This window comes from Desmodus rotundus, chromosome X (assembly GCF_022682495.2).
Source record: "Desmodus rotundus isolate HL8 chromosome X, HLdesRot8A.1, whole genome shotgun sequence".
In the NCBI taxonomy this organism is placed as follows: Eukaryota; Metazoa; Chordata; class Mammalia; order Chiroptera; family Phyllostomidae; genus Desmodus; species Desmodus rotundus.
The window spans coordinates 13,300,933-13,373,021 of record NC_071400.1 but is presented as its reverse complement, the minus strand read 5'-3'; the positions used below and the strand labels follow the sequence as shown (position 1 = coordinate 13,373,021).

The window sequence follows — 72,089 nt, the reverse complement described above, 5'->3', positions numbered from 1 at the left end:
AGGTATGTGCCCTTACTAGGAATTGAACGCCATGACCATTTGGTGTAAGGGACGATGCTGCAACCAGCCAAGCCACATGGCCAGTGATGTTTGGTTCTTTTTCAGTGGTTTCTATCTCTTGATTAAACTTCTCATTTTGTTCATGCTTTTTTATTCTGATTCTATTTAGTTGTCTATATGCGTTCTCCTTCATCTCATTGATCATTTTCAAAATGATTATTTTGAATCTTTTCCAGGCAATTCTTTGATTTTCCATTCTTTGGAGTTGGTTACTAGAGTTGTATCCTTTTCCATTGGTGGTGTCATGTTTGTCTGGTTCTTTGCAACCCGTGTAGCCTTGCATTGTTTCTGTACCTTTGAGAGACCAAACTCTTTTCCAGCCTTTACAGACTGTGTTTTGCAGAAAATGACCTTCTCCAGTCACATACCTTAGCTGATGTTACTTCCTTCTGGATCACAGTGAATGGAATTTGTTCACATGACTGCTGCTGCATACGTAGCGGGCTCCACGGTTAGTGGACTTGTTACCCGGGCTTGGGCAGGTGTGGACCTCTCTGGTTCCTTGGTTTGTGGGACTACCACTAGGACTCTGGTCAATGGTAAAAGGGTCCCTTTTAGGGTTTGTAGACAGTAGGCCTGTTTTCAGATGCATGGGTTGGTGTGGCTCCCACTGGATCTCTGGGGAGGGCTCCTGCTAGTTCACTGGACACGTTGCTGGGTGGGCAGGACTGGCCGTAGAATGCAACTAGGCAGGGCTGGAACAGAATTATAGGTTTCCCCCTAAGGGGCATGGACAGATGTGTCTATTTTGGGGTTCCTCGGGGGGGGGGCAGGACCACTCACCAACTATGGCTGAGAGAGGTTGGAGCCAAGTTTCAAGACTGCCTCTGGATCCACATAGACTGAGGTTGGCCAGCCTTCCTGTGGGGGTGTGGACAGGAATTTCTCCTGGTAGGTCTTTGGATTGGCTGAGGAGTTCCCTTCTTCATTGGCTAAGAAGGGCTGGGAGTTGGGTCACAATCTACTGTAGGGTCCATAGCTGGGGTGGAATTTGGCGGTCTGTTACCTAAGACATGGAAGCTCGTGGCCACTCCCTGGTCACTTGATGGATAGTGCTGGTGGTAAGACTGGACGATAGTCAGGTCCACAGGGGAATGGGACCGTTTCTGAGTCTGTAGCTGGGACCACAGTCAGCAAGCCTGCCACCTGACCATAGGCCTGCCTCCTAAAAACAGCCTTTGTTTGGTCTTGGGCTCCAGCAGGGTTTTATAAGCTCTTACTTGGATCCCACAGCCCCCACCGAGGCACTTTTGTCTGTGGATGTTTGCCAAATTCTTACTGCTGAGGGAGGATCTGAACAGGGGACCTCCTGTTCTACCATCTCACTAATGTCATCCTTCTAGAAGATGTAAAGCTGTTCCTTTTACATTTATTTATTTACCATCTGGAATTGATATTTTTGGTAAGATGTGAGCTAGGGCACAATTTCTTCTTTTCTTTTTTGTATGGGAAACAAGGCATCCCAGTATAATTTATTAGTAAACATTGTATCCTTTCTCCAATGACCTTCACCATATCATATTAAGTTTCTCAATGTGTGTGTATTTGGAAAGCACTATTTATAGTTTCACTATTAATTTGTCTACTCCTGTTTGAATAGCGATTTTTCTTATTTTGTATAGTTTAATAGTAAGTCTTAAGGTCTTGGGGGGAGTTGTTTCACTCCATTCTTTCATTTTGAGTTTTGTCTTTGCTCTTCCACATTAATGTTAGAGTTAGATTCGTCAGAAAGGCATTTTGAGGGGATTGCAATTGAAATTGCATTGACTGTCTGGCTTAATTTGCAGAGGTTTGGCATCGTTGTTATATTGAGTGTTTCATTAGTATGGTATAACTCTTCTCCTTTGCTGGTTCTTCATTGTCTTCTTTCCAACTCTCTCTACAGGAATACCCTGCACCACTCAATGGGGAAAGAAGAGTCTTTTCGACAAATCTCAAAAAGAGATTGAGAAGGAGTGGCCAGTAAGGTCGGAGGACAGGGAGATGGTGTTGTCAAGAAAACCAAGGTAAGAAAGTATTTCAGAACAGATTGACTTGACAACCACATGCAATGCTTCTGCAATGTCAATGGAGAACACGTAAGTAATTACTAGATTTGGCCAAAATAAAGTAGTTTGTGACATCCACTAGCGATGTCAAATTGAGTAGTAGAGGAAACAGCCTAATTGAAGCAGGTTAGACAGTGAACTGGAAGGGAATGGCAGCCATTATAGATAAATCAGATCAGAAACTCTTTTCATGAAGTAGAGTGGTAGGTAGTGTCACCGAGAGGCAGGCACTGATGTAAAGGAAAGGGGTTTTGTTCAGATACCAGCTATCTGGAATATGAGGGACTTAGGTCTCTAAGCCCACCTCCGTGGGAAGATGGGGACTCATGTCTCAAAGCCCATCTGGACCTCCCAGTGGAGGCAGATGATTTTATAAGCGGGAGGGGGGAACAGAATAAAGAGATCAAGGGAGAGGGTTGCAAAGTTCGCTACGTGCGGAAGAGCACAGTTCATCTCGATAAAGGAAGTCATGGTCCCGTATGTGCGTCATCCTGGCTTAGTCATCCGGGCTTCAGATAATCCTGGCTCTATGGCTGAAGGTCAGTGAACCTCCCGGAGCTGAGATGCCTGAAGGTCAGGGTCTGTATCTTTTGAAACTAGTTCCTAGGACTCTTATACAAACATGCTGTTTGCCTACAAGCTATGTATGAGTCAGAGTCAGCACTTACCGACACTATGTCAAAAGAGTGGTGGGGTGGGCTACAATTCCCCACGATTCAAATTTTGCTCTGTTATAGTAGTCAGAGGGAGAGTTTCTTAAAATGTGAAGTACTAGAGTATGTTTAATTATTTATGGGAAGGATTCAGTTGAAATAGAGGATTAAGAAGAGTGAGAGGAAGGGGGGCACAAACAGTTGCTGAAGGGGCAGAATGGGATAGGATCTGGAGCACATGTAGAAGGAATGATTTTTGGTGGTGGAAGGAATACTTCATTGTTATTGGAGGGAAGAAAGAGTGGATGGTTGCAGTTCCTAGGAAGGTTTATGAGTTTGGGTAGTGATTAGATGGGGGATCCACAGTTTGAAGATTTCTATTTTTATAGGGAATGTGAGCCCCGTGAAAGCTTGGCAGTAAGAGGTAGCAGAGGGAAACATCTGTCAATGCCAAAGCCCTCAGAAACACAACCATTGTTGAACAGTTGGGTTTATTATTCATGCGGCAGGGGAGACCACACAGCATGGGGAACCATGAGGCCTCTTAGGAAGATGGTGTCAGATATAGGTTATTGTGGGTTTGGGGATTGAGTTAGGTGATTTGGGTGAGAGTTTACGAAAACAGGGTGTTTGCTGTGGACTGGGTGCCGTCAGGAAGCAGGGCTAGTTTCATGGTTGGTTATCTTAGTTTATCATGTAGGAGAAGTGAAAACTAACGCAGTCTAAAGCTGTAATTGGTAGAGAAGCAGCAGTCACATTAGCCAAGTTAAGTAATGGTCGTTCATTTCTGTGGCTTGCGCGATGTTCACATGTTGCCTGTATTCGCATGTGATTAATTGATTGTGTTTTTGTCTTGCTCCATCATGGTCACAGAGTAGCTTTGTTTGATGTGCATGTTCTGTGAAATCGCTCATGTTCAACAGAACATCAAGACCTTGTGAGTGCCAGGCCAGCTCCCAGCAACACACAGGCCTGACTGATAGCATTAGGCCAGCTCTCTGATGTCAGAGCTGCTTCTCCCTGTCTTAAACTTTGTACTATAAAGGTCAGAACAAATTTTGGGGAACAGCTGTTTATCTCTTACATAGTGACTAGAAATTTATAATGACGTACGTCTGGTAGGCTGTTCTTACAAAATTCTTCATTGTGTCTTTTCCTATCATACCTCACGCTATGTGCAAATGCCTTCAACCAATAAGGAAGAGTGACAAGAAGTTGGTGAATGATAGCCATGGGGAAAGGGATGGGTTGGCATCCTCGGAAGACGTGAGCTTCGAAGGAACCAAAGTTGGTTTTTTTTTTCCACAAAACGAGTAGATGAAGATTATTGTCTTAAAGGGGCACTTGCAGTATGTGGGCTGTGAGACACAAAATAGTCCCCGCTTGAGTGGACTGAAGGGAAGGCAGTGTTCTCAGAGGACATCCAGATTCAAAGTTTAGGTGATGATGAAATGATCAACTGAGAGGTGCTTTAGGAATTTCAACTCCAAAGTTGCCTCACTGACCGGTGATATCATTGTCACCTGGAAACTTCTCAGACGTGCACGGCCTCAGGCCCCGCTCCAGGCACACTGGGTCGACATCTGCAGTTTAACCAGATACTCAGGGGATCCGAGTGCGTGGTCATGCTGGCGCAGAAGCACTGGCTTAGGGTTTAGAGGAGTTTGTTGAAACACAGACTGGGAGTTCTAAAGGACATAAAGGAGGCTATGGGGGGGCGGATAGAGGTAGGAAAGGTCGAGTGAGCAGAGAAATTGAGAAGAAAATTATAGGGGTGAGAATGCGTACTTTCTTTATCCCTTCAGCCTGCCTCTCAATCTCCACTCTTTTCCCCAACTCTCAGAATGTGGTGGATCTTTCCCATGTTGCTTCTGTTCTTAGCAGTTTGTCTAAAATGAAGGATTACGGTGGTGTTATTTTCCTCCTAAGTTTGTCTATTTTCTAAATTTTTACAATGCTCACATGTTGCTTTTATAACAGAAAAAGATAATATAAAACATATGCTAAAAAAATGTAAGGTTTAAAATGTTACGTTGTATCATAATTTCCTATTCTGCAGAAGCCAGGCTGTTAGCTGTTGTTCTGTCAGCTGACCCATTTACAATCTCCAGTCCTTTAGAAATCCGTACTATCTCTGGAGATAAGAATAAGACCAGCTGAAGCTTCAAAATTTTTCTCCTGGCTGTGACTTTTCTTATCTGATTTGACTACCTCTCCAGTGTAGAGCCTGTTAATCATGTGGTCAGGGATAGCTCTCTCATCTTGCAGAGGTGTGGGGGGTTTGGTAAAAGCAATAAATACAGAAGGGAATGTTACAGAATAGACCCGGGGGAAGTGAATGATATACTATTACCAAAAGGACCCCCCCCTTTTTCTCCGGGGGTTCTCCCCCCCACCTACTAGGTTCGCTTTGCCTGCTGCCAGAGGAAAGACGTCTCTCAATACCAGAGATTGGTGAAAAGGAAAGGAATTGTTTATTTAAAAGTTATACAGACTTAGAGTAATGACTTAATGTCTTCATTAAAATACTAAGGTTCTTGAGAATACCCACAAACACAAACAGTCCTTCCCTCTCCCTCTGCCCAGTCGGGGGTACTGTATCTCAGGGAAAGAAGTAGAAGTCCGTGATTCAGGCTCCTGGTACCATCCGTTGTGTTGCCACTGAGATCTCCAATTAATCCACAGCCATGTGGCACCTTCTCATGTCCCACCAGCAAGAGTCCTTTCTCCCCTTTTCTTCCAGACAAAGTCTCTCCTGCTACCTAAGCCATGTGGCAAGAGGGAGCACCCCAAAGCCATGTGGTTCTAACTCTTGCCCAAGCTGAGTGGTCCTCTCTGGTATGGCTGCCATGCTGGGCTTAAATGCCCGTGCCAATCTTCCTCTGCAGCCCCATTTCCGACTCCTCATTACACCTGCCAGCATCCCCGTATTCTTCCAGCTTTACCGGGCTGCCATAGTAACTCTGGGCAGGTGTGGCCCCATGGCGTGGAGCCAATCATCTCTCAGGCGCTGTAACCCAGGGGAGTTGCCTCCCAGTTACATCTTGGGTGGAAGTCACTCCCATCCCCCTGGCTCAAAGCATGGCCACAGCTATTTAACATATTTATGAAACCAGTTAAAGGTTATAGATATGTTAAATGACCACGGCAGAAGTTAGCTACACAGCTGTTGCTATACAAAACAGCTCTGAATGGCCCTGTTCCATGTGTCCCATCCCCCAGCTCAGGCTTGTGGGGGTGAGGGCATCCTATATATTTTTTTCTCTAATATTTCCTGAACACCCTGAGTTCTGGACCCCACTACAAATCCCCCTTTGGGCCCCCCCCCCTTGGCTGCACCCTGTTACAGGAATGATAGATTTTGAGAAGTCATCCATAAAACACAACTGTTTATAGACTTTCATACCCTACTTGCTTTCTCATATGCTTTCAAACTGTTGAAGCCATGCACCCACAGCATACACTGTCTTTTTATACCAATTGGAGTCTCTTCATACCATTCAGAAAGACATTTCCTTCTCCTGTAGCACAAAGTATATTTAGCTCTCCTATGACTCAGAATTACAGTTCCCTTCAGCAGTTCCACCTCCTCTGCTGGAAGCAGCTGAACTTCTTTTATAGATTTCTCTATCAGCCAGCTTGCAGCACTTAATCAGATTCTTATCTCTTGACACTTTTCCATACTCAATTCATTCAAGTTATCCACTCTGAACCTTGAAATGGCATGAATTTTCTAATTTAAGTTGAAGCAAAATGTGACATTTCTTATGAATCAAGGATTGCTAATTAGGCAAGATCCTGTGAGGCTTTTGTAATGAGATAAGTAAGAATTAGGGGGAGCCCACCCGGGAGAGGAAAGATAGTGTCAGGTAGAATGCTGGTATAAGACAGAGCTGTCTAAAGCTTAGGACAGTAGCTAATACCAGTTTTTATATCATACATTGTTAAATATACAGTTCTTTTATTGTATAAGAAGTGTTTCACTGAAAATTATTTCTTCTCAAGCCACTTATATAAAAGGGTTAAGTAATTATATTGACTCTGGCAGGGCTGTCCAACCTTTTGACATCTCTGGGCCACACTGGAAGAAGAAGAGTTGTCTTGGGCCACACATTAAATATACTGCAACACATAATCACAGAAAAATCTCATCATGATTTAAGTAAATTTATCATTTTGTGTTGGGCCACATTCACAGCCATCCTGGGCTGCATGCGGCCTGCGGGCCACAGGTTAGATACTGATGGAGACGTTAGAATATCAGCTTTAACAGAAGTTTGGAAGACGTCAATTCCAATCCTCACAGATGACTTTGAGGAGTTCAAGATTTTAGTAAAGGAAGTAACTCCAAATGTGGTGAAAATAGCAAGAGAACTTGAGTTAAAAGTGGAGCCCTGGCTGGTGTGGCTCAGGGTATTGAGTGCCGGCCTGCGAACCAAAGGGTCGCCGGTTCAATTCCCAGTCAGGGCACATGCCTGGGTTGTGGGCCAGGTCCCCGGTAGAGGGTGCATGAAAGGCAACCACACATTGGTGTTTCTCTCCCTCTCTTTCTCCCTCCCTTCCCCTCTCTCTAAAAATAAATGAATAAAATCTTTTTTAAAAAAGTGGGGCATGAAGATGTACTCAATTGTGAGATATGCTGCAATCTCATGATAGAACATTAATGGACAATGAGTTAGTTCTTACAGATGAGCTAAGAAAGTGGTTTCTTGAAATGGGATCTGCTCCTGGTGAAAAATGCCATGAAGATTGTTTAAATGACAAGAAAGGATTTAGAATATGATATAAGGTTAGTTGATTAAAACAGCAGCAAAGTTTGAGAAGATTGACTCTAATCTTGAAAGAAGTCCTACTGTGGGTGAAATGCTATTAAACAGCATCACATGCTACAGAGAAATTGTTCATTAAAGGAAGAGTCAATCAAAAAAACCTGTGGTACATTTTCACAATGGAATACTATGCAGCAGTGAAAAAGAAGGAAATGTTACTTTTTGCTACAGCATGGATGGACCTGGAGAGTGTTATTCTAAGTGAAATAAGCCAGTCAGTGAAAGACAAATACCATATGATCTCACTTATAAGAGGAATCTAATGAAAATAAACTAATGATCCAAATAGAAACAGAGGCATAGAATTATAGAACAGACTGACAGCTGTCAGAGGGGGATCGGGTGGGGAGACTGGATGAAAGAAGGTAAAGGCATTAGCCAGAGAACACATATGTATAATCCATGGACTTGGACAATGGTGTAGGGATTGTCTGAGGGAATGGGGGAGTGGATGGAAAAGATTGGGATAACTGTAATAGCATAAACAATAAAATATGATTAAAAAGAAAGAAAAAGAAGGATCAATCAATGTGATCAACTTCACTGTTGTTTCATTTTAAGAATTTGCCACAGCCACTCCAACCATCAGCAACCACCATCCTGACCAGTCAGCAGCAATTAACAGGCAAAAGCATGTGCCATTGAAAAGATTGACTTGCTAAAGGCTCAGATGATGGTTAGCATTTTTTGCAGTAAAAGTATTTTAGATTAGGATATGTGCATTGTTTTTTTAGGCAAAATGCTACTGTGCATTTTGACAAAAGTACAGTGTACAAAAGTACAGTGTAAACATGACTTTTATGTGCCCTGGGAAACCAAACAAATTGTGCGAGTCATTTTATTGCACTATTCACTTTACTGTGGTGGTCTGGAACCAGACCCAACATATCTCCAGGGTATGCCTTTCCCTACATGCCAGAGCCTCTCCCAATGCATCAGAATATCTGGGGGGAGGGCCCAGGCATCTGAATTTTTAAAACCTTCTAGGTAACTCTAATATGCAACAGGATTAAAAACTTCTGCCTTAAAGAAATCAGGTCTTTATTCTAAGACCACGTGCACTCTGGTGCGCCATACTGCTTATCTGTAAAACAAAGAAGCTGTGTGACTACTTCAGAGTGAAAGATATTAAATCAATTCTCCAAATTGGTTGATGAGTAGAGAATTCTTATATGGAGGCTTTATTTTTTTTTTTGGTCAAACTATTATGTAGAAGGTTTTCTTTGTAATAGATCTCTTTATATTCTCTTTCTGGTTTGTTACTTGAACACATAACTTCCCATGCACTACTTGAATAAGCTGTCAGTTCAATACTTGCTGTTCCTTACTTTTTATTCTTTTATTTTCTATGACTTCATCTTCATGCCCCTTCTTTCCCCCGATCTCCAGCCTGTTTTAATTTTTAAAAATTTATTGATTGATTTGAGAGAGAGAGAGAGAAACACTGATTTGTTGTTCCATTTATTTATGCATTCATTGGTTGATTCTTGTATGTGCCCTGACCAGGAACCAAACCCACAACTTTGGCGTATTGGGATGACACTTTAACCAACTGAGCTGCCCAGCCTGTTTGACTGTTTAAGCAAGATAATTTAGGTTACATTTAATATAATTTAGCCCCTGCCCTGTCTCACCCTCTGCTAGCTTCACCATTCACTGTTAAATAAAATTCATGTTCAAAGGGCTCCATTCCCAATTAGTTGAAGAATTTCAATTGGCAATTATCTTTAGAATTTTATTGAATCTTTCAGTGCACATATTCTCCTATGTTGATCCACAAAACTATGTGTATACAGTTTGTCTGTAACATTTTTCTGTTGTATGCCAGGGGTTCTCCAATAATTTTGTAGGAAGGAATGACTTTTCTTAGAAGCTATAAGATCACAAGAGAGTAGACCTGTGAGTTGGGGTGAGGAGATAGAAGAAGGGAGTAGAAGGGGTTTACAGTAGGAGTCTGGATCCAGGAGGCAATGAGCAAACAGGTGGAGAGACTGCTCGTTGCAATACCAGAGTAGAGTCAGGAAGGGGATGCTGCTCTAGTTGTTCTCCAGGTGCTAGGGATTCTCAAAAACACAAGTGAGCCCTGACTGGTGTGGCTCAGTGGATTGAGCTCAGGCCTGAGAACCCAACGGTCGCTGGTTCGATTCCCAGTTAGGGCACATGTCTGGGTTGTGGGCCAGGTGCCTAATACAGGGCACAGGAGAGGCAACCACACACTGATGTTTTTCTCCCTCTGTTTCTCCTTCCCTTCCCCTCTAAGAATAAAATAAATACAATCTTTAAAAAAGAAACACAAGTTAGGGATGATGTTTTGTCACCATTGGTTTGGAAAGCTACAAATAAGATTTTGAGATCTCCTGGCATTCTAGTAACTGGAAACCCTGTCTCCCAGACATCAGCCTGTGACTTTATTTAGTGGAAGTCATCGTGTGACTCCAAAGCCTGACTCCATGGCTAGAAATCTTTTTGTATGTGTGTGAACCTGGAGGAGTCCTGGGAAAATTAAGGGTGTCCAACCTGTGGTCCATGGGCCACATGCAGCCCAGGATGGCTGTGAATGTGGCCCAACATAAAATTGTAAATTTACTTAAAACATTATGAGATTTTTTTGTGATTATGTGTCACAATGTATTTAATGTGTGGCCTAAGACATCTCTTCTTCTTCCAGTGTGGCGCAGAGACGCCAAACGGTTGGACACCCCTGGTAGGTTATCAGGAGACTCTTCCTGACCATAATGGCTACCACGGCAGAGCTGTTTACTTTTGGTTTTCATTAAGATAGGAGGACTCTGTCAAAGCCAGGTGACTCCGCCTTCTTCACTCTTTCAGGGATTTGGAGGATTAAAATATTGTTGACACTATGTAATCAAAGCCACTGTGTTTTCTTGCTAAGTTTTAAGGGGTGACAGAGGATTCCAGGGCTACTGCTTATTGTTGTCCTGTATTCTGACTATTATGACAGAAAAGAAAACAAAGACTAGATGTCGTGTGTGTGTGTGTGTGTGTGTGTGTGTGTGTGACTCAGGTCTCTGTATCTATGTCTCCATTACTGGTGGCAGCTGTGGTCTTTTCAGATAAAATCAGATTGGATTAAAATGCAAGACCGGGCTCAGAATTAAAACCCTTTTGAATGATGCTATTTGATTTCAGGAACGTAATTACAAATATGATTATCCAGGAGTCAGTTTCTGGTTTCAATAGTGCCACACACAAGCTCGATGTGTACACTTGTGCAAAGATCTCGGAAGACTGATTTATTGTGGCAGCTCAACTGTTTACAGCTTGCTCTTTGCACTGGAGTGGATTTTCTTTGGAGAGAATTGAGTCAATGCATTGGAACATGTTTTTGTTTGTGATTGGTTATGTAATAGAGATTTCAAAGTCACTTTGGATAAGAATCTCGTTCCCTGAATTACTTCTCTATTCTGCCATTCAAGTACAACGTGCTTGCAATCTTTTGTATGCCCTCCCACTTACTTCTTTAATCATTCCTCCTAACAAATACATGAAGGCTTTAGGAAAATAATCAGATTTTTCTTGAGCTGTATTTATAATTTTTCATTTTTCAGTTTCCTTAGCTGTAACATGAGATTGGTGAAAATGCACGTACATCAATGTGGCTGATAAATGCTGTATAAATTGAGTTAGAAGCCGATGCAAAGTCTGAAAATAGCAATCCTTAGAAAGTACTAAAATATATTCACTACATTTTCTTTTCCCTGCAATACCAAACTGCGATTTCCTGGAAGATAGGGTTTATGATTTTTGTGTCTTTGTTACCTACGGTGGCACAGAATAAAGCAATTTGTAGAAAAGGTATTCTGGATAAAGAAATAAACACATCTGTGTAACCTGACTTAAGTCAATTAGTCGAACTATTATCGTGGTTTCTTGGTAGATAAGAAGAACTTCAGAAAATTAAAGGTAAATGGGAGCTACGTATTTCCTCTTCTATAACCTTGCTGCCAGGTGATATGTTGTAATGAAAATAAGTCTCCGACCACACTCTGGCACGTGTGTGAACCTTATTAATGAGCAGGCACAAACACACGTGCATGGCATTTTTGTAATCAGTTCCTACTTTTGCCCCATTAGGGCCCCTAAACACTTAATCCAAGCACTTTGCAAGAAAAATGCTCTGTGTGGCAAAGACACAGTGTATCAAGGCAGAGTCAGTTAACCATGTTTATAGGCTCCGTGACAGAATTCCTCACTTAGTGGTAGCGCATGGATCCAGAAGAACAGAGTTCTAGATCTGGGGTGCTACTTCACATATGTAAAGCTGCTGGTCTTGGCAGATTGTTGCATTTCCTTCAGAAAAGTCTTGAGGTAAACATGCCCTAGACAACCACATATCCTCACGATAACTAACCAGGCCTCTGGTGCAGATTTACTCACCTGTACTTGGAAGGTTTGTAGTAGCTCCCTCTATAGTGAGGGCCTCTGAAATAGGGTCCTTCAGATACAAACTAACTAACTCTGGAGTATGCACTCCTGATGAGTGCACTTCAGATGGTGACTCTCAAAACCTAGGAGGTGGGAGAAATTTAATTTACACATTGTCAATACTGAAACATCTAACATCAAATCATAAACAACATAGGGATGTTACTCTCTCATTCTTTGCCTCAGATACCCTCGGAAAAAACACGGTTCTTATGATGGGGGATTCTGATGAGTTCTGGCGTTATACTTTGGGGGGAGGAATCTCATATCATGTCTAAAGATGTCAGGCCCGCACTTCCCTCCCTACCCTGATGTTGGAGATCCCCTGTTACTGGCTCCTTTGGGAGGCAGGGTCTGCTTGGCTCTCATAAATTGCACTTTTGTTCCTTGGACACATCGCACACCTAAAGCAAACCGCCTCAGTGATGCAGACCCACAAGATCAAGGTCAAAATGGTTGACAGGAAGTGAAAAATGCTGTTATCAACAAGTAACAGTTTTGTGTTTTGACAGTGCAGGTCTCAGACCAAGTTCTCCTGCACCCTAGAAATATAGATCACAGGTCTACAAACTATGGCTCTAGGGTCAAGTAAAGCCCTGCAGCCTTTATTTACTTTATTGGTAAAGTTTTTATTAAAACATGGTCATAAGCATTTATTTACATATTATCTATTTCTGCTTTTACCCTAGAATAGCGGAGTTGAGCAGTATGTGGCCTGCAGTGCCAATCCTACTGACTGTTTGGCTTTATGAAACAAGTTTGCTGACTCCTGACACACATTATAGTGGGGAAGTAAAGAGCTTGTACTTGTTTCTGAGTTTCCTCATCGTTTGGTGGGGATTACAGGGTATTGTAATGATTAAATTATTGGTGCATATAAAACCATTGGAGCAGTGTTTGAAACAGTGTTCATGAAATGTCAGTTGTCTCATAACAACTAGTGAAAATGAAGGAGTAATTAAAAAACTGGCACACAAAAGCCCTGGGCCGGATGGCTTCAGAGATGAATTTTACCAAACATTCAAAGAAGAACTAATTCCTCAAACTATTTCAAAAAATTCAAGGACAGGGAAGACTCCCATATTCTTTTTATGAGGCCAGTATTATCCTAATTCCAAAACCAAGTAAACACACAAGAAAGAAAGAAAATGACAGGCCAGTATCTGATAAATATAGATGCTAAAATCCTCAATGAAATATTGGCAAACCGCATCCAGCAATACATTGAAAATACCATACGCCATGACCAAGTGGGATTCATCCCAGGGATGCAAGGATGGTACAACATTCACAAATTAATAAACATAATACATCACATAAACAAAATGAAGGACAAAAATTACATGGTCATGTCAATAGATGCTAAAAAAGCATTTGATAAAATACATTACCCATTTATGATAAAAACACTCAACAAAGTAGAAATAGAGGGAGCATTCCTCAACATAATAAAGGCCATAACGAGAAACATACAGCCAACATCATACTCAGTGGGACAAACTAAAAACTTTCACCCCTAAGATCAGGAACAAGACAAGGATGTCCACTTTCACCTCTCTTATTCAACATAGTGCTGGAAGTTCTAGCCATAGAGATCAGACAAGAAAAAGACATAAAAGGCGTCCAAATTGGGAAGGAGGAAGTAAAATTGTCATTATCTACAGAGAGCATAGTGTACAATGCAACCCTATAGTCTCCACCAAAAACTACCCAACCTAATAAGTGAATTTGGGAAAATAGTGGGACACAAAGTCAATATTCAGAAATTGAAGGCATTTTTGTACACCAATAATGAAATCTCAGAAAGAGAAACTAAGAAATTCCATTTACTGTAGCAATGAGAAAAATCAAGTACCTAGGAATAAATTTAACCAAGGAGGTAAAAAACTTATACTCAGAAAACTATAAAATGCCAAACAAAGAAATTGAGGAAGATAAAAATGAATGGAAGCATTTACCCTGTTCATGGATTGGAAGAATTAAGATCATTAAAATGTCCATACTACCTGAAGCAATCTATAGATTCAACGCAATTCCTATTAAAATGCCAATGGCATATTTCACAGATCTAGAACAAATATTGCAAGAATTTATATGGAATCAAAAAAGACCCCAGATAGCCTCAGCAATCTTGAGAGAGAAGAGCAAAGTAGGAGGGATCACAATAGCTGACATCAAACTATACTACAAGGCCACTGTAATCAAAACAGTCTGGTAGTGACATAAGAACAGACACGTACATCAATAGAACAGAATAGAGAGCCCAGAAAGAAACCCCAGTCTCTATGGTCAATTAATATTTGACAAAGGGGGCACAAGCATACAATGGAGTAAAAATAGCCTCTTCAATAAATGGTGTTGGGAGAACTGTACTGGTACATGCAAAAAAATGAAAGTAGACTACCAACTTAACCACAATGAGATTTCACCTCAAACTGGTCAGAATGGCCATCATTAACAAGTCAATAAACAACAAGCGCTTGTGAGTTTGTGGAGAAAAGGGAACCCTAGTGCACTGTTGGTGGGAATGCAGACTGGTGCAGCCACTGTGGAAAACAGTATGGAATTCCCTCAAAAAATTTAAAATGGAACTGCCCTTTGACCCAGAGATTCCATTGCTGGGAATGTACCCTAAGAATCCTGAAACACCAATTCAAAAGAACTTATGCACCCCTATGTTTATAGTAGTGCTACTTACAGTAGCCAAGTGTTGGAAACAGCCTAAGTGCCCATCAGTAGTTGAATGGATTAAGAAACTGTGGTACATTTATACAATGGAATACTACGCAGCAGAAAGCAAGATGGAATGCTTGCCTTTTGCGACAGCATGGATGGAACCAGAGAGTATTAAGCTAAGTGAAATAAGCCAGTCAGTAAAACACAAATACCGTATGATGTCACTTACGGTATCTAAGAGGAATCTAATGAACAAAATAAACTAACGAGCAAAATAGAACCAGAAGCATGGAAACATGGAACAGACTGACAGCTGCCAGGAGGGGTGAAATGGTAGGGAGAAGGGGAAGGGACTAGTTGAAGAACATGTATGAATGACCCATGGACTTGAACAATGGTGCGGGGAATGACTATGGGAGCAGGGGCTGGACTGGGCGGAAGAGGGCAAAGGGGTAAAAATTGGGCCAACTGTAACAGAATAAACAAGAACAAAAAAACAGCTGGAACTTCACCAAAAGTTGCGCAGTGCAGATTTTCAATATAGCTCTCTCCTTAAATGGACTCAATTCAAGTTGTGGGTGCTGTGGTCATATCACAATATAAAAAATCTTTCTTTTGCTTGTTCAAAAAAATAAAAGTAAATAACTGTTAGTTGTTAGATGACAGCACTTAAGCACAATTCACTTAATATTCTTGTTGGGCAGCTGTTTGGGAGACTCCTCCTTACCTCTGCATACTGGTTGGCCTTTTTCTTCCTCTTCTTTTCTTCAGAGAGAGCGCCTTGGTGTCACTGATGGTAACTTCCCACCATCTCCATCATGCACCAGATGTGTCCTTTCCACCAACAGACCCATCAATATCATTCAGAGGCTCTCTCTTTCTCTATCAAGCCTGCATTGCAAAAGCATCTACTCTTACTCCCTTTTTCCTCATTTACTCTATTTTCCAGCATTACCGAGAAGTAATCAGCAAATAAAAATTATATATATTTAAGTTGTGCAGGGTGATGTTTTGATATTTGTATACATTATGAAATGATTACCATAATCAAGCTGGTTAACATATTTATCACCTCGCATAGTTACTCCTTTTTTTGTAGCAAAAACACTCAAGTTCAACTTTTAAGTGTTGTATCAGTGAATGGATGTGCTTCCCATGCTGTCATGCCTGCAGTGTTTAAAAACACATGAAAAGGATGGTTGTTAAAAAGCCAACTCTTTTAGCAAATTTTAAGTATGTAATACAGTATTATTTATTAACTATAGTTACAATGCTGTACATTAGATCTCCAGAAGTTATTCACCTTTTAACTAAAATTTTGTACCCGTTGACCAATATCTCCCCATTGCTCCTTTCCCTGGCCCCTGGAAATCATCATTCTATTCTCTGCTTTTATGAATTCTTCATTTTTAGATTTCACATGTGAGTGAGATCATGCAGTCTTTGTCTTTCCATGTTTAGCTTATTTCACTTAGCATAACATCCATTTATTGTTTCTCGTCTTTCTGTTCCAACAGTGACTTACCATCTACTTCATGTTTTGATGGAATGGGTCAGTAATGGAGACACAGCTCTGACCCTGTGGTAGATTAGAAGTGTGTTAGAAGGTGTTCCATTTTTAGTTTTCTGAGGAAATTCCATACTGTCTTCCAAATGGATCAAAAATCTATGGTCCATTTACACAATGGAATACTATGCAGCAGAAAGAAAGAAGGAGCCCCTACCCTTCACTACAGCATGGATGGAACTGGAGAGCATTATATTAAGTGAAGTAAGCCAGGCGATGAAAGACAAATACCGTATGATCTCACCTGTAAGTGGAACTTAATCAACAAAACAAACAAGCAAGCAAAATATAACCAGAGATAGTGAAATAAAGAATAAACTGACAGTAACCAGGGGAGGGGGCTAATGGGAGAAAATAGGGGGAGGTCCTTCAAGGAACAGTATAAAGGACTCATGGACAAAGCCAAAGGGAATAGGTACGAGGGTGGGAGTTGGGGAGTGATGGGGGGAAATTGAGACAACAGTACTCGAATGACAATAAAAAAAGATATTTGTTAAAAAAAGAAATGTGTTAGAAGTTGTGTTTTTCATACCAGTGTTTGGGGTTTGGGCACTGTATATGTGTGAGGGAAGGGGTTGGGGATGTGATTTAATGCATCTAGTTAGGAGTTTGAGACTCCTCTTAATAGGGAAGCAGGTTGTGAACGCTGCACACTCGTTTCTGGCGCTGGGGCTGGAACACGGTAATCAGACAAGAAATGACTGGAGACTTTCTCTAAGGATGATCGCTTCCAGAGCTGAAGGCCAGTAGATGAGCAGGAAGATGCAGCCTGTGTGCTTTATTCTGCACATTAACGAGTTTGTGGGAGGTTCACTCTTACCAAGTCGCGGGTCCTTGTCACAGTCCAGACCAGTGGCTGTCGCTCAGCGGGAAGCTTGGAATTTTAAGTCTTCCTCCCCTATTTTCAGGCAGTGCTTGAAAAATATTTGTAGCTCAGGGAGATGTGCGATTTTATGAAAGATTACAGGTTCTGTGTACCAGCTCTGAAGAAAAGTGGTTCGTCAGTGAAAGGCAGACACTGAGATGTAGAGCCGCCGGGGGTGGGAGCTGAGATGTTGAAATTTTTGTAGGAAAGACAGGTTTTTGAAGACCAGCCATATCTCAATGCATGGATAGGTTTTATTTAAACAACATATGCTCCGCTGACCCATGAGTTGTCAGGGCGCCCATTCCCGTGCTGGAGCAGACGAAGAGCTGCTGACTCAGGGAGGCTGAAAAAAAAATGAACTGACCTATTTATACCTTCCTGTTGCCCCCTCCCCCACAGCCTTATCAAAACAGAATTTCATTGCTAAAGATAATTGCCCTCTTCTCTCCAACCCTGCTGTGTATTCCAGGTGAAAAATCACTTGCCTCTAGGCATCAGGCCTTTTCTTTGTTGTTGTTTTCCTTCTGGAGACCCTGATCCCCCAGTGAAACCGGAGAAATTATGCTAAGAATAGTAATAGGCAGAAAAGAAAGGGCCATTAAAGCCTTTTTAAGGTGTGACCAATGAGTAGCTTCTGGTTAAGAATAGACCCCTCTGATCCAGGTGCAAAATTCCAGCTTATGCTGCATTCTTCATCTTTGTGCAAAACGTTGGCTGAAGAATGCTTTACTGGGATCCATTCATTTAAAACTAGCACACAAAAAGGAAAGTCTAGGCACTTTAAGGTGGATGCTTTTTTATTGCATCTCATATTCCACACACCTTAGCTTCCAATTCTGATTACATTTGCAAGGGAAACTTGGAGGTGCCTGTTGTTTTCCCAGCTGCACAGTCTGGTACTTTCAAGATGCACACTTAAGCCTCTTTTGGCAGCTTCTCTTCCTCAATACTGTTTGCCCATATTTTATGACTGCTTTTCTTTTCCTTATGCTCTTTACCTTGCCAGTAAATTGTGTGTGTGGCGGGAGGCGGGGGGTGAGACGATCCATGCTTAAAATGATAAATAACATGGGATTTACTTTTTAGCTGAAAGATTGTTCTCACATACACCTTAGGTTCTTTATCATAGCCACATGCATTAATTAACTGCAGTGATCCATTTCCTTGCTTATTTTTATTTAATTGCAAAAAGATATAATAGTGTTAAAAACATATTGCAAAAGGAAAAAAGCCATTCACTCTCAATCTCATGATCCAAAACAACTTATTTTTTGTATATTCTACTCCAAGTAACGTTCACAAGCATATATCTTTTTACGTAGTTGTCAGCATTGTGTGCCTGCAACTGTGTATCCTGATTTTTGTTACATGTTATGTTTTAAGCATTGTGATAAATTGCTATAATCATAGTTATATTTAACCAACTGAAAATTCCATGAAATGGATGTGATATACTTAGCTATTCCCTTCTTATTAATAAAGTCTTTTGTGCCCCTCTTTTCTCCTCTTCTTCCTTATTCTCTCTCCTCCTCCATCTTCCTCACCCTCTTCCCTTCTACACATTCCCCTTCCCACCTGCTTCTTCCTTCTCCTCTTCTTTTTGTTTTTAAAGATTTTATTTATTTTATTTTTAGAGAGAGGGGAAAGGAGGGAGAAAAACAGGGAGAGAAATAACAATGTGGTTGCCTCTCATGTGCCCCCCACTGGGGACCTGGCCCGCAACCCAGGCATGTGCCTTGACTGGGAATCGAACCAGCAGCCCTTTGGTTCACAAGCCGGCACTCAATCCACTGTGCCACACCAGCCAGGGCAAGTGAATGTATTTTAATTACAGACAACTTTGTATCAGTTGTGACATTTTATTTATCATATGGACCATTTTTAGAAAGCACTGAAAATATTAAATAGTTCAATAACTATATTCCATTATTCACTTTAGCATTTCTAAAGTTAATTTTTATGCACTCTTATTGTTTTTGTTCCTAAGTTACTGTTATAAAATTTAAGATTCTTTTTCTCTCCTAGTAATCTTCATATGGCATTCATCTCTAAGGAAAAAAATTTGCTATGTTCTCTGCAACAGGACTATAAATATATATATATGTGATATATAATTATGTATGTATATTAATTTTGACTTGCTATAAATATATGTATATGCAGATTTTTTATTTTATCTGTAATAGTAAAGAGGAGCAGAAAAGATATTAATGAGGCAGGTGAAGAGTAGGAAGAGGAGAAGGAAGCCCTGGCTGGTTTGGCTCAGTGGATGGAGTGCCAGCCTGCAAACCACAGGGTCACTGGATCAATGTCCAGCCATGGTTAATATAACGAGAATGGTTTGCATGACATTGACGTAACCTGGCAGCCAAGGAGAGTGGACTGGAATGTGCATGCGTGAACAATGATGACCTCACTGTACTAGTCAGTGGGGGCGGTAGAGACGATTGAGTGAGCATCTGTACTGTGTGGTTGTCACATTCAAAATGACTGAGTGAGTAGAACAACAAATCTACATCAAATTTTGTGTTACCCTTGAACATTCCTTCATGGAAACTATTTGGATGATTCAGAAGGCCACAGCTATGGGCAACTGGTGATTGGCAGCTTCATCACAATAACATGCCTGCTCATGCATCACATCCCATGCAGAGTTTTCTAGCAAAATACCAAATCACTCAGGTGACTCAGACCTACTACAGCCCACATGTGCTGCCCTGTGACTTCTGGCTTTTCCCAAAACTAATATTACCTTTGAAAGGGAACAGATTTCAGATTGTCGATGAGATTCAGGAAAATATGACGGGGCAGCTGATAGCAACTGGGAGAACCGTGTGAGGTCCCAAGGTGCCTACTCTGATGGGGACTGCGGCTTCATTGTCCTATGTACAGTGTTTCTTGTATCTTCTTCAATAAATGTCTCTGTTTTTCATATTATGTGGCTGGACACCTTCTGGACAGACTCATATATAATCACATAGACAGAGACAACAGTATGGTGATAGCCAGAGGAAAAGGGGGTGGGGATAGGTGGAGGTGGAGGTGGGCAGAGGTGGCATAGATGTGGAGTGGAAGAAACTTTGCTTTGGGCGATGGGTACACAGCGCAGTCTGCAGATTATGTTTTGTTGAGTCATTCACTTGTAACCAGTGTGGTTTCGTTTACCAATGTCACCCCAATAAATTCAATTAAAAATACAATCAAATAAAGGGTTATATCCTAAAACCTGATTATGCCAACAGTTGGAGGACTGGGCAGTGCATCCCCCAGGCTGGTGCTGTAATAATAGGAGTGGGAAGTGGCATGTGGGTCTCTAGAAGACTCCCTTCCCTACCAGGAGGATTGAATCCCCACTGATTTTCACCACGACATGTTATGAGGGCTCCTCTTCCCATCTCTTTCGCTCTGGGCTGGGAATGTCTAGGTGGGGTTGAGACCCCACGCTCCTGGGGGAGGGAGATTTGCAGCCAAGATATCCCTCCAGTTTCTCAGCTGGGGCATGTGGGTGCCGGGGTCAATTCTTTTTGCATCTCCGCTCTTCTTATCAGTCTCTACGTGGTTTCTTCTGTAAATACTTGGTTGTAATATTTTAGTTTAGCTAGCCTTCAGCTGGTTATTCAGGGTGATTGCGCTATAGTTTAGCTGTAAATCTGGTATGGTGCCGGGAGCAGGTGAGTGGACAGCTTCCACCTACTCTGCCACCATCTTGGCCTCCCAGTAATCCTTTATTTCATAAAAAAGTTTCTAGCTGCTCTATTTCACTGTTGTATCTTTGAATTTTGAAGTTTTCTTTGTAGTTGCTTCTGATACATTTCACCAGACATTTAGGGGAGCTCTGTTGACGTATGTGGCACAGAATGAGCAATGACTACAGGCAATGTTAATGGAAAGAATTAAAAACAGACAAAAACACCTCAGAACAACTCTTTTTGTTGGGTTCCTTGGGAAAGCTTCAAATTCGCAGTAAGAATTAAACTTTTACCTGATGATTTTCTTGTTTTATTCTCCCTTTTCACAATGAAGTCATAGGTGTCATAGAGGAAGTAGCTTCTTCATGAATAATACTCTTCCAAATTCCCTGTCGGTCATTAAATTCAGCAGAGCTGCTTTCACGATGATCATGCCATTACACTCCTGTCTGTGATGCAACTGCAAAACCAATTTATAGAGGCCACGTTGTCCATTCACAACATGCTACAGCCACAAAGACTTGGTAGGCATCAGTGCGCCTCAGGATGGTTGGAAGTTCCCAGGGGGTAGAGTGGGTATTGCTAGGGCTATTTTTTCTGTTACATTAGGCTTCTCTTCTTCTAAATACTCTTTTTTTAAGTTTTTTAAAAATCTTATTTACTTATTTTTAGACAGAGGGGAAGGGAGGGAGAGAGGGAAAGAAACATCAATGTGTGGTTGCCTCTCACATGGCCCCCACTGGGGACCTGGCCCGCAACCCAGGCATGTGCCCTGACTGGGAATCAAACCGGCAACCCTTTGGTTAGCAGCCCACGCTCAATCCACTGAGCTACACCAGCCAGGGCTGTTCCAAATACTCTTAATTCCATTTGTGGAATTTTAAAATCATAAGGCTTTTAAATATACACTTAGCCTGACAAATGGGGAAATCTATTGCTCGTATCCCCCAATCTTAAATCATTAGAACTGCCCTCTTATCCTTGACAGCATCATCACACAGTGAAACACCTAACATTTTTGAATGAACGTATTTCAATCATTTAGTTGATTATTTCCTTGACTATCCAGAGGTTTACAACTTGTAATATTTACATGAAAAAGGTTTTTTTTGATAACAGAGCACTGATATATTCACATATGTTTGAAATTTTTACCTCTTTAAAAGAGAAAATGTTTATCTTCTACCTTTGCAGTCATAGTTTAGGGTTTGCCGTCAGGTTCATGAAATATATTTTCTTATCTGTTTAGTTCTTCAGGTTAAGTCCGCAGCCGTATCAGGAAGCACGCTGCCCTTAGATTTTATATTCTGTGAAAAATCTGCCTCAGAAACTCTTGAAGATTTTACTTGTGAGTGAGGTTTAAGAGCAATACAGCACTGTCTTCTGAAGTCAAAGTAATTTTGAATTTGTTTTCTTATGAAAACAACAATAGGACCATCATCCATTCTTTGCAAATTATCTGTGAATTCAACTCTAATTTCAAAATTTGTCATCATTACAAAATAATTAGCATTTTCTTAATGTGATCTTTTTTTTCTTTTTTAACCTGCAGCCCGTTTTGTAAAACCTGTCATACCCAAGTCAAATCATGATTGCATTGCTACGGACAAGTCTTTCTGGCTCTCATGCCAAAATGGCACCACATGGTTGGAAGACTGTTAAACAGACGATGTTTGGAGCTATTTTGGAAGTGCACTGTAATCATCTTCCTATACACGATTATTTTTTTCTTGGCAGATAATCTGCTGTTCAGTGCAGAGGCTTGCCACTTACTCAGGGTCCAGTGACTCTGAAGTATTAGCCTAGGTTGAGCACCGAATGGAGGGCTGGTCCTGAGAGAGTGTAGGACAGGCCTCACTGAGGCAAAGAAGTGCAAAAGAAAGACATTGAGAGCGCAATGTCTGGGAATTTACCTGGAAACCCAGAGTGGCCTAAGGGGAGGCCAAAGTAGAGACTTGCTGATGCTCTTTTCTTGCTCTTTTGCCCCCTCCCTGGTGCCAGGTCCTGGGCAAACATTTTTATTACAGTCCCCTCTGCCACATGCTCCCCGTGAGGCCTGAGAGAATGAGTGGAGGAGCTGAAGGAGAAAGGCTTCTCATTTTGTCTTCCCTCTTTAGTATTCTCCCTGTGCCTACCTGCCTTCTAGGCTTCCTACCACTTAGATCATTTATTACATACAAGGGATCGAGTCTGCTTTTTCTGATGCTTTATTTCTAAGCATAAATGTCAGGTGCTCAGAGAGGCATTCCCGGACCAATAAAAGCTAACATAAGCTCCACTGTTCTGATAATTCAACTGTTTTCCTATTCAGCATAGCATAGGAGTTTGGCCTCTGCAGTCAGACGGGCTGGGTTTGATTCACAGTTCCTGCACTTATAAGCTATTTGACCTTGAGCGAGTTGCTTACCATAGATGTGCCTAGTTTTCTCCTCTGGACAGTGGTAGTCTACAGTTTCTGACACAAACCTACGCAGTAAACGTTGGTTTTATACTAATACTCTTGCTGCAGTTTATAAATACACATTCATGTGTCACTTACTTGTTCCGTGTTTCTCTCTCCCACGACAGAGCAGGGACTGTGTGTTTGCCCATCACACAGCATCTATCACATAAGGACTTAAAATCATCTGCTGAATGAATCACTCTTACAGCATTTCCAATTGTCAATGCAGCTTTATGATAACTCCATTATTTATTTTATGTGCCTTATTTAATTATTTATAGTCAAATACTTTTCTCTTTCAAATATTTGTTCTCCAAGTGCCATATCTCAGCCATGATATAAACCCCTTTTGCGTGTGCCTTTGTACAGGCGTACGTATATGCATATAAACACCAACACTTTTTAAACAACAACGATAAAATGGAAGTTAATATGCCTACCATCCAATTTAAGAAATAAAACATTTCTAGTGCATTCGAGGCCTCTTGTATATCTATTCCTAATCTTATATGCCTCCAACACCCATCCTGGATTACTATTCTGAATTCTGGATTATTATTTTTATGTCACTCGATAGTTATACCACCAATGTCGGTAACCTGAAACAATGTAGCGTTTAATGCTGCCTGTTTTGACCTTTATAGAAATGGAATTTCACTGAATATATTCTTCTGCATTTTTTTCTCATTTTTCCCCTCCTCAGTACTATGTTGTGTATGGTTGAACTTCATTTAGTTTCACTATGATATTGTATTTCACTGCATGGCTATACCACTACTTATTTATCCTTTGTACTGTTTATGGATATCTACCTAATAGATGGCTAGCTGTTTCTTTCCTATTACAAGCAATGCTGTTATGAACATTCTTGTATGTGTCTCCCAGGACACGTGTGCATGAGAATCTCTGGTATTACAGGAATTGTGGGATTGTAGGGGTATGATATCTTAAACTTTGCTAAGCTGGTTTTCTTTTTGTGATGTCAACATCCTTTGATGATTATGTCAGTTATTTTGCTGTAGGGTTACAAAATGGTGATAGTCTATTTCTGTCACTCCTTTTTCATTTATTAGCTGGAACAGTTCTTTGAGGGTAAACTTTCCCCTTATCTACTCTTTAGTTACCCAGTGGTACAATATGTTTAGGAAAGGAGAGGGTAAATGGTTTGTTGTTTTCTCTTTCATCACCACTTTTCACAATAAGGAATGGTTTCCTAGCATCCTTCAAAGTTCACCAGGGGCACAAATTGTCCCATCTTTGGCCCAGGGGAACATCTTTAATGGGTACCTGAGGGTTTTTTTTTTTAATTCTTAAAAACATGGAACGCTTCACGAATTTGCGTGTCACCCTTGCCCAGGGGCCATGCTAATCTTCTCTGTGTCATTCCAATTTTAGTGTACGTGCTGCCGAAGCGAGCACGGTACCTGAGTTTTTTTATACAACCCTAGTAATCTTAACCTCTTATGACAATGTGTATGAAAATGTGTCCCAAGCACACTAAGTTTATTCACTTCTAGTTCTAGACTATTAATCTTCTGTCTTTCCAAGGATGACTGATTTTCTTTAGTGGGAAATAGTGTTTTAAGACACTGGGTTCTCAGGGTCCTCGTTGCTCTTACATTGAATATTGTTTCCAGGACATTTTAGTGGACGGAGCTAGGAAGTATTTTCCTTTAAGGTAAATTGTACGAGTTCACACTGACATTCAAGATTATGAAGTTTTAGTTAAACTCTTTGATTTGTATCTTCTTTCTCTCATGTTGGTGCCTTAGGTGTTTGGATATATCGTAGTAATCTTTGACGGTTTCCTTGATTTCTGGTATAACAAGATCACCCCCACCAGCTTTGTTAAACGGTGGCATAATATACACACTTTTCACCTTACATAAATATAATTTATTCAGACAATATCCTACTAATGATGTACATTTGGGTTATATCCAGCTTCTTGCTATTATAATGTTGCAATTAATAATGTTAATAACTTTTCATATTTTTACCAATGTGTATCTCTTGGTCAAAGAGTATATTCAACCCTGGCTGGCGTGGCTCAGTGGATTGAGTGCCTGCCTACAATCCAAAGGGCCGCCGGTTCGATTCCCAGTCAGAGCACATGCCTGGGTTCCCGGGTATGTAGGGGGTGCGTGAGAAGCAACCACACATGGATGTTTCCCTCTTTTTCTCCCTCCTTTCCCCTCTCTCTCTCTCTAAATAAATAAAATCTTAAAAAATTAAAAATAAATAAAGAGTATATTCATACATAATTTTAGGAACAATCTCTTGAAAAACAGACCATCTGGTAAGTTGTAAACCATTTATTATGTGACTGGCTATACTGTTAAAATAGGTTTTCTCGTGATAGATGACCAACTCCACTCTTGTCCTAGTAAAAATGGAGAAAATAGGTTAATTGTTCTTTCTTGACAATAGAATTTGACTGATGTTGTACTGAAGGTTTCCTCACTGGCTTTGTTCAAGATTCTGGATTAATGGAGTCAACCTTGAGGCTGAAGCGTGCCTTTAATAATGCTGGTCAACTTGAGTGAAAAGGACATACGGAATGTTGTTACCAGTAGTCTACGTACCCTGCACAGGGCTTTTTTTTTTTTTTTTTTTTTGAGGGAAGACCAAGTTCCACAGTCAGTGGAAGTAAATTTTTTTTAAAAAAGCACTTCTTAGGCACTTAAGAAATAAACTTTACTGTCTCCTCTCACCTCATTTCTCTTGCTTCTACTTTTTCTAAGTCCCCTATGGATGGCACCTTGATATTCCCAGTTCTTCCTCCATTCATTCATTTATTCAATCAATATTTATTAAGTAAATTTCTATGCATGTTTCCACTGGGATATTATTGTTTTCTTTCAGCGTCCATGTTACTTTTTGCAGAAAATTCTTAAGCTTTTACTTACCAACTGTATCACATTTCACTTTAGATATAGAACACTTGTCACTGAATTGTCAAGGAGGCTACTCCACCAGACCACACTACAGGCAGCCAAGTGCATTCTGCCTGCATTACTGCTTACTAGGAAGTGGCTTCTCTCCTGTTTGTGTCAGTCTGTAATCTGTATCTCACTCACTCCAATCAGACATTCAGTATCTTCAATCTTGCCCTGTGCTAATTCTTTAGCTTTTCTGCACCATTAAAGTAAGTGGAGAAATATATTTAGTTCCTTTCAGTAGGAAAAGTAATATCCTTCTTGATTAAGGTACATACTGAAAGTGTAGAAATATGTACACATTGGCACTTCCCATGAAACATCATTAAACATTTTCCCTGACACATGCCCGTTGCAGCTTCCAAAGGTTATTGCTATTCAACCATATTACAACTTGTATTGTATGTACGAGACTTGCCCTTGCTGGTACTCGTCCTGGAGACCAAGCACTCACTTATGGCACAGTTTTAGGTTTACTGAGCCTGACACAGGTTTATGTCACTGTGCTTTGCCTATTAAAACAAAACATTCTATTTCATCACTGAGAAATTGCCTAACATTTGCCATGATCAACCCCTTAGAAAAAGGAAAGCAACAATATCAGGGGATAGATGGAAGAAATATACTTCCTAGGCAATTATTTCTATAAAAATGTACAAATCATCCTGAAAATTACATACACTGGTTATATGAGAGGTAAAACTAACATGGATGGACCCTAAACCTCGAAAGTCCCCTTATGTGAATAAGGACTGCAGCCGGTGTCTACACGCTCACCAATTCATTTACTCTTGCCGTACACACAGGAGCACTATATTTCTCACTCTCTTTTCCAGTTATTTTGGGGCTGTGTAACTGGATCTGGCCAATGGAATGTGTACAGAATTGAAATATGCCACTTCTTTTTTTTTTAATTTTTATTGTTATTCAATTACATTTGTGTGCCTTTTCTCCCCATCCCTCCACCCCACCCCAGCTGAACCCCCCCTCCCTCCCCCACCTCTACCCTCCCCCTTGGTTTTATCCATGTGTCCTTTATAGTAGTTCCTGTAATCCCCTCTCCTCACTGTCCCCTCCCCACTCCCCCCTGGCCATTGTTAGATTGTTCTTACCTTCAATGTCTCAGGTTATATTTGCCACTTCTAAAACTAACCTTAAAAGCCTATTGGGTTGTCTATAGTCTCGCTCCTCCTTACCTGGAGACCTTAAAGGCCAGCACTTACATGGCAGTAGGATAACATGATAGAAGTCGTCCCTTGGAGGACAGCTGCCCTGGAGAGCCCCCTGCCTTACATCCACTCTGGAGTGAATAAGAAATAACCATTGTGTTAACTAGTGAAAATGTACATTTTTTTAGAGCATTTAGTAAGCATTGCCCCGGTGACTACGAAAACCGAGATTCAGAGAGATACTTTAGATGGCCCAGGAAAGATTATGAATGAGAATTTTTTAAAACAGTACTTGAACAATAATCAAGGTCAAAAGTATTTTTTAAAGAATTTTTTGAGGTAAAATTCCTCAGTGCTCATTATTATAAAAGCTTTTATTGTATACTTGATAACAGTTCTTTCTATTCATGATTAAGCAGAAACTGAATGGTTAGTACCTTGCCCAAAACCACACAGCATTATCTTGTGGAGGCCAGATTCAAACTCAGTTCTATCTGACTCCAGATTCCATGATTTTTGAAATCTGATGCCAGGAGAATGGTAGGGGAGGAAGCCCTGCCTCTCGTTTCCCCACAGAAACACAAAAAAAATCAACATTAGTTCAAAAATACCTTGAAGAGAAATACAGAATCCAGCTAAGAAGTAGAAGCACCTTGGAGGAGCATAAACTTCGAGTAGTTGCATTTATATGGGTAAGAAAAGCTATTTCTCTTTACAAATGTCAGTTCCTATATGAAACTGGATTAGCTCAGGAACAAGAAGACCACATCAGCCCATTATTTCTTTCACTAGGCTAAGAGAGTGTGGAATATGCACCTGACATTCTTGTCCCTCAGAACACCCTTTAGGGGGTCAAGCCTGTCCAACTAGCCCTGCTCGGTGAGACAGATTGGAAATAGGCATAGAACTGAGTAAGGAAGAGTAGAGCAATTGTAAATGTATGAACCTAATGTTGGAGCCCCTGAACAACAATAAAATAATTTTTAAAAAAAGATCTGAAGGGAGAAATAGTATCAATGCAATAATAGTAGGGGTCTTTAATACCTCACTTTCAACAGTGGATACATTATTCAGACAGAAAAACAAAAGGGAAATATTGGACTTGAACAACATTATACATCACATGAATCTAACAGAAACATACAGAATATTTCATCCAATGTTAGCAGAAATACTCAGTCTTCTCAAGTGCACATGGAATATTATCCAGGATAGAAAATATTTAAGGCCACAAAATGTCTTAACCAATTTAAAAAGATTAAAATCATATCAAGAATCCTTTCTGGCCATAGTGGTATAAAACTAGAATAGCGTAGGAAAATTTGAAAATGTATGGAAATTAGACAACACACTCCTGAATAATCAAAGAAGAAATCAAAGTAGAAATCAAAAAATAGGTTGAAACAAATGAAAATGGAAACACAATATACAATACTTATGGAAGGCAGCAAAAGCAGTTCTAAGAGCACTATTTGTAACAACACATGCCCACATTAAGAAAGGAGAAAGATCTCAAGTATACAACCTAACTTTATACCTCAAGAAACTGCAAAAAGAACATCAAACTAAGCCCAAAGTTAGGAGAAGGAAGGAAATTATGAAGATCAAAGCAGAAATAAATGAAGGAAATACTAGAAAGACAATAGGAAAATGTAAACAAAACTAAGAGCTGTTTTTTGTCAAAAAGCTCAACCAAATTGACAAGGTTTTTTCCAGACTAAAAAAAAGAAGACTCAAATCAATAAAATAATACATGAAAGACAAGACCTTACATTTGACCCCATAGAAATAGAAAGGATCATAAGAAACTACTGTGAATAGTTAGTTATATGTTGTCACATTGGGTGACCTGGAAGAAATGAATAAATTGCCAGAAATATACAACCTACCAAACTGAATCATGAATAAACTGAAAATCTGCACAAAGCAATAACCAGTAACAAACCAATAGCAAACCAATGAGGAGATTGATTTAGTATGAAAAACCTCCTGAGTTATAAGAGCCCAGGGCCAAAGAGCCTAACTGGTGAATTCTTCCCAATATTTAAGGGAGAATTCATGTCAGTGCTTCTCAAACTCATCCAAAAACTTGAAGAGTAGGGGATGTGTTGAAACACATTTTGTGAAATCAGCAATACCCTCACACCAAAGCCAGACAAGGCACAAGACAAAAAAAATTACAGACTGTTATCTCTGATGAACATATCCTCAACAAAATAATAGGAAACCAAATTCAACAGCATGTTAAAACGATCATACACCATAATAAAATGAGATTTTCCCCATGGAATGGAAGGATGTTTCAACATATGCAAATTAATAAATGTGATACAGTGCATTAATAGAATGAAGTATAAAAACCATAATCATCTAATAGGTGGATAAAAAGCATCTGTAAAATATAACAGTCTATTATGATAAACATTCACCAGATAAAGTATCAAAGGAGTGTACCTTAATATAATAAATGCCATGTGTGACAAGCCCACAGCTAACAACAGACTCAATGGCGAAAAGCTGAAAGCTTTCCCTGTAAAATCAGGAACAAGATAATGATGGCCATTCTTTCCATTTCTGTTCAACATAGTACTGGAAGTAATAACCAGATCAATTAGGGAGAGAAAAACAAAACGCATCCAAATCAGAAAGGAAGAAATAAAATTCACTCTGTTTGCAGATGACATAATCTTATATACAGAAAATCTTAAAGATGCCACTAAAATTTATCACAACTAATAACCAATTCAGTAAAGTTGTAGGATACAAAATCAACATACAAATATTAGTTTCATTTCTGTATACTATCAGTAAAGTATCCAAAAAAGAAATTAATAAAACAATCCTATTAGCATCAGAAACAATAAATTACTAGGAATAAATTCAACCAAGATGGTGAAAGATGTGTATACTGATAATTGTAACAAATTAGTAAAAGAAATTGAAGACACAAGTAAATGGAAAGCTATCCCATGTATGAAGATTGGAAGAATTAATATTTTTTTAGAATTAATATTTTTAAATGTCCACAATACCCAAATTTATCTACAGATTCAGTGCAAACCGTATCAAAATTCCAAACATGTGTCATAGAAGCAGTTAAAATAATCCTGAAATTCCTATGAAACCACACAAGACCCTGAATAGCAACCGCAATCTTGAGCAAGAATAAGAAAGTTGAAGGCGAGTTTGAACCAAGATGGCGGCGTAGGTAGACACACTGAGCCTCCTCGCACAACCAGAGCTGACAGAAAATTGAACGGCAAGAAAGTTCGACACCAAGGAAATAAAAAATAAACATTCATCCGGACCGGTAGGAGGGGCAGAGACAGGCAGCCGGGGCGGAGAGGACTCGAGTGGCTGTGGCGGGACCGAGACTGGCGGAGTGTGGGACAAACGGGGTAGGCAGTCTGACCACTGGCAGACCCTGCGGCCCCACATTCGCGCAGAGATAAACCGGACAAACATCGGGGAGCGAAGCAGACTACGCAACCCAGGGCTCCAGCGCGGGGAAATAAAGCCTCAAACCTCTGATTGAAAATGCCCGTGGGGGTTGGGGCGGCAGCAGGAGAGACTCCCAGCCTCTCAGGAGAGGTCATTGGAGAGACCCACAGGGGCCTAGAGTGTGCACAAGCCCACCCACTCGGGAACCAGCACCAGAGGGGCCCAGTTTGATTGTGGGTAGCAGAGTGAAAGATTGAGGTCCGGTGGAGAGTGGAGCGGGTGCCATTGCTCCCTCTCGGTCCCTCCCCCACGTAAAGTGCCACAGCGCAACGTCACAGCGCAGCCACCAGTGTTACCCCGCCCCGGTGAACACCTAAGGCTCTGCCTCTTTAAGTAACAGAAGCGCCAAGACCAAAAAAAAAAAAAAAAAGGCCCAAATAACAGAACACTTCAAAGCTCCAGAAAAAATATAACTAAGCAACGAAGAGATAGCCAACCTATCGGATGCCCGGTTCAAAACACTGGTTATCAAGACGCTCACAGAATTGGTTGAATTTGTTTGAAAACCAGATGAAAAAATGAAGCCTATGCTAAGAGAAACAAAGGAAAATGTACAGGGAACCAACAGTGATGTGAAGGAAACTGGGAATCAAATCAATGGTGTGGACCAGAAGGAAGAAAGAAACATCCAACCAGAAAAGAATGAAGAAACTAGAACTCGGAAAAATGAGGAGAGGCTTAGGAACCTCCAGGACATCTTGAAACGTTCCAACATCCGAATTATAGGGGTGCCAGAAGGAGAAGAGGAAGAACAAAAAATTGAAAACTTATTGGAACAAATAATGAAGGAGAACTTCCCTAATCTGGCAAAGGAAATAGACTTCCCGGAAGTCCAGGAAGCTCAGAGAGTCCCAAAGAAGCTGGACCCAAGGAGGAACACACCAAGGCACATCATAATTACATTACCCAAGATTAAACGCAAGGACTTACATCCAAGATTACTGTATCCAGCAAAGCTATCATTTAGAATGGAAGGGCAGATAAAGTGCTTCTCAGATAAGGTCAAGTTAAAGAAGTTCATCATCACCAAGCCCTTATTATATGAAATGTTAAAGGGAGTTACCTAAGAAAAAGAAGATCAAAAATAGGAACAGTAAAAATGACAGCAAACTCACAGTTATTAACGACCACACCTAAAACAAAAACAAGAGCAAACTAGGCAAACAACTAGAACAGGAACAGAACCATAGAGATGGAGATCACATGGAGGGTTGTCAATAGGGGAGTGGGAGGGGGAGAGGGGGGGAAAGGTACAGAGAATAAGTAGCATAGATGATAGGTAGAAAATAGACAGGGGGAGGGTAAGAATAGTGTAGGAAATGTAGAAGCCAAAGAACTTATAAGTATGACCCAAGGACATGAACTATAGGGGGGGAATGTGGGAGGGAGGGGGTGGGCAGGATGGAGTGGAGTGACGGGGGTGGGAAATGGGACAACTGTAATAGTATAATCAATAAATATATTTAAAAAAAAAAGAAAAAAAGAAAGTTGAAGGCATCACAGTGCTGGATTTTAAAATATACCACAAAGCTATAGTAACCTAAATAGTGTGGTACTGACATAAAAACAGGCAAATAGTTCAGTGGAATAGAGTCAAGAGCCCAGAATGAATACACACATTTTTTTTGTTGTCGATTGATATTCAACAAAGATGCCAAGAACTCAAAATGGGGAAAGGATGTTTCTTCAATAAATGGGTTGAGGAAATAGTGTATTCAAATGCAGTAGGATGAAATTGGACTCTTCATTTCAAATCGTATACAAATATTAAGTCAAAATGGAGCAAAGGCTTAAATATAAAACATAAAGGTATAAAACTACTAGAAGAAAACATGGAGAAAAAGCTTCTTGACCCTGGTTGGGCAATAGTTTTTGGATATGCCTCCAAATGCACAGACAATAAATACAAAAATAGGCAAATAGAATTACATCAAACTAAAAAGCTTTTGCACAGAAAAGGAAACAACAGAGTGAAGAGATAAGCTATGGCATGAGAGAAAATATTTCCTAACCACATATATGTTAAGGTGTTAAAAACCAAAATATATAAGGAACTCATACAACTCAATATCAATAAAACAAATAACCCCCCAAAACAAGCAATCAAAAAACAAATGTTAAAAACTCAATTAAAAATGACCGAAGGACCTGACTACCCAGTTTTCCAAGAATATGTACAAATGGGCAGTAGGTACATGAATAGGAGTTTAGCAAGTTTAATCATCAGAAAAATGCAAATTGAAACCACAATGAAATATCACCTTACACCTGTTAAAATGGCTACTATCAAAAAGGCAGAAGAGAAGAGTGTCAGGGATGTGGAAGTAGAGGGAATACTTGTATGCTGTTGGCAGGAATGTAAATTGGAACAGACATGGAAAGCAGTCTGGAGGTTCCTCAAAAAATAAAATAAAATAAATAGAACTACCTTATAATCCCCAATCCCACTGCTGGGTATATATTTAAAGGAAACCAAAACGTTAGTATATTGAAGAGATATTTGCATATCCATGTTCACTACAGCATTATTCAGAATATCCAACATATGGAAACAGCCTAAATGTTTATCAACAGATAAATGGAGAATGAAATTGTGGTATAGATATATAATAGAATATTATTTATTCATAAAAATAAAAATTTTCCTATTTGTGACAACATGGATGATCCCAGAGAGTGTTATACTAAGTGAACTAAACCAGACACAGAAAGCAAATACAGCTTGATCTCACTTAAATGTGGAATCTAAAAACGGTAGACTCCTAAAAGCATAGAATGGTGGGTATCCAGGGATGGCGGGTGAGGAATATGGGAAAATGTTAGTCAAATGGTACAAAGTTTCAAAAATGCAGGATGAATAAGTCGGGAGATTCAATGCACAGTATAGTGGGTATCTTAGCAATACTGTATTTTATAACTTAACTTGCTAATAGAGTAGGTGATTGTTCTTAAAAAAGGCTTGATGTAAACATTTCATCATGTGTGTGTATATTAAAGTGTCATGTTGTGTACTATAAATATGAACTTTTTTTTTTGCTTATTCTAGATGCTAAGCAAGATCTAAGTGGCACTAAGGGTTGGATGAATCAATTGTTTGCCTTTTTTAAGAAGGATGTGATCAGATTCAGAATAGGGTTTTTCCTAAGCCATTTGTTTCTGGGTAAATGTTGATGACAGAACTACCCATACTCTACATTGTGAAGGTTGCAGGGCTAGGGATGGGTTTTGCACCTCTGCTTTCTAGCCTGCAAATTCATTTTCTTAAAAAAAAAGATTTTATTTATTTATTTTTATAAAGCGAGGAAGGGAAGGAGAAAGAAACATCAGTGTGTGGCTGCCTCCCACGCGCCCTCTACTGGGGAGCCGGCCCTCAAGCCAGGCATGTGCCCCGACTGGGAATCCAACCAGCGACCCTTTGGTTCACAGCCGATCCACTGAGCCGCACCAGCCAGGACTGCAAATTCATTTTCTAATATTACACTTTTAGCAAGCTTCTGAGTCTTCATTAACTTTGTGGCTTGATTTGTGAGGTTATCAGCTCTGCTTTTTGATTTCCATGTGTTGTCTTCCAGCAAGGTAGATCTCTTACACACATATCCTTTGCGGGAGTAAACTATAGAAAGTTAACTGTAATTGAATAACAATAAAAAATTTAAAAAAAAGAAATGGTGTTTATTAAGGAAAAGGACACTATTACAAAACCTTACTTCTCTGTTATAGAAATATCTAAGCTTTGAAGGTCAACCAAGTCCACATACTGTGTCACATGCAGAATTCAATTATATTCAAGCCTGAGTTTCTTCATTTGTAAAGTGTACACAAAATTTCTTATTTGCAAAATACTTCATTTGTTTATTCATCAGATATGCACTGTTCATTCCTAAGCCCTCAGCACAATACTCTTTTTGTTTGCAAGTCTGCTGTAACAAAGTATGTACCACAAACTGGCTGGCTTAGCACAACAGGAATTTATTCTCACAGTTGTGGAGACTAGAAGTCCAAAATCCATGTCAGTGGGATGACGCTCATTCTGAAGGTGCTAGGGAAGGATCCCAGCTTGCCTCTTCCTCATTTCTGGTGATTTGCTGACAATCACTGGCACCCCTTGCCTTGCAGATGCAGCGCTCCAGTCCTTTGTGTTCACAGGTTGTTCTCCCTGTGTGCCTTCACATGGTCTTCCCTATGTGCATATCTATTTCTGCGTCCAAGTTTCCCTTCTGTGTAAGGCTATTAGTCATATTGGATTATGGACCATCCTAATGATCTCATTTTTTATTACCTCTTTAAAGGCTGTCTCCAGGTAAGGTCACATTTAGAGGTAGTGGGGTTAGGACTTTGACATATTTTTTTATGGGGGATACGATTCAATCCAAAACAGAAGCCCAGATAAAGTACAGTGCTCGATGTCAAAGAGATTCCCTTGTTTTGTGTATGAAGGGGCGGGGAGAATAGCTGTACAGCATTACCTGTTCTCTAAAAGCATCGGGCAAGGTCTTTAAATGACCTTGCCAGTTCCGAGGAGAAAGATCACTTTGAAAGAGGAGAATATGGAGGGAATATGATTGTAGGCTCCTGGTGTCTAACAACGTAGAGGACAATTTCTGGTGTATATTAGGAAATATGTTTTTAAAGGTTACAATAAAGTACATTTAGTGTGCATCCCATATCTGGCATATCTCTCTACACTCCTATCTCCACACAGTTTCCTTCAAGCTCCCTTTTCCTGCTTTTTTTTTCATAATACTAAACACAGTCTATATATTATATAGTTAATTGTTTATCTACCCCTAGTAAAATGTAAGCTATTTGAAAGTAAGACCCTTGTCTTTCTTTTTCCTTTTTTTGGTATTTGTTGATTTTCTTTTTTAAAAATTGTTATTCTATTACAGTTGTTCCATTTTTTTCCTCTTTGTCCTCCTCCACCCAGCCCAGCCCCACTCCCACAGTCCATCCCCACACTTGTCGATGTCTATGGGTCATTCATACGTGTTCTTTGTCTAGTCCTTTCCCCCTCTTTCCAACATTATTCCCCATACCCCTCCCCTCAGGCCACTGTCAGGCTGTTCCATGTCTCCATGTCTCTGGTTCTATTTTGCTCATTAGTTTATTTTGTTCATTAGATTCCTCATGATAAGTGAGATCATGTGGTATTTGTCTTTCACCTAGTGGCTCATTTCACTTAGCATAATGCTCTCCAGTTCCATCCATGCTGTCTTGAAGGGTAGGGGCTCCTTCTTTCTCTCTGCTGTGAAGCATTCCATTGTGTATATGTATCAAAGTCCTTGTCTTTCTTACCCATCCCCGTGTCCCTAGTGACTAGACCAGAGCCTAGTACATAGTAGGTGGTCAGTAAGTATTTGATCATTGAATGAACAAATGAATGATCCCCGTGCATCACTTGAAACAGCAGCTTGTCAGATGGTTTCTTTCACGTTTTTTTCCTCAGAGGGATTAGGAAGGCACATCGGCCTTTGGGCTTAGCAATCACCCCTAAATGGTGAGAGAATCTCCTTACAGTGTAGTAATTTAGGGGATTGAAAGTAATGCTGCTAAGTAATTAAAGTTCTAAAGAAGGTGGTGAGCCCTTCCATGGTAGCCAGGCGCTGGCCTGTCAGGTGAGGGGAGAAACAGAATTTGGCTGCCAGGACTCATTTGTGTAATTTCATTCCTTTTTAGCCCTTGGCTCTTCTCCATAAGTTAAAAGCCTGTGTTGCAGCAAACCCCTGCAATTTTCACAGCATGACAGTAAAAAGGAATTGTGTGACCCGAAAGCTTTGCAGCACAGCACAAATGGAGGGGTTCGGCAGCCGCACAGTTCCTGTTCTTTCATTTCCCTCTCAGACAATGGCACAATTACAAGCAATTACTTATTAGATGTTTGAAAACTATTATTAAGAGTACCATTTACCAAAAGTAATTTAATGAAATCGGGCATGATTGTGGCCTGAACTGAAGTTTTCTGATTTCCTTACGTTTAGATGACTGCACTGAAATTATTTAGCAAATGAATGAATAAAAACCCATAGACAAACATCTCCATGCAGTGGGTGGAGCTGCAGGGCATCAATACTGAAGGGCACATGCCTTTAATGATCGATAAGAAATGAGCTAACCTATTGGCTTGATAGAATGCAAAAAATTATTACAAAGGAAAATAAGAAATCTTAAGGCTCAAGAATACATTTATTATTTTGACTGGGAGTTGATAAAACTTGGAAATTTCAGATGTTGATTAATGGCCTTCTTTAACTACCAAATAAATATTATAGTAATCCAGCAAGTTTTCACCAGTTTGGATGAGGGAAGCTTTTAAACTTGTTAAAACTCTAGAAGATAGTTTCAAAGAAATGGAGTTTCTTTACTTTTTCATACACATAGTAGCTACATAAGCCAATGCACTACTGCCCTGTCTGTATATTGTCTGTAAATTGATGAGAACGATTTATAATGAACACCTGAATTGTATGTAAATTGATGCTCTAATGGGGTTTAAACATTCCTCCTTACTTTTATTAATATTTTATTGGTTTAACAGTCCTATCCCTATGTATTTTATTTTCCTTTTTATCACACGCCTTTATTTTTTTTTCTGTAAATACTTGTTTGTTTTTAAAAAATGAAGCCATACAGGAGTACAGCAAACGGGACATGACCCCAAAACCCGTCATCCAGAACACCGCCGTTGACATTGGTGAATATCATTCCGTGTATCTCTCTGTGCAAATCTGCAAATGGTTAGATGACTGGCTAAATGCATAGGGTCGTTTTATAAACATGAGATTATACTGTACTCACTTTTAAACTTAAAAGAAATACTTTGAAATTAACTCGAATTTAGTAGAAGAAAAGTCAGAGTAATATTGAAAAAAATGTCGCGGATGAGCAAAAAAAAGTGTTCAAGTACATTTTAATGTTTTTTAAGCTCTACAGGAGATTTTTTTAGACAGTACTTGTTACTTATTATTATTTTTTCAAGTCTATTAGCATTTAAATTGACTTCTAAAAACCCTAATTCCCACAACTGTCTAGTTTTAATTCTCTATTTAAAAGCATTCAGTGCAGACCATTATTTTTTTGGCCACAACTTCTCCATCCCAAAATTCCATTCGGATTAATCTCTTAGTTGACTGGTTGCTTCATCAAGTAATTTTTTTTCAGGTAGGGCTCATGGCGGCCCTTGAATGAGTGCATGCTTGAAGAAGTCTTTTGACTTTACACACAAAGGACAACTTGAGGGGTTATAAAACTTTATGCCATGCTTCTGTCCCCCTCTTTCAGGATTGCAAAATGGCTCTACTATTTTCTTGCATTGAGTGCTTTGTTTCCTTTCACCACGACTTCTTCATTCATCTTTTGTCTGGCTAGATTTTATCACCGGCTTTTTGTAAGGGTTCTCTATTCCCAAGATCCCTTTATGTTGAATGTTGCTATGGAGAAGTCTGAGTCCTGCCTAATATATTTCTTTACCTTTTTGAAATGCCCTTTCTCCCCCTTGTCTCGAGGGTGGAAGAATTCCAGAAGGCGGTAAGTAACGGCTTTTACTCTGAAGACTTCAGTCTTGACTTTTCATTGGGCTGTGTACCCATCCTGTCAGGCGGATTCTGAACAGATAATGGGCATTAGAAGGAATTTTCAAGCTTTTAGTAACACTTTTTTCCCTCAGTTTTATCTGTGAAGCTTGTGATTGTGTCAAATTCTTTGCTATTTTATCATGGAATATCAGGATCTTTTTTTTTCTCTCCCCATTGGTTTTGGAAATGTTTGGCGTGACATTTTCCCTTATGTTAATTTGCCACTAATGAAGTCACCACCCGTCTCATTGTTATTGTTTAAAATATTGTTGTTTCTCATTGCATAAAATAATTTTCCTTTATCTGACTCCTCTGGAAGTAGAACACAATACTTATTTATCTGATTGTTTTCATCATTTGTTTTTAAAATTTTCAAATGTACAGCAAAGATGAAAGAATTTTATAATGAACACTCTCAAACTCACTTACTCAGTCAATGTGCTGTCAAGAGTCAGAGACCACAGCCGAACTTTGAACAGGGAAATTGAGTGTAAAGAATTGTTAACCAAGGACAAGCTGGTTAAGTATAGGCAGCCAGCACTTCTCACATTAGTGCAGAACCATAAAAATGGCAGAGCATGCTGAAAGGGTACAAAATACTCTTAATAATTAATGGAGAAAATTACAATTACGTTTAAGTTTTTGTCAAAAATATTTTAAAATGCTCTCACTGTGTTTTAAATGCATATGAGAATGAAAATATAGCAAAACTAATATTTATGTAGCATGCTGTAGTTTAAAAATTAGAAATACTGAATGATGAGTGTTTTATTTCTTTGGAAAAACTTACCACGAGTAGTTTGAATAGTTTATCCCTTTTTTTATTGTGTACACTATTGCATGGATATGTCCTAGTTTATTCATGCTCCTATTAATGAACACTTGGGCTATTTCCAGTTTTTGGCTGTTGTGAATAAAGCTGCCGTGAACATCCTCAAATAATGTGCTCTTTACAGGCAAGGTCACATCTCTGTGTGTGTGTGTGTGTGTGTGTGTGCGCACACGCTTTCTTACAAAGTCCTGTATGGGAATGGTAATGCAGGGAATTGGGTTCTAACACAGGGAGCATTATCCCTATTCTAAAACTTTAAAAAAAAGTTCTGCCTATGTTTACAGATCAACCTAGGGAGAAGCGATTGAATCCATCAATGGCAATTGGCTTAATCGCTGTTCCCCCTCACAAATGGATGTGTATTTGTAGATATTCCTCAATTCCATTCTTACTTCTCATTTGTTTTAGATATATTTTTCTCCTTTGAAGAGTAACATACAGAACAATGGCAGACAGACATATACACTGGAAATGTACTTTTCTTTTCATCAATTTTTCTTTTAATATTTCTAATAGTCATTCTACAATCATATACTGCATGCATTATTGGGGATTCACTCTTAATATATTAAATTTAGTGTCTTTATTATCTATCTATCTATCTATTTATTTATTTTTACAGTTGTCTCCATTTCTCCCCATTACTCTCCCCTGCCTTACCAATGCCCACTTTCCACTTTCAATCTTCCCCCACAACGCACCCCCTGTTGGCTTTGTTCATGGGTTCTTTATACATGTTCCTTGATGACCCTTCCCCTCCCTTCTCCCATTATCCCCTCCCACCTGTCCTCTGGTTACTGTCAGTTTGTTCGTTATTTCAGTGTCTCTGGCTCTATTTTGCTTGCTTGTTTGTTTTGTTGATTAGGCACCACTTATAGGTGAGATCATATGGTATTTGTCTTTCACCACCTGGCTTATTTCACTTAGCATAATGCTCTCCATTTCCACCCACGCTGTCTGAAAGGGTAGGAGCTCCTTCTTTCTTTTTGCTGCGTAGTATTCCATTGTGTAAATGTACCACAGTTGTTTGATCCACTCATTTGCCGACGGTCACGTAGGTTGCTTCCAGCACTTAGCTATTGTGAAATGCGCTGCTATGAACATTGGGGTGCACAGGTTCTTTTGGATTGGTGTTTCAGGATTCTTAGGGTATAATCCCAGCCGTGGTATTGCCAGGTCAAAAGACAGTTCCATTTTAGTTTTCCAAAGAAATTCCATACTGTTTTCCACAGTGGCTGCACCAGTCTGCATCCCCACCAACAGTGCACTAGGGTTCCCTTTTCTCCACATCCTCTCCAACACTTGCTGTTTGTTGATTTGTTTATGATGGCCATTCTGACAGGTGTGAAGTGGTATCTCACTGTGGTTCTAATTTGCATCTTTCTGATGGCTGGTGATGCTCAGCATCCTTTCATGTCTCTGGGTCCTCTGTATGTCCTCCTTGGAGAAGTATCTATTCAGTCCTTTGCCCACTTTTTTAATTGGATTGTTTGTCTTCCTGGAGTGAAGGCATGTGAGTTCTTTATATATTTTGGATATCAGACCCTTCTCTGAGGTATGATTGGCAAATATATTTTCCCATATGGTTGGTTCCCTATTCATTTTGCTGATGGGTTCTTTAACCGTGCAGAAGCTTTTTATTTTGATGTAGTCCATTTGTTTATTCTTTCCTTTATGATCCTTGCTCAAGGGGACATATGGGTGAAAATATCGCTGCATGGAATATCTGAGATTTTCCTCCCTGTGTTCTCCTCCAGGACTTTTATGGTGTCGTGACCTATATTTAAGTTTTTTATCCATCTTGAGTTTATGTTGTGTACGGTGTAAGTTGGTGATCGAGTTTCATTTTTTTGCATGTACTTGTCCAGGTCTCCCAACACCATTTGTTGAAGAGGCTATTTTTATGCCATTTTATGGTTCTGCCCCCTTTGTCAGATATTAAGTGACAATACAGACATGGATTTATTTCTGGGCTCTCTGTTCTGTTCCATTGATCTATGTGTCTGTTCTTATGCCAGTACCAGACTGTTTTGATTACAGTGGCCTTGTAATATATTTTGATATCAGGTATTGTGATCCCTCCCTCTTTGTTCTTCTTTCTCAAAATTGCTGCAGGTATTTAAGGACATTTATGGCTCCATATAAATTTTTCAAATGTTAGTTCTATATCTGTGAAATATGTCATTACTTTTTTAATGGGGATTGCATTGAATCTATAAATTGCTTTGGGTAGTAAGGACATTTCAATGATGTAATTCTTCCAATCCATGAACACAATATATGCTTCCATTTATTTGTGTATTTCTTAATTTCTTGCTTCAGTGTTGCGTAGTTTTCTGAGTATAAGTCTTTTACCTCCTTTGTTAGGTTTATTCCTAGGTACTTTTTTAAAAAAGTTTTTATTTTCTTATTTTTAGAGAAATGGAAGGAGAGAGGGAGAGATACATCAATGTGTGGTTGCCTCTTGAGTGCCCCCACCTGGGGACCTTGCTTGCAACACAGGCATGTGCCCTGACTGGAAATCGAACTGGTGGTCCTTTGATTCACAGGCCAGCACTCAATCCACTGAGCCCAACCAGCCAGGGCCTATTCCTAAGTACTTTATTTTTCTTTTCACTATAGCAAATGGGATTTTCTTTCCTGATTTCTGTTTCTGATATTTCATTTTTGGTGTACGAAAATGTCTTTGATTTCTGAATATTGACTTTGTATCCCACTGCTTTGCCAAATTCTCTTATTAAGTCGAGTAGTTTTTTGGTGGAGTATATAGGGTTTTTTATGTACACTATCATGTCATCTGTAAACAATGCCAGTTTTACTTCATTCTTTCCAATTTGGGTGCCTTTTATTTCATTTTCTTGTCTGATCGCTGTGGCTAGGACTTCCAATACTATGTTGAAGAAATGGTGAAAGCGGACATCCTTGTCTTCTTCCTGATCTTAATGGGAAAGCTTTTAGTTTTTGCCTGTTGAGTTTGATGTTGGCTGTAGGTTTTTCATATATGGCCTTTATTATGTTGAGATATGCTCCCTCTGGTCCCACTTTGCTGAGTGTTTTTATCATAAATGGGTGCTGCAACTTATCAAATGCTTCTTTCACATCTATTGATATGATCATGTGATTTTCTCTTTCCTTTTGTTTATGTGATATATTATGTGTATTGATTTGCAAATATTGTACCATCCTTGCATCCCTGAGATGAATCCCACTTGATCATGGTGTACGATGTTTTTAATGTATTGCTGGATGCGGTTTGCCAATATTTTGTTGAGGATTTTAGCATCTATGTTCATCAGTGATATTAGCCTGTAGTTATCTTTATTTCTTGTGTCGTTGTCTGGTTTTGGGATTAGGATGATGCTGGCTTTATATAATGAGTTTGGGAATCTTCCCTCTTCATGGAATTTTTGGAATAGTCTGAGAAGGATAGGGGGTAGCCCTTTCTGAAATGTTTTGTAAAATTCTCCTGTGAAGCCATCCGGTCCAGGGCTTTTGTGTGCTGGGAGTTTTTTGATGACTGCTTCGATGTCATCAGCTGTTATTTGTCCGTTCAGATATTTTGCTTCTCCTTCATTCAATTTTGGAAGATTGTATTTTTTTAGAAATTTTCCATTTCACCCAGGTTTTCAAATTTCTTGGCATGTGGTTGTTTGTAGTGATTTCTTACGATCCTTTGTATTTCTGTGGTATCCGTTGTAATCTCTCCTCTTTCATTTCTGATTGTGTTTATTTGGATCCTCTCTCTTTTTTTCTTGATGAGTCTGCTTAAAGGCTTGTCAATTTTGTTTATCTTTTCAAAAAACCAGCTCCTGGATTCATTGATCCTTTGAATTGTTCTTTTGGTCTTTATGTCATTTAATTCTGTTCTGATCTTGATTATTTCCTTCCTTCTACTCACTCTGGGCTTTGTTTGTTGTTCCTCTAGTTTTTGTAGATGTTGGGTTAGGTTGTTTATTTGAAATGTTTCTGTCTTTTTTAGGTAGGCCTGTATCACTATGAATTTCCCTCTCAGGACTGCCTTTGCTGTGTCCCATAGGTTTTGGACTGTTTTATTTTAATTTTCATTTGTTTCCAGAAACTTTTTGATTTCTTCCTTGATCTCATTATTAATCCATTCATTGTTTAATAGCATGCTATTCAATCTCCATGAATTTGAATGTTTTTGAGTTTTTTTCCTTGAGGTTGGTTTCTAGTTTCAGGCCCCTGTGGTCCAAGAAAATGCTTGATATCCCTTCTAGTTTCTTGAATTTGTTGAGGCTTGTTTGTGTCCTTTCATGTGGTCTATCTTTGAAAATGTTCCATGTGCATTTGAAAAGAATGTGTATTTTGCTTCTTTGGGATGAAAGGTTTTATATATATCAGTTAAGTCCATTTGATCTAGGACATTGTTCAATGCTGCAATATCCTTGTTGATATTTTCTTTGGAAGATTTATCCATTGTTGACAGTGAGGTATTAAAATCCCCTAATATAAATGTGTTGCTGTGTATATCTTTCTTGAGGCCCTCCAAGACTTTCCTTACATATTTGAGTGCTCCTATGTTGTGTGCATATATGTTTATAATGTTTATGTATTCTTTATGGAGTCTACCCTTAAGTATTATGAAGTGTCCTTCTATGTCTCTTTTTATGGCCTTTGTCTTGAAGTCTGTTTTGTCTGATGTAAGTATTGCTACCCCAGTTTTTTTTCCTGTCCATTTGCTTGGAATATATTTTCCCAGCCCTTCACTTTCAGTCTCTGTAGGTCTTTTGTTCTGAGGTGGGTCTCCTGTAGGCAGCACATGTGTGGGTCATGCTTTCTTATCCATTCATCTATTCTATTTATTTTGATTGGAGCATTTAATCCATTTACATTTAAGGTTATTATCGATAGATACTTATTCATCTTTCCTCCTTTGTATCTGTGTTCCTCTCTCTCTCACTCTTTTTCTTCCTCTTCTTAGAGCAGTCCCTTTAGCATATCTTGAAATGCTGGCTCGATGGAGGTGTATTCTTCCAGCCTTCTTTTGTCTGGGAAACTCCTTATTTGGCCTTCCATTTTAATTGAGAGTCTTGCTGGGTATAGTAGTCTCGGTTGCAGGCCTTTGCTTTTCATTACTTGGAATTTTTATTGCCATTCCTTTGTGGCTGGTGAAGTTTCTGTTGAGAATCAGCTGCTAGCCTTATTGGGGCTGCCTTGTATGTTACTTTCTGTTACTCCCTTGCTGCCTTTGTGATTCTCTCTTTGTCTTTAAAATTAGGCATTTTAATTATGATGTGTCTTGGAGTGGGCCTCTTTGGGTTCGTCTTGATTGGGAGCCTGTCTGCTTCCTGGACTTGCATAGCTTTTCCCCTCTCTCTAGGTTAGAGAAGTTTTCTGTCATTATTTTTTCAAACACGTTTTCTGTCCATTGCTCCTTTTCTTCTCCTTTTGGTATTCCTATAATTCGAATGTTGTTGTGTTTCATTTTGTGCTGCATTTGCATTAAGACATCTTCATAGTTTTTGAGTCCTTTTTCATGCAGCTGCTCTACCTGGGTATTTCTTCCTATCTTGTCTTCCAGCTCATTAATTCAGTCCTCTGCTTCATCCAGCCTGCTTGTAATTCCTTCTAGTGTATTTTTTATTTCAGATATTGTATTCTTCATTTCTTCCTGGTTCTTGTTTATAGTTTCTATTTCCTTTTTCATACTGTTGTAGTTTCCACTCAGTTCCTTGTAGTTGTCTGTGAATTCCTTGAGCATCCTTGTAACCATTCTTTGAATTCTGTATCTGATAGTTTGATTGTCTCTATTTCATTTAGCTCTTTTACTGGGGAATATTCCATTCTTTTCTATTGTGGGTTATTTCTTTGCCTCCCCATTTTAGGTGACTCTTTGTTTCTGCAATTCCAGATGCTCTGTTTTGCCAGCTGTCTTCCTGGGGTGGACTTCTATGGTAGGGATTCTGTGGGACTCAGTGGTGTAGTCTCTTTGGTCTCCTTGTCTGGGTTGCCCTTTCTTCCATTTGTGTGGGCTCTCTTGTTGCACTTGGGTTTTACCTGTTGGTGGCTCCTTTGTTAGTGGGTTCTCCCCTCCAGCAGGTTTACTGGTGTTCACAGCTCCCAGCTTGTCTTGCATGCTCTTGTACAGGTGTTGGTTAACAAAGCAGTATTACCAGACAACCAACCTACGCCAGCAAAGAGAACCTCCCCCCCCAGCACATCAGCAGTCCCAACTACAATTGAACTAAGATTAATAAGTGTGAAGAGAGATTGTGGATGTTATAAGATATGACAAAGGGAATATGAGATGACTAAAAGAGGGGAAAATGTTGTGTGGTAACAGGGAGGAGAATTGATAAGAGTTGGGATAGAAGCAAGGCAAAGAATGGGGGAAAGCAAAATTTGCAATGTAAGTAAAACACAAAAGGGTGATGGGAACAATAGGGTACAAAGAGGGAAGAGTATACCGTGAGGTCTGAAGTAAAGTGGAAAATGTTGTGGACCAACGGGAGCAAAATTGCAGAAAAACCACAGCAAGGTCAATAGCAGCAACTGCTAAATGAAGTTTAATGAAATTAGGATGGGAATAAAAATATTGCATAAAAGCGAAAAGTGAACATGAGATGTCTACAGTAAAGAAAAATGATTATGAGAGCATGGGGGAAGCAAGCTAATAAGACTAAGGGGTAGAACTCTGGTTGAGAGAGGGGGAGTAAAGAAAGAAAAGAAAAAGAAAAAATGGGGAGAGAAAACAGTGAAATAAAATTTCTTACTCAACTGACCGTGGGCAGGGTGAAGGCAAATGGAGTAAGAGAGCAGGAGAGTGTGCTATGGGATTTAAAGTAAAAAGAAGTAGTGAACACATAGGAGTTCCTTTGGAGAAGTACAGCAATAACCATGATATTTCACACAAGTAGCCACTGTTTATAAAAGGTGAAAAAGAAATAAGACTCTTTATTTTTATTTATTTATTAAAAGATTTTATTTACTTATTTTTAGAGAGAGGGAAGGGGAGAAGGAAAGAGAAACATTCACGTGTGGTTGCCTCTCATGTACCTGCAACCCAGGCATGTGCCCTAGACTGGGAATCGACCCCGTGACCCTTTGGTTCGCAGGCTGGCACCACACCAGTCAGGGTGAAATAAGACTCTTTTCAGAAGGAAAAGGAACGTGAGCTGACTTAAGAAAGAAGAGTGCCTGTGTGAGGTTAGATGGAAGAGAAATAGTGAGAGTAAGAGGTAGAAACTTGGCGCAGTGTGAGAGAAAATAAAGTTAACACCACCAGTAATAAAGCTCAGGAAGATGGCAAAATGGATTAAGACCAGGGAAGGGTGCCGTGTGGGATTTGGAATAACAATAGGATGATAAGAAATATATACTATGAAAAAAAAGAATAAAAAGTAAGAGGTCAAGAGTAGTGTGTTATTTGGAATATCAGTGAAGTGGAAGAAGAAAAATTAAAATTCAATATGAAAGGGAGAATAAAAAAACAAAACAAAGCAGAAAATAAATGGAAAGGAGAGAAATAATTGAACTTGCAAGTTCTGAAGGAGAGCAAAGTGAAATTTGTCTGAGCTCTTGGTGTTGGCCTTCTGACTCTTTCTGGATCCATCTCTGGTTTTCTCACAGCTCCAGGTCTTATTGTCTTACTCTTGAAAAAACAGCCTCCTGCTGATTTTCCGCCTGCCTAACCTGTTTTGCAGCTCTTCCTGCAGGATCTTGCAGGCAGTGGGGGGCTGGGCTCCTTTCCTTTCCTTTCCTTTCCCTTTCCCTTTCCCTTTCCCTTTCCCTTTCCTTTTCCTTTCCTTTCCTGTGGTTCTGCTGCAAGGATGGGGGCTCAGTCTGGGCTACAATAATCACAGGTGCCCAGTTTCCAGCCCACGCCCTGAAAGCACTGTGCGGCTGCACTGTCCACTCGCGCATTTGCACCAGGCTGGCGCCAATAATCCACCTCTTTTGGTGACCCTTTGATCAGTCCGTGAGGTGCACTGAGTGGGAGCAAATCAGGCCCCCCACCTCCTTTGTTGGCCTGGGTGCTAGTCTCTGCATGGCGGCCCAGTTCCGCTATTGGAAGAAGTCTCTTTGGGAGCTGCTGCTTCTCGGAGCCACTGCTGCCCTCATTTCGTCAATCCATCATGTGCCCTGAGTGGGAGCAAATCGTGCCCCCACTCCTTCCTCTTCACTGGCCACGGGCAAGGTCCTTGCACAGCTGCTCAGTCTTTTTTTGAGAAAAGTCCCCTTGGGTTAGGAGCCCCCTGCGGCTCCTAACAAGTGCCCTGCTTTCCACACACACTAACTCTCTGACCAGTCTGAGTCCATCTGGGTCACAGCCAATCAGGCCCATCTCTTCTTCCAGGTCCAGGTGTCACCTGGCTCCCCAATTTCTCTGGTACTGTCCCAGCTGATGACTGCCGCCCCAGCCGGAGTACACTGCTGGCAGTGTGTCACTTACTGACTTTTTATCCCCCCAGTGACTTTACCTGTCCAGGTATCTGCTGGTGCGGGTCTGAGACTTCCCACGGGTATCACTGACCCAGCTCTCCTCCAGTGCTGCCGGGGCAGCCAGGGTCTCTGGCGCATGGCCCATGGATCTTCCCCTCGGCCTACAAAATCTGCTTACCATCCTTTTCTAAGCATCCTCTGCACACTTTGGCACCCAAACTTCTTATCAGCTGGGATTTTGTTGGCTGTTCACTCTGTTCTTCAGAAGATTGGCTAGGTGTCCCAGTTGGATGCACGAGCGAGTGGGCTCAGCTCCGACCTGCATAGCTGCCATCTTCCAATTTTTCAAATTACCTGAGGGCAGAGGCCATATGACCTTTGAACCCCACAGCACCAAATACTAGACACACATGTAGCCGGTGCTCACTCACTATTGGTTCAGTAGACAGATTGTTTCCCAACCTCAATCCCAGGGCACCAACACATCACTTTTTTTCTCAGCTCAGGCTCTGGCTCATCCTAATCCCCTGCTCCAGCAGAAACTGGAGCAATTCTACCAATGTCTGAATTCTCAAACCACAAAATTGAATCTCAGCTGATCTCAATCCAGAACTGACTTTCCACTCATAATAGCCAAAGTTGTTCTTGTCCGCACCTTGTGCAATTGCTGGCCATGAAGGTGGGTGAGGAGGAGGCCGTCTGCAGAATCTGGAGAGACAGGAAAGGATTAGAAACTTCTCTGCAAACCTCAGAGACAGGGTTAGGGGATTAGCCTGGTTGAGCTTCCACTGCCCACTGCTCCCCTAGTTGCAAATCTCAGGAGGCTGGAGGAGAGGGAGAAATACAGAATGTCCCCCTATGGGCCACTGAAATGTTAGGGTGCTCGGTGACGTGGGCTGCGAAAGAATTCACAAAGAGAAGAAAGTGCAGAGAGTAAAGATTTTATTCATTCTCCAAGAAAGGAGAGGGGCATAGTGTGGAGACATACACCAGCACTCTTCAATTTCATGTTTTTATATGAGAAAATATTTGAAAATGATGGTTTACAAATTTTGATTAGTATCTTAAGAGATTAAACATTTTTATTTGGCAATTAGGTAAAAATTGGGAAGTTTTCTCTTTGTTTCTTTTTTCTTTTTTTTGTTCAAGTACACTTGTCTACATTTCCCCCCACCCCAGCCATCCCCACCTCCCTCCCCTGATCCTACCACCCTTGGTTTTGTCCATGTGTCCTTTATAGTTGTTCCTGAAAACTGTTCCCCCCTTTCCCCCCCATTACCCTTCTCACCTCCCCTCTGGTTACTGTCAGTTTGTTCTTAATTTCTTTGGTTTATTAATTGTTGGAAATTAATCAATGATCTCAATAAAACTAAAGACTGAATATGTTAAAAGTCTTAGAGGAGAAGTGAAATGAATTACCTAACAATCTCCAAGGAGCTAGAGAATAAGAAGGAGGGAAAAAAAGTTTAGTAGAGTAAAAAGGTAAGTCTTTTTAATAAATGTAACACTAATTTTTAATTTTGGAGGATATGACCCATACTTTTAAATAAAATTTTATAAAAATAATTTGATTATTTATATTTTAATATTCTTTCTCATTTTGTTTCTGACTTGTAATAAACATGGGTTTGTATAATCATAACAATTGCATTACAGCATTTGTTTTTAAATATGGGCTAATTCCAACTTTTAAATGTGTTGAAAGCAAATGTAATGTTTAATGAAGTCAGTAGTTTTCAATTCAGAGCACATTATCTTAGAGAAACAGTCTTATAAAGGTGTTTTGTCCCTGAATCATATCTTAATTTAGATCTACATAATGTTTCATCTCAGCCACTTACAACGGCCTCCTATTTTCCTTGCATTCACTATTGTTTCCCTCCGAATAGAGTCCAGAAAAGCCTGATGAGTCAGTCCCTTGCTTTAAAACAGTAACTAGCTCTTCATTATAATCAAGGTTAAGTCCTCCGTCTTTTGCATTTTGGCCCTTCCTGTTGCAGCCCTGTTTTTCATCAGACCTCCCTGCTTCAAGTTGCTCTGCTCCAGCCAGTCTAAGATCTTACAAGATTTTTTGAGAAAGAAATTGTACCTTTTGACTTCTCTTTGCTTTCGCATATACTGTTCCCTGTGTTGTAGATGGCTTTATCTGTTCTGTTTTCTGGGCCTTACTGCAACTTGGATGACACATCCCTAAAGACTGTCCTTTTTGCTTTGCTCTACTTCCCAGTTTATCAAATAGCTCTCTGGTTAGAATTTGCTCCCTACACAGAGCTGCCTTCCATGAGGGAATATATGGGTCAAACTTCCTGGACTTTGAAAGCTGAGGGTCAGACTCAGGACCATGGTAAATTCACCCTAGTTAGAATCACCTTGGTATCTCTCACCACCTAGCCAGTTTACCTACATCTGGCTCTCCTTTCCATCTTGCCTTTTAAAATGTTAGTTTGCTTTTCCCTTTCTCTTGTTTCCTCTTGATTGTCAACATTTATTTGCTATTTAAGTCTGGAGATAATGTTATGAAGTATTTAGCATAGTGGCTGGCAAATAGTAAGAGCCTATAAAATGTTGACTAATAAGAGCATAATAATAGCAATTGCAATAGCATATTTTATATTTGTCCTAAAGAGAGTAAGGATACTTTAATAATGAATTATGAGCTTGCTTTAAAGGTTGTGTCCTACCCTGGATGGTGTGGCTCAGTGGATTGAGTGCCGGCCTGTGAACCATAGGGCCGCCGGTTCGATTCCCAGTCAGGGCACATGCCTAGGTTGTGGGCCAGGTCCCCATTGAGGGGCGTGTTAGAGGCAAACATATATTGATGTTTCTCTCCCTCTCTTTCTCCCTCCCTTCCCCTATCTTGGAAAATAAATAAATAAAATCTTTTAAAAAAAGGTTGTGTCCACACACTGTACATATTTGCAAATATAACTATTACATTTTCTAAAATCCCAACTCTTTAGAATTATGGAAACAAACAACTGAAATCCTTATAGCTGATTATTATTATTATTACCACCACTTTATATTGGGGCATTTTATGTGATGTTATAGAAGTTAATCAGTTGTTACAGTAGTTATGAAAACCTTCATCAATCACAGTTTTGTGCTTTCCTGATAAATCTCTCTTTAAATCGTGTATCAACAATTGAAATGCCTAGTAGAGAATGTTACTGTGTATCTTAACTAGATAATTCATATAAAAAGTCCTTTTGTTCCAATATTATTTGTATTTTTAAAAAGATTTTATTTACTTATTTTAGACAGAGGGGGAGGGAGAAAGAAACATCCATGTGTGCTTGCCTCTTGTGCGCCCCCTACTGGAGACCTGCCCTGGCCCGCAACCCAGGCATGTGCCCTGACTGGGAATCACTGGTGCTCAGTCCCCTGAACCACACCAGCCAGGGCCCAACATTATTTTTAAAATAAATTCTTACTTCTGGATTTTTCCCTAAAGTATCTCATTCCTGTTGATAAATATAGCTCAGCTTCACAAGGTTGTTTGCATTTGTCGAATTTTCATAACAAAATTCTTGCTTGAAAAGCTAATTTATTTTGCACATCTACATCTTATTTAAACCACTGGGTATAGATCATACACATTTTATTAATGCAATGAACATTGTCTAAATATACTTAAATAGTATATATTGTAATAAAACTACATGCATCATCTTAACAGACATTTATTTCAACAGTGGTTTAGCTTAGTATTTAGTTTAGATTTGCACTTGAAGAGAACTTAAGGAACAGGGATGTTATACACATTGATCTTTGAGTCTGGGCATCTGTTCTAAAATGTTTATTTATGAGTTTATAACTGATGATGAGACTACCCACCACCATCCTTATGCTTAAATGCCTTTATTTTACAGGAGGTGTTTGTTGGTTGTACAACTAATCTGTGCAATGTAGAGCTCCGAATGTTTTCTCTGTGCTGTGTAAAGTGCATCTTCAGGACTTGGTATAGCAATCTATGTATAACAATAGACGTATTTTTTCACAGACTATAATGTGCATCCAGTCAGTCCAGAGAGAATTGCTCTTATCGCCTCCTCGGCGAAGCCTATATTGTGGGTATCTGCCAGCTACTTTACTAGTTCGATTCCATTAAATTTTACAAACATCTGTTAAGGGCCTAAAATAGCCCAGGCTTTGGTGATGATCAAATGAACGAGACAATGTTGCTGCTCTCAGGGTTTCACAATCAAGTGGGGGTGGCAGGGATGAGAAATCGGCCACAATTATTTTAGTATCAGAAAAAAATGTGCTAGAATGTATTTTTGAAAGAGCCACAAACAAAATGCTACAGAGGTTTGAGGGAAGATCCATTTGCATCCGGGAAGGCTTTGTAAAAGTAGGGCAGATTGAGCACAGAAAGACATTTTAGGCACTGGGAACAACATGAGCAAAGGGGAAGATAAATATTTGCTGTATACTACTAGAAAGAGAAGTATGTTCTGTATACTACTAGGTGTCAGACGCTATACTACAGCTTCGTATGTTTGCTCATTTAGTCTGCACAATCACCCTGTAATGGGCATGGTATAGTTTCCACTTTACAAGTAATATCAAGGCCCGGAGCTGGTAAAATAACTGGCAGAGCTAATATCGAGCCCAGATTGATCTTACATTAAAGTCTATGTTCTTTCCTTTGAGAGGCAGGGGAATGCACAATCTGTTCGGGAAAAAGAAGGAACAGTTACTTGGAACAAGGTATTCCTGAAATGTAGCATAAGGAACAAAAGTTTCAATGGAGCTCATAAAGAAACAAATACGTTCTATTAGATATCCACAGGTATTCCGGACAAACAATGGCCCATGTTCAAATATATGGAAAAGCTGTGTGCTGTATCCTACTGCTGCTCTGTATAAGTTGAGTACTGCTTCAATTAATGCCTTTTAATAGGCCGATATCTGAATAGCGACCTCTAGTGTTACCCAGTGCGCAGTCGAAATAACCCTGTGTTGCAGATCAGCTCTCTTGTTCTTGGAAATTCACAAATATATTAGCATATGAACGAGCTCCAAAAGTCCTTTAGTAGTGATATCTGTTTAGCCCAATAAATTTCAAAATTATTTTCCCACAGTAAGGAAATTGCTATAATACCTATTAATATTTCATGGAAAACCAGTATTCTATGGAATGCAATTCAGAAAACAATGGGTTAGTCAGTCCTACTTGGTAAGTCGGGCGAGTGTGGAGTGACTTGGCCACGCAACTCTTGTCTGGAAATTCTGCCAAAGACACTCATGAGCTAGTGTGAATGATGTTGCTTTCATTTTCACATGGTGCATATTTTCCTTCTCCCATTCTGGGGAGCAGGTTTTCTTGAGCAGAGTTTGTGTGCTTAAAATAGGTTCTATTTGTGACAGGATATTTATCCATCAATATCGGGGCCTGGGGAAGCTGGAGTCCCTTGGCTGTTTACTTCGTCCCGAAGCAGACTTGTCTACTTACCCCAGGATAAGCATTATAATTTTCTTAGTGTGCCACAATGTGGAAATGGTTGGGAAGCTATTTTCAAAGTAGCCAGGGGTTACTTCCTAAAAAACTGAGTCTTATATGAGGCAGAGGTTTGTTTCCCTCCACAGCACCAGAGATATTTGCTGGTGTAGCCAATGTTAGAAGAAACCAGTATTGTGACAAAATACACCTGCAATAAAAGAAGACTCAGATATTTAAGAATGATTCTTCTGATCATCTCACTCATCAAGTTGTGAACATCACATTAATCTGTTTTCCTCTCATGATTAAAACTTTTTGGGATAGCAGCAAATACTCATTTATGTGCAAATAGCCAGAATATGAGCGATGTGAATTCGTAACAGTGAAGGGCATTCAGGATGAGGTGGCACAATTCTTTAGTCATGCTTAATTTCAATGAAAAACTTTGCTCAACTGAAAGAATGACAAAAATGCTATTGTTAAAGAGGAAAAAACTTGGGAAAGTTATGAATGTCTAAAATTTCCTGCAGTTATTTTTGTAAGGATTGATTCATATTCAGATTAGCTTCCTGCCAGATGGAAGAAACACACAGTAAATCAGCTTTTGCAGTAGAGAAATAAAAATGAAGCACAAGCTGCTATTTAAAGGGCTTTTTTTTTTTAAACCATATTAATAGCACATTAACCCATAGGGAGTATTAATGTAAGAAGCTAAACCATGGGGGCTACCATTCTATCTTTTGGTAAGACTAAATATTTTTTTGGTCTAATGGGTTGAGAAAAATTATTTCCTTGGGTTTCACATCCAAAATAGTATTTCTGTTTAATGATGGTCAAGCCCCATGCATTCTAAAGCAGAAAGAAAAGGAGGACAAATATGTGGAAATTGATGGTAAATACTTCCTCTTGCACCCAGTGAAGCGATGCTTTATGTGGCTAATCCTGGGAAGGACTAAGCACACAGTAGATGAGACGGAATGATTTACTCAGGGGTTCCCTGAACCAGGGTCCTGGTGTTCCTAGGTGTGGCTTTGGCGGGGTCCATGCAGTGCCTTGAATGAGGTACGCTTGTTCTGTCAGAGTCAGCCAAGTGTATGACAGCAGAATCTTGCCACATGCCCAGTGTTGAGACTGGATTTCCTGTTGGCACCCAAACTCATATTCTGCACTCAATCAGTTCTTCATTTTCCCTAGCTTCTAATATTCAACTGTTTTTTATCACGATGTTTTTGCTTTACCCATTCAACTGGGCACCCCTTTTATTCTCTTGTTGACTGACGACCTAGACTTTCCTCATGATAATATTCTCTCCACCGTATTTCAGTAACTGAGGTTATAACTCTTCAGGCTTGATCCGTCCTCAAGTGCTCTCTCCCATATGCTGACTCTATAGGGGACAGCTTCCCATCTGGCCTGTCTGAGCCTTGCTGGAAATGCTGATGATGACTGTTAACAAATGTGGTTATTAACATTTGTTTACTGAACATGTACCATGTGCCAATCCTCTCAACAGCCCATAAGATAGATTATTTTTATTCTGTATTTTATCGCCAAGGAAATAAGGCTCAGAGAATTGAGGAACCGACTCAAAGATCACAGGGCACTATTGTCTTTCAGCAACTGGTGCTGAAACAACTGGATACCCACATATGAGAAAATGAGCCCAGAGCAGTGATTTTCAACCTTTTTCATCTCACGGCACACATAAACTAATTACTAAAATTCTGTGACACACCGAAAAATACAGTTTTTTGCCGATCTGACAAAAAAATAGGTATAATTTTGATTCGCTCATACCAGATGGATATGTTGTGTTGGCTGTTGTCATTTTTTATTTGATAATCTAAGACAAAAGAGGTCAGTGGCCCTGAACAAAAAGGTATTGCATGTTTTAAAAATCATTGCAGCGCCCCAGCATGCCGCAGCAAAGCGCTGACAGTCACTGATCTAGACATAGATCTTTCGACCTTCACAAAAATTATATCAACATGAATCATAGACCTGAATATAAAGCATGAAACTGTGAAACTCTTAGGAAACAACACAGGAGAAAATCTAATTAACTCTCAGTGTAGGAATGACTTTTTAAATGAATGTTTTTAATGTTTTTTATTTTTCAATTACAGTTAACATCCAATATCATATTAGTTTCAGGTGGACAGCACAGTTTTGAGACATTTATATAACTTATGAAGTGATTCCCTGCTAAGTCTAGTACCCAACTGACACCAACATAAATATCACAATATTATTGATGATATTCCCTGTGCTGTACTTTCCGTCTCCGGGACTGTTCTGTCGCTACCAATCTGTACTTCTTAATCCCGTCACCTTTTTCACCCAGTCTGCCAATCCCCCTCTCATCTGGCAACCATCAGTCTGTTATCAGTATCTGTGAGTCTGATCTGTTTCATTTGTTTATTTATCTTGTTTTTTTAGGTCCCACATATAAGTGAAATCATATGGTATTTTACTTTCTCTGACTTAATTCAATGAGCATAATACCCTCTAGGTTCATTCATATTGTTGCAAATGTCGAGATGTGATGCTTTGTTATAGTGAAGTAATATTCCATTGTATACACATACCACCTTTTCTCTTTCCAATCATCTAGCAATCGACACTTAGGTTGCTTCAATAGGTTGGCTATTGTAAATATTGCTGCAATGAACATAGGAGTGCATATGTCTTTTTGAATTAGTGTTTTTGAGTTCCTTGTATTAATAGCAGAAATGTAATTTTTAGGTCATATGGTAGTTACATTTTTAATTTTTTCAAGGACACTCCATATTGTTTTGCACAGTGGCTGCACCAATTTGCAATTCCACAAGCAGAGCACAAGGGGTCCCCCTTCTCCACATCCTTGACAACACTTGTTTGTTGATTTATTGATGATAGCCATTCTGACTGCTGTGAGGTGATATCTCATTGTGGTTTTAATTTGCATTGCCCTGCTGATGAGTGATGTTGGGCATCTTTTCACGTCTATTGGCCTTCTGTATGTCCTCTTTGGAAATGTCTGTTCAGGCTTTCTGTCCATTTTTAAACCAGATGGGCATTTTTTTGGTGTTTGTTGTATGGGATTTTAATATATTTTGAATATTAACCCATTATCAGCTATATCATTGGTGAATATCTTCTTCTATTCAATGGGTTATCTTTATGTTTTATTGATAGGGTTTTTTTGCTGTGAAAAAAACCTTTTTAGTTTTATGTGGTCCCATTTGTTTACATTTTTTTTGCTTCCCTTGTCTAAGGAGACCCATAAAAATAACTATTAGGAATGATATCAAAGCATTTACTTCCTATGTTTTCTTCTAGGAATTTTATGGTTTCAGATGTTACATTTGTCTTTAATTCATTTTGAGTTTATTCTTGTATATGGTGTAAAAAAGTGGTCTAGTTTCATTTTTTTGCATGTATCCATCTAGTTTCCCAACAACATTTAATGAAAAGTCTGTCTTTACTCCATTATATATCTCTGCTTCTTTTGTCATACATTAGTTTACTGTATAGGTGTGCATTTATTCTGTTTCATTGATCTACCTGTTTTTATGTCAGTACCATGCAGTTTTGATGACTATAGCCTTGTAGTATAGTTTGATATTAGGTAGTGTGATACCTCAAACTTTGTTCTTCTTTTTCAAGATTGCTGTGGCTATTTGGGGTCTTTTGTGGTTCTGTGAAAAATGCCATTGGTGTTTTGATAGGGATTGCATTGAAACTGTAGATTGAGTTTGGTACTATGAAATTTTAATGATGTTACTTCTTCCTATACATGAGCATGGTATATGCTTCCATTTATTTGTATCTTCAATAGCTTTGTTCAGTGTCTTACAGTTTTCTGAGTACAGGTCTTTTAACTCCTTAGTTGAATTTATTCTAAGGTATTTTACTTATTTTCATGCAATTATAAATGGGGTTGTTTTCTAAATTTCTCTTTCTGATAGTTCATTATGGGTGTATAAAAATGCAACTTATTTCAAAATATCAATTTTGTATCCTGCTACTTCATTGAATGCATTTATCTGTTTTAATAGTTTTTTGGTTGAATCCTTAGAGTTCTCTTTATATATTATCATGTCATCTGCATATAATGAATGTCAGTTTTACTTCTCCCTTTCCAATTTGGACGGAGTGAAGAAAGAGACAGATAATCCAATAGAAAATGGGCAAAAAAAAAAGTTGAAAAGGCAGCTCAAAACAAGTGGACAATAAAGTACATAAACAAATGAAAATGAATCACATGTAAAAAATGTTCAACAAGACAAATCATGAGAGAAATGGAAACAAGACCATAATTATACCTACCACACTGTACATATCCAACAGTGCCTCAATGAAAACCCATGACAATACGAAGATGTGGAACAACTGGGGTTGTCAAGCACGGCTGCTATGAATGCACGTTGTACAATCACACTGGGAAACTACCCGATCTGAATGTGCTCATATCCTATGACATAAGCAAATTCAATTTCACTCCAACATGTATACTCACCATATATATACATATATATATGTTTATTGAAACACATGAATAAGAAAGTTCATAGTAGCAACCTAAGAACAGAAACAACTCAAATGTTCATAGTGAGATAGCTGAACAAATTATGATATATTATTAAAACAGCAAAACTGCACACACATGAAAATTAATGAACTACTGTTAGAGGCAGTGACACCAATAAATTCACAAACACAAATTTAATGGAAAGAGATCAAACACTAAATAGAATATACTGTATCAAAGAGGGCCCAGAGACATATGAAAGGATGGTCAGCATCATTAGCCATCAGAAAAATGCAAATTAAAACCACAATGAGAAACCACTTCACACCTGTTAGAATGGCCATCATAACCAAATCAACAAACCAGAAGTGCTGGCGAGGTTGTAGAGAAAAGGGAACCCTAGTGCACTGTTGGTGGGAAGGCAGTCTGTTGTAGCTACTGTGGAAAACAGTATGGAATTTCCTCAGAAAACTAAAAATGGAACTGCATTTTGACCTGGCCATTGCAATGCTGGGATTATACCCTAAGAATCCTGAAACATCAATTCGAAAGAACCTATGCACCCCAATGTTCATAGCAGCACCTCACAATAGCCAAGTGTTGGACACAGCCTCAGTGCCCATCAGTGAATGAGTGGATCAAAAAACTGTGGTACACAGTTTTACACAATGGAATACTACACAGCAGAGAGAAAGGAGGAGCTCCTACCCTTTGAGATAGCATGGATGGAAATGGAGAGCATTATGCTAAGTGAAGTAAGCCAGGTGTTGAAAGACAAATACTGTATGATCTCAGCTATAAGTGGAACCTAATCAACAAAACAAACAAGCAAGCAAAATAGAGCCAGAGACACTGAAATAAAGAACAAACTGACTAACCAGAAGGAAGAGGGGAGGTGGGAGGAGATAATGGGGGCAAGAGGGGAAGGGGTGTCAGGAACATGTATAAAGGACACATGGACAAGCCAAAGGGGGGAAGGATCAGGGGAGGGAGGTGGGGATGTGTGGGGTAGGGGGACTGGTGGGGGGAAAATGGAGACAACTGCACTTGAACAACAATAAAAAAGAGAGAGAAAAAGAATATACTGTATGACTGTAACTATGTAAAATTCAGAATCAGACATAACTAGTCAAAAATTAGTAAAGATAGGAGGTGCTGAGGTGGCCGTGGTACTGGCCAAGTCCTGGAGCAACATCACACAGCAGCGGACGCAAGTGGTTTTTTGAGTTGGGCCTGGAGAGCTTAAGAAGTGATAAAACACACTGATCAAGTGCATGGTGCATATTATTATGGTACAGATTATGATTATGATTATGATTATTCAGTGCTATTCAGATATTATCTCAGTTCTTTCGCTGAAGTAAGCTTTGCCTAAGGATCAGAAAGAAATGTAAAAACTAAACATTCAAAGCAGAAACAGTTTCTGCTAGTCAAGAAATCCTCAAAAATGTTTTGTCGTGGATGTAGAAGATAAAGGAAACAGGACTATGAGCGCGTGCTGTTCCACTTGGCTCTGAATATATTCCATGATCTGACTGACAGCTTCCCCTTCCCTCACGCTGCAAAGTTCATGCTGGAATTGTCATGACAACAGGCCCAGATGTTAAAGATGCCAAGGTGATAAGTGTTTCTACAGAAACAAATGTACTAATGGCAAATATGCGAGTGACTGTGGCCTTGCATTAAATAACTACCATGCAGAAATAATATCTTAAAGATCCTTGCTTAGATTTCTTCATATACAACTTGAACTTTACTTAAATAACAAAGTTGATAAAGAAGATCCATGTTTTAGAAATCAGAGTGAGGAGGATTTAAACTGAAAGAGAATGTTTAGTTTCATCTGTGTATCAGCACTTTTCCCTGTAGAGATTCCAGAATTTTCTCACCACATGAACCAATACTGGAAGAACCATCAGATTTGCTCAGTAGCAAGTATTTTTAGACTGTAGTTATATAATCTCTTTCAGATAACTTTATTTTGCAAAGTTCGAGTACTTGGGAATAAAAACAACATGTGGTAGCTACTCTGTGGCTATCACAGGAAAGTCTGAGCCATTCGAAAAGGACAAAAGAAAAGGCTTCTTTTGTCCTTTTCAAATTCCAGGCTTCTCAGGCCCTGTGTTTAAGGCCTTTTAACTGAATCCCTCTGCAAGAGTAATCTTTCCGAGTGGTTGAAAACCTTGTTATTCATAGAAGACATTACAGGCACCTCTGTGTTTTTCTTTCACTCATGCATATATAATCAGGCCCAGTCTCAGCGGCAGATACTCGTAGATGCTGTGAAAATTATGTAAGTGTTAGCTTTCTGAGATTAATTTTGGGCTGGAGCTCACTGAATGTTCATCCTTTCATAAAGCCACACAATGATGAGTTCCTACCCACAGAGCGAACCCCTCTGAGGGTGCTGCCAGAACTTACCAGGGGCTCCTTGGAGGCAGTGCCCTGGCTTGCCCTTGGGAGCATGTGGCAGATATAACTGAAACGTACTCATGTCAGGTGTATGATGATTCAGTGGTGTCTTGTACCCGCCCCTTACACCCTTTATTACTTTGGTTTTGAAACTGTAGCGGCTAGCCGTGAAGTGGACAAGAACTTTTGAATTCAAGGGTCTTCACTTCTGAGCTCACTCTTATTTAAAAGGACACAGTTAAGGTAGTTTTATCATTTAAAAATATTGTTTTACTTTTTTAAAGCTGATACTAAAACTATAATCCTTAACTAAAATGTGTTTCTTTTGGCGTGCCCGTGCACTCTGCCTTGTTTGATGGTGCTTGGTTACTAGCACAGGTTTAACCTGAGAAAAGGCTGTGGGTTTTCATTCGAAAGCGTGTGTGGTGCAGCACATGCTTTAAGCAGGGTTAGGGAGACGGAAGTTGTGTCAGATAAAATTTTATGGTTCCCTAATATTAGCTTTTATTTTTAAAGAAAAACAAAATAAAAAGACTCTGCTAAAACTTGATGGTGGTTAAGTTGAAATAGGAACATCAATGGCCAGTGAATTTTCACTGGTCGATGAAATGATTTAAGTATTTTCTCGTGGAAAAAACGTTAGAACAGAAGCTACATTTGGGGCAGAAGGAGGGCAGTGATAGCAGAGGCACCCGGGGGACTTCTCAGGGTATTGACAGCGTTTTCTTTTCTGACCTGAGAGGTAGTTACAGGAAAATTTTACTATGGGAAAAATTACAAAGCTGCACAATTTTGATATGTGTTATTTTCTGTATGTATATAATTTTCAGTTAACCAAATTTCCTTGAAAAAGAATAATAGTTAAACATCGAAACAATTATTTCTGACATTTTCTTTCCCCAAATCAGTCTAAACTCCTCATTAGGATTTATAGTAATTGACCACCAATATTCTAAACATTCTTCCCCTGCTAAAGGCAAAAATGGGGACTTGGGCGATATCAAAGCACAAAAATTTCACAAATGAATCTCTCCCTTTCACTTTTGACTAGATTCAGCTTTTCGGTTTAAAAGTGTTATTTTAACAAAGAAGCTTCAGAGTCATCAAGAGCCTATCTCTGACCCTTCCACGTAACATCGTACAGTAGCAAAGTTAGGTGCTGTGACTGAACTTCATCAAGAAATTCCTAGTATTGGCAGCAATACAGGCTTGGGCGGGACTGCAGTTTTATAGTCTTGAAATCCTTTCTCAGATGTCCTCCAGATCCTTTCTGGTATCTCTGGCACAAACCTCCTTTACAAAATGGAACCAAGAAACTCAATATTGTGCTTTACTTTCCGATAGAAACAGGAGTATGTTGGATTTCCCTTCTGCGTTCACTCAGGAAATGTCCTCCGGTTAACCTTTGTGTGCATGTCTTGCTGGCTGCTGTGTGGATACTATGCCTTTGTATCGTCTCTCTTTAGTCTTCTGCCCCATAAACAACCCTGAAATTAACATATGTCACATGGAGTCAGCAAAGTAGAAACACATGGGAGATGTGTGGTAGATTTCTTTTTGTGTTTCTTGCTAATATCTGCCAAAAAAAAAAAAAAAGAGAGAGAGAGAGAGAGAGAGAAAGGTACAAGCCCTTAAAGATAAATACACTCACATTTTTTGGTCCCATCTGAACAGTGTGTGTTTGTTTAATTAGGAAAACTGTGCTTTGCAGTTCAGCATACTACAGAAGAAAATAATTAATAGTTTCACTTTGATTGAAAAACCTAGTTGAGTTAAACACATGACTAAAAATAGCTACAGTCAACTTTAACATATAAAATATCTCAAGTCTTTCCTCAATCTTGAACATTTGAAAATGGGGAAATAAGTCATTTGTTGAGGTTAAAGAGGTTGTATGGTTATTTCAAAGGACTGCTTGGGGAACATAACTGATAAGTTCTAAAATGCTTCCTTGATTGCTTCCTCTTTCTATCTTTGATGTCAGACGATTCTTCATGTAACAAATGTGCATCGAACGCTTCTGTATGCTGGGCTTGTCCTAGGTGCTGAGGTACCGTTCCATGCACTGGAAACAAAGCAATAAACAGTCAAGGCAAAAGTCCTTGACAGTACAGATCTTAACTTCTACTGGGGAAATAGACAAGCAGATGCAGACAATACTAAATGGGCGAACATATAAAATAGATTGTATGTCAGATAGGTGATAAGTACTATGGCAACAAAAAATAGGGCAAGAATGTTAAGGAGTGACAAGGGATTTTATTGATTGATTGATTGATTGATTGAACTTGTAGTTTTCTAATTTTTATCACTTACAATAATATTCGTTTATTTTTATTTTTAATAATTCATTTTTATTATATTTTTTCTATTACCCTTTATCCCCTTATGCCCTCTTCTACCTCTACCCACACTCCTCTGCCTACAATCACCACACTGTTGTCCGTGTCTGTGAGTTCTTTTTCTTTTTTGCTTGATCGCTCCACCCCCAACGCGCCCTGCCAGAGCTGTCAGCCTGCACTCTATCTATGAGTCTGTCTCTCTTCTGCTTCTTAGTTCAGTTTGTTCAGTAGATTTCACATATGAGTGAAATCATATGGTACAAAGGAAACCATCAACAATGAAAAGACAACCCACTGAACGGGAGAACATATTTGCCAACACATCTGAAAAGGGGTTAATATCCAAGATTTATAAAGAACAGTACCACAGAGCAAATGGCTTAAAATAATTTATTGTCTCGGAGCTCTGGAGGCTAGAAGTCCAATATCAAGGCATCAGCAGTGCCATGCTCCCTGCAGAGGCTTTAGAGGGGGATCTTTTCCTTGCTCTTCCAGCTTCTTCTGACAATCTGCATTTCTTGCCTTGTGATCACATTGCTCCAACCTTTGCCTCCTTTTTCATGTGTCCTTCTGCTCTTTGTGACTTCTCTATATGTCTCTCTCTGCTTCACCATTATAAGGACCCCTGTGATTATACTGGGCCCATTTGGATAATCTAGGATAAGCTCTTCCTTTCAGGATCCCTAACTTAATCACATCTTTGGCCATAGAAGGTAGCATTCACATGTTCCAATGGTTTGACGTGGAGAGCTTCAGCGTTGAAGTTTTTCAGCCTGCCATAGAAAGGAAAGAGTGAAGGAGTAGGAATGAGGTCAGAGATGCAGCCAGTGGACAGATCATGGAGAGACTGTAGCCCACCACAAGCCCTTGGGCTATTTCTCTGAATAAAATAAGAAGTCCAGTGACACTATCCAACTTATTGTATATTTAGTACTGCTTAGGAAAACCCCTTCAAAGTAATATCTCTATAATTGTGATCAGGTTGTGATCCTTTCTTGGACCCTTGACGGATCTCATTGATTCCCATTGTGAAGAGGCGAGTGTCTATCACTCATACTGAAGCCTTAGTGATGTTTGAAAACCAGAAACTAAGTTCGGAGACAAAACCTGCCTGTGGCTACTGAGCATGGCCAGCTCTTAAGAGTATTCAAAGAGAACTTAAGGACAGTGCAATTAGCAGGAAAGGTAAGTGAGCCTTGAAAAGAGCCATTGAAAAGGAAGAGGAGAAGTGGGCACTGCAGAGAGCACCCACAGCCAGATAAAAGCTGACTTTGCTCCCTTTGACCTCCACTCCATCACCCTCATCTGCGTCCACATTGATGTATCTGTGATGAGCCTGGATTGATGCCTGATCACAAAAATCATTACAAGCCAACCTAAGAAATGTGGGCTTCACCCTAAGGACATTGGGAAGCCACTCAAGGGTTTATACATGAGACTCACTGTGGCCTAGTTTTTGTTCCAGAAACATTGCCATGGCCATGGCGTTAGCGGAGGCTTGGGCAGACCTGGGTGTGCATAGAAGGAAAACCAGCGTTGCAGTATTCCAGGCAAGGGGTAGGGAGAGGCTGCACTACACAGCGGCAGATACTGCTACAGAGTGGGATGCAGAGGATGAAGGGAATTTTAACATTCATCACTGTCATACCAAATAGTGCTATAGGTAACAATAGTATAGCAAAGCAGGGTCGTGCTCCATGATGTATATTATAGAGGATGGATCATGTGGGTCAGTGCATTTTGTCGCATGTAAAACCACTCACTGTCCCTGACAAATGGGGGCATTAATACATTGGGGGCCCATGTGCATCAGTATTTCATGGAAGAAGACTGTGTCCTATGTACCAGCATGGACTACGGAAGAAAAAGCGGTGAGTAACTAAGTGTAGAGATTTCAGGCTGTGTTCACAATCTGCCTCTCCTTACATGACTGCTGCTCTTTTACTTTGATAATTAAGTCCAGAATCAAAAGAATGTTTTAAAGCAACTACATTATTTTCTCCCTGAACAAAGCTAGAGAGAAAAAACTGACCACTGAAGAAATTGATAGAGTGACCGTAATCCTAGACTTCCCAGGACAGTCCAGGTTTACAGCAGTGTAAGCGGCATAAATACTTCATTTATGTATTTTTTAATTTATTGGGGTGATGTTGCTTAATTGGATCATATACGTTTCAAGTATACATTTCTACGGTACATGACTTATGTATTGCATTATGTGCCTGCCACCCAAAGTCAAGTTATCTTTTGTCACCATATATTTGGCCCCCTTTACCTTTTACTACCCCCTTCCCTCTGGTAACCACCACACTGTTGTCTGCGTCTTTGAGTTTCAGTTTTATATCCCGCATATGAGTGAAATCATGTGCTTCTTAGTTTATTCTGACTGACTTATTTTGCTTGCATAATAGTCTCAAGGTCCATCCATGGTGTCACAAATGGCAGTATTTCATCTTTTCTTATGGTTGATGGAATAGAATTGAGAAGTCAGAAATGAAACCACAGATATATGGGCAAATAATTTTTTGACAAGGGAGTGAAAACCACACAATGGAGAAAAAAAAGCCTCTTCAATTACTGGTGCTGGGGAAATTGGAAAGCCACATGCAAAAGAATGAGACTAGGTTACAGTTTGTCTCCATGAACAAAAATTAACTCAAAATGGATCAAAAACCTAAATATAAAATCTGAAACAATCAATTACCTGTAAGAAAATATAGGCACTAAAATTATAGACCTTGGTTGCAGGGAAGATTTTATGAATTTAACCCCAAAGGCAAGGGGTTAAAAATAAATGAGTGAGACTATATCAAACTAAAAAGCTTCTGCACAGCAAAAGAAAACTGATAACCAAGCAAAAAGGCAGCCAAACTAATGGGAGATGATGTTTGCAAACAGCCCCTCCAACAAGGGCTTAATATTTGAAATGTATAAAGAACTCAAGTACAGCCCTGGCTGGGTGGCTCAGTGGATTGAGTGCTGGCCTGTGAACCAAAAGGTCAAAGGTTCGATTCCCAGTCAGGGCACACGCATGGGTTGCGGGCCAGGTCCCCAGAGGAGGCGTGTGAGCGGCAAACTCACGTTGATGTTTCTCTCCCTCTCTTTCTTCTTCTCTTCCCCTCTCTAAAAATAAATAAAATCTTTTAAAAACTCAGATACAATTATGAATAATCATTAATAATACCCCTTTTCAAACTTAAAAGTAGTCTGGTGCAGATGAACATTTATATGAGCACTCCTGATCAGGACACAGAAAAAAACCCTTCTGAAACCTAAAGGAAACATTTTACAGTTTCATGGCTATGACAGAAGCATTAAAATTTTTATGGATATCAAACCATCTCCTGATGGGCCTGTGGCCCAGACGAGAGAAAACTCTCATAATTTCATAGAGGAAAATTAATTACTGATGAATACAATTATTGTGTCTCTTTTTTAAAGATTTTATTTATTTATTTTTAGTGAGGGAAAGGGAAGGAGAAAGACAAACATTGATGTGCAAGAGAAACATCAATCTGTTGCCTCTCGCATGCCCCCTACTGGGGACTTGGCCCGCAATTCAGCCATGTGCCTTGACTGGGAATTGAACTAGCAACCTTTTGCTTTGTGGGACAATGCCCAACCAACTGAGCCATGCCGGTCAGGGCATAGTGTATCTGTTTTAATGTCCCCAAGTACTACTGATTTTGTTCACATTTAGAGATAAAGTGGTTTTGGTGAAGCTTAGGCTAGTGTGATAAGCATCAGGAGAAAGTCAGTACTAACATACAAAGGCCAACTGTTTCTAGAAGGAAGAAAAGAGAGTGGACTCCAGTTAGGATCCAGCTGCCATATAGTGGCATATTCCCATCAGAGAGTAAAGAACAAGTAGCCAGAATTCTATAAAACTTACATCCCCATAGATGGGAAGAGCTACGTAATTTGTGGAACCTAAGTGAAAAACACAGGGCACTTTGTTCACAAATTTCTAAAATTTCAAGATGGCAACAGCAACACATTAAACATAGTTGCCTTCTGCAATGACATGAATACCCACGAAGTTGGTCCTGTTCAAGGCATGCTTGGCTGGTCCGGGTCACACCAGATTTCCCTTCAGAACACCTCCCTACTCCCTCAGCACCACCCTGCCACCCCCACTTCCAAGAGCCACTGCAACATACAATAAAACTGCCAACTGATGTCTGTGTCACTTTACATGACACTTTACCACATTTTGTAGTCAGTTCAGGCTCCTATAACAAATAGCATAGACTGGGTGGCCTAAACAATAAACATTTATTTCTCATTGTTTTGGAGGCTGGAGAGGGTGGGCTCCGAAGCCCTACTTAAATGTGTTTTATTGTGTGAGTTTCCATGTAAGTTCTCCTCTTGAGAAAATTAAAATGCTCTGCACCAAAAAAAAAAAAGTTTAAAAACCGTGGCATTGTTTGGTTTGAGTTAAACAGGGAAAATTGTATTCTTCCTAATTCATAGGTGAGACGCGTAGATTGACGTGTATTCAATGTCTATTTTATTCCAGTACTGTGTGGGATGCTTTCACACCTTATAGCATTTAATTCTTACAACAACTCCACAAGGTATGTGTAATTATCCAAATTTCATAAATGAGTTAGCAGATATATCCAGCCAGTATGTGGCAGAGCTGAAATTTGAACCCCGGCACGTGTTTTCTCCACAGCACCATCCAGTTCCTCACCCAGGTGAGCTTACCATCTGCTTCTCTACCAGACACTTGGGCCCCATAATTTACTGCATAGGTTTTTGGTCAGACTCTTGGCCATCAGTCCATCTCTGCACTTCAGGGAGACAATAGAAAGCCAGGAAGCTATTGAGTGGAGAAGCTAGAAGCCCGCAGTCCAGGAGCCTGGGCTTGCTGTCTTCAAAGCCAGACGTAAGCCATGGGCAGGAAGTCCTGAGTACTGACCCTGAAGATACTGCATTGTTTGTCCTTTAATAGCTGGACACTGCATCATCTCGGAGCAGTGTAATAACTTCCAACAATCACTTCTGCAAGTGCAATTTTCAGCAGCAAAGAGCTTAACATGTTTTAGAGATATAGTGTCAAATTAGTTCAATATAATGACCGTAATGTCTATTAGATGAATAAATCCCGAGGAGTCTCTCATAATGAATACTATTTATTCTATGCTGTACGACTGCTGAACGCTCCCGTACTAGATCCAGAGTTTGGAACATAAGTATAAAGCTCCTTAGTTGCTTTGAAAAACTAGTATGTAAACAGTAGGACACATAGACGAGATGCAGCCATTGTAATGAACACCTGTGATCTAGCAAGATCAAAGGGAATATTTTGTGTCAACAAGAATGAACAAAGTGATTTCCCTGACAGCAGAGGCCGTGCTAAAGCTGGTGGTTTTCAAATAAATAGTATAATCAGACTTCCCTCTGCTAGTATGTACATTTTTTCTTACACAGAATGGAGATAAATTGTTTTTCTGAAACTTCCTTGGATTAAATAGTCAGGGTTAAATTGAAAGCAGTGTGATCTGATCTTGGGAGTGAAGGCATCAGGATTTTTGAGGAGTCACATGTATCTGTCACAGGACATAATTGCAGCTGGTCCAGAGAGCCCATTCATGGTGTTACTTGTATCTTCTAATGTCACAGAAATAAGAAAAAGAGTTGTATCCAAACAGTCTGACAACTGTCAGAGAGGAGGGGACAGGGTGGGGCTGGATGAAAAAGATAAAGGGATTAAGCAAACATTTTTAAAAACCTTCATAGATAGATAACATTATGGTGATTAGCAGAGGCAAAAGGGGTTGGGAGCAGATAGAGGAGGGTAAAGGAGGGGTCAATGGTGATGGAAGGAGACGTGACTTGGGGCGGTGAGCACTCGGAAACAGTGCACAGATGAGGTATTATAGAATTGTACCCCTGAAACCTATGTGATTGTATTAACCAATGTCACCCCAATAAATTCAATAAAACTAATAAAAATACTAACATAAAAAAATAAATTGATTGACTTAAAAAAAAGACTTGTACCCTTTCCATTCTGTTAGTCCTCTTTTCTAATGAAAAGGATGTGGAAATGAAACCACAGCTTCCTTCCCATTTAGTGCCAACAACTGCACTTCTCTCTTTCTAAATTTGCCTCTCAGGAACTCTAGTTTTAATAACTGCTTGAGCACCAAGCATTTTTATTGAAAGAAAAGCTGTAATTTTTCCAGAAGTGCAACCTTCAAGCTAAATTGAATATAGTTGGGAGGCAACAGAGAAGGCCTTAATATCCTGTAGTATCCTATATACATTATAGTTGCTGGGCAATAATTACATCTTCTGTTCATAGGCACCTTTTATGTATGGACTATTTGAAAGTTGGAAGAGTCTATTTCTTGTTAGGCAGTTGGTCTATGGCAAGCTAAATGGGATCAGAAAGTTTAAAGGTCCCTGCTTCAAATGACAGTAAGAATTGAATTTTCTGTTTAATACTAGCAACGCTCCTGTGAAGGCTGCCAAGGTGTACTCACTGGGCTGGCTCTATGGTGCCGAAAGGGAGGGAACAGTGTCCTAAAGGCCCGTATCTCCTGACCTCTCCCTGAAATCGTCCCTACTGTCAGTTCTGTGGAAGTAGCCTTATTTTCTTCATCTGAAATTTGGGCTCTAATCCTGACTTACAGGACTCTTGAAAATTAGGTGAGATCATGATGCAAAGTGCCTAACGCTTTATAAATAGTAGCTCCTGATATTGTCGTTGTTATTATTATGAAGAAGAGAGAGTCAACGTTACGGTACAATAAGCAACGGTACTGGCGTCAGGCATGTTTCCATAATAATAGCAAAACAAAAAGGATGTGATGTCAGAAGTATGAAGAAGACACAAAATTTAAGACCAATTCTTAGCGTACTGATGGAGCAGCTGTGGAACTCTGACCTGAAAGCAGCATCCTCTGGCACTGTTCTATTATGATAACACAGTCTCGCAAATTCTCCTCTAACACTTGAAAATCACTGCGTTATAAGGATAAGTTGATAGGCATGTTTGTATCACCATCCCTTTTATATTCTCCTGTGTACATCAGCAGGTCTTTGCCCAATTCCTCTTTAATGGGGAACTTTACCTTCTTTCACGACATTCTTGTTTTGCTACTTGACACATAAATGCTTTTACTGAAAGCCAAGTACAATCTACAACATAAAATGTTTCTAAATTGCAGGTTGTGTGAAAGTTGGGTCGCCATTAAAGCAACATGATCTTCCGAACCAAAGAGAGAAAGCGGAAAGCAACAGCAGGCAGAGACACAGATGCCAAACACAGTGGGATTGACAATAGGTGCTACATTTTAATTCTGTTTTCTGGAATAAATGCTCTTTCTCACTAAATCTCTGTACCTCTGTACTTCGGTTTTATGCTGTGAATTTGCCTAGCATTCCTCAGAACACATCTCTTGAGATAAGAACCAAGGCAGACCTGCTTTATGGGAAGGTGCGTTGTCATTCTGGAAAGTATGGCCTAGGCGAAGCGCACGGAGTGCTTTGCCACTCTGTCCAATATTCTCTTCTGCTTACTCACATGATCGTCATCAAAGACCAGGAGGCATTGGAGTCAGACAAGAAAATACAAGAATTGCTAGCACAAGTAGCATTTTCCTCTCTCCCTCCTATTGCTGGTTGGGGTCTGGGAAGAGAGAGGCAGCTCTAGTTGGTGAAGGGCTCCCAAGGGAATCAACCTTTCTGAAATCTTAATCAGATCACATCACCCCCCTGCTTCAAACTCTCCAGGGGTTTCTCGTGAACCTGCAATGAAATTCGCTGTCCTAACAGGGACTGCTATGGCCCCCTTATTATGTGGCTACTGCAGACCTCTTGAAACCCTTCTCGTCTTATGATCCCCCTTTGCCCACTCTGCTCCTGCTCTGCTGTTCTTTTTCCTATTTCTCAAGCAAGTTCAAATTCATTCCCACCTTAGGGCATTTGCATTAAACAATCTGCTACCTCTGGAAGGCTGTTCTCCAGAACTTTGTGTGACTGGCTCCTAGTATTCATCTCCTCAGAGGTAACTTCCCCGACTAGAAATAAAGTAGCCCCGTCAGACTACAATATCATGCCATTGATTTACTCTTTGTTCGGTATTATTACATTGTGACATTCATTTGTTTATAGGTTGGTCCCTTCCCTGTGGAATGTAAACTTGGTGAGATGAAGGACTTCACCTGTCCTGTTTACCACTGTATTCCCACGGCCTACAGCGGTGCCTGGCAAGCATAGTCCAGACATAAGCATAGTGCATAGTCTGTCCTTGTCTGTTGAGGAATAAGGTATGGATTTCTGCACTGCAGCTTTGGGTACCAGATAGACGGGTTATTTGTTTGAGGAAGAATACACCTCAGAGGCATAAGGATAAATATGTTTGCTTCAACTGAATATGATGAAAGAGCAGAAAACATGAACTGATAAACACACAAAACTACTTACTTAAAGGGAACACAAGGCAACGTTTTACAAAATGAATGTGGGGGGTATTAGAGATTAACATATGAAAAGAATCCTGAAGGAATTCAGGCCTTCAGACGTTTATATCCCAATAGGTATAGACACATAGATAATAAACAGGGTGAACATAAGCTTATAAAAATAATGTGGTGAACATGTTCTCATAAATAGTATCCAGTTTTGCTTGGACGAGAAGCAAGATTATAATCCAATGGTGAGAAGGTTTTCGCTATATGCCCCGTGTTTGGCAATGCTTACCAGGGGAGCACCATGAAAAAGTATAATGAGAGATGGGGCATCACTATGTTCAGTCTCCCAGAGTGTGGAAAAATCGGGCCTAGGCAAAATTATTTTAGTATTATGTACATAATCTTTCCCTGCCCAAACAGGTCAGGATCCCACACAACTCAAGAGCAGTTGGTTCTCGAGCAGCGCCAGGGTAGCTGGCTTGGTACAAACCTGGGGCACGGGCATCTGTAACTGGGAGACTGGCAAGAGAAGGGAGAAAGAAAGGAAGAAACAGGCAGCAGTGAAAGCAGGGGGTGCAGGGGAGGAGACTGCTGACTGGGCGCGCACCTTTTCCAAGAAACGCAGTGTTCCTCCTGCCTGGTCCTGGGTTCTGAGGGGCCCCTGCTTTCAGCCCACTTACACGCAATTCTGGGTAAACTTGGTTTGGGCAGTTAGGGCAAGTTCTTTTACCTGTAGTCGGTATGTTTCCTTTTAAAATGAATTTTGAAATGGGGAGATTGTAAAGAAAATGACCAAGTAAATACAGTGTTTATGGATACTGTAATTGAAGCAATAATTAGAAAAATATATTATTGAGTTTGTTTTTGCATTTGACTTTCTGAATACAAAGGACAGGCCTGTAACACAGCCCTACAATTTCCTCTCACAGGCGTCTCACTTAATGCAGTTTGTTTTAGGTTTCATCCCGCCTTGGCGTTTGATTCTCAGAAGACATGAATTAACCCTGAGATATTAATGTAAAACTATAAATGTTAAAATTAAAAGGATAGAAAATATATAATATACTATTATATATAACACACAAACAAATCATAAGAAAGCTAAAGTGCCTGTATTAATAACAGAGAAATAGACTCCAGGATAATAAATACTATTATAGATTTAAAAAGGTAGTTTTTTGATGATGAAAGTATCAATTATTAAAATGGCAAAGGTCAAAATGCTTATGCACCTCAAAATAGATGAAACAAAACCC

General features: G+C 39.8%; 1 non-coding gene across 1 annotated transcript; it reads right to left on the bottom strand.

Moving 5' to 3' along the window:
- Nucleotides 1-24,591: 24,591 nt before the first annotated feature.
- LOC112300135 (U6 spliceosomal RNA) lies at nucleotides 24,592-24,698 on the bottom strand. Its single transcript, XR_002974359.2, has one exon. It is a non-coding gene; the product is annotated as a U6 spliceosomal RNA (small nuclear RNA).
- Nucleotides 24,699-72,089: the final 47,391 nt, after the last annotated feature.